This window comes from Zea mays, chromosome 3 (assembly GCF_902167145.1).
Source record: "Zea mays cultivar B73 chromosome 3, Zm-B73-REFERENCE-NAM-5.0, whole genome shotgun sequence".
In the NCBI taxonomy this organism is placed as follows: domain Eukaryota; kingdom Viridiplantae; phylum Streptophyta; class Magnoliopsida; order Poales; family Poaceae; genus Zea; species Zea mays.
Window position 1 is genome coordinate 185,674,473 of NC_050098.1, and position 69,618 is coordinate 185,744,090.

Here is a 69,618-nt window from a genome sequence, read left to right on the forward strand (position 1 = left end):
GCGAACCCAAACTTGGCAGAGCGAGCCGCATACACCGAGCCCCATTGACGGCACGACGGCTAAGTGAACTACACCCCGGATCCTCTAATTATTCAGCTAAGGGCATCCCATTCCACCCTCATGGTTGCACTGTTTTCCCGGGCGGTCATCCATAGAACAGGTCCTTATGGAGAGGCACTCGAGAAACCGCTCGAGCCCCCTTGAAGACCACAAGTATAACATCATCATAAGAAAGGGGAAAACAGCGTATCATAGATAATCTCATCATGTTCATTGATTAGAGTTTGAGCAATAGCATAAAGCTAAGCAATAATAATCCAACCCAAATAGGTAAACAAGGACATGGATAACAAAAGCTAGTCAATCCTTAGGCATAAATGTGTAGAGCGGGAGGTGAATTAAATAATGAATAGGACAGAGATAGGTCAAGGGACACTTGCCTCCACCAACCGACTGCTGCTCAGGGGCTTCTCCTGCGAGTTCCTCGGGCTCTTCGACCGGATCGTTCTCTATGCGATTGCAAGCATACATACATTCATCCATTCAAATTGGGAAACAAACAGTACATCATACAAGGGAACAAATAAAGTGAACATGCATCAAGTATGACATTCGATATCGCATTCATTATGGTTAGAAAGAAACGGGAAAAGGTCTCGTGGGGGGGTTAAAGCTTATGCACTAATGATTAGTTACAATTGGTTCTAACAAAAGAATCTAGTTATATGCACTAATGGAAACCTAGTCATTTTTAGTTGACCCACATTGAACTGGATAAACAATTGATTATATGAATTAGCTAGCGTAACAGGATTCTAAATTAAGTTTCCTATTTCAATAACATGAACAATGATTAACCTGCCTAAAATAAAATAAATAACAGTAATGAAAGAAAATAAAATAAGAAAAAAAATAAAATAAAAAAGGGGGGGGCGGTTGAACCGGCCAGGGGGCGGTTGAACCGGCCTGGGGCAGGGGCGGGGGCGGCCGAGCTGGCGGGGGGGGGGGGGGGGGGGCGAACCGGCGAGGGCGCAGGGGGCGCGGGGGCGGCCGAGCCAGCCAGGGGGCGGCCGAGCTGGCGCGCAGGGGCGGCCGAGCCGGCGCGCAGGGGCGGCCGAGCCGGCTAGGGGCGGGGCAGGGCGCGCAGGGGCGGCGGCGGCCGAGCCGGCCAGGGGCAGCCGAGCTGGGCGGCGGGCGGCCGGACCGGGGCGCAGGGGCAGGGGGCGGCCAAGCCGGGTAGGGGGAAGGGGAGGGGAGATGGGGGAGGGAGGAGAGGGGGATGGGGACCTCACCGGGGACGGGGACGGGCGGCCGAACCGGCGACGAGCAGGGGCGGCGGCTAGGGCAGGGGGCGGCGGCTGGGGTGGGGAAGAGAGAGAATGAGAGGGAGGGAGAGGGATTGGGGGAATTGGGGGGGAAAGGAAGGGGGCGGCTGGGCCAATGGGCCCAAAGGGGGCGCGCGGGGGGCGGCTGGGCCGGCCGGGGCGGCCCACGGCGCGGGAGAGAGAAAAAAAGGAGAGAGAGAAAGAAAAAGAAAAAGAAAGAAAAGGTTTTTTCTCCTTTTCGAAATCCGATCTTTCTAGATGAATGCACTTACATCTCTAAGCAATCAAAGAATGCATAGTTCGGCATGGTGCATCAAACAACATAAAGTAATTTAGGGTTTTTCTTAACACGGGAATTCCAAGCCAAACCCCGCTATAACTTTGGAAAAGATCAAGGTTTAGCGAGGGAACGAGAAAAGAAAAGGGTAACGCCTGAATTTGGTGAGAGAAAAGAAGAAAAAATTCTACCCCCAAATTCAGGGCGTTACAATAAGCATCTTCTTCATGAGTTTTAATAGATCATTATAACCCTTATCAGACATACCATTTGCTACCCTTCGTTGTAATAATTTCAACGTGCTATGTAACTTCTTGTGCCCCTCTTTACAATTCGGATACAATGGTGTTTTTGGTCCTCTAACATACACTCCAACTTATTTATGACCTTCTTGTTTCACAATCTTTCTCTCTATCATACAATATTTGAGATAAGACATTAGCATCTACCTTTTCAACCTTGCCCATTATAGTACGTGTAAAAGGAACCATAATGAGCAGTCTAGAATAGTACTATCATTCTCTTCTTCATCATCTTCTTGTATAACTCATTTTTCTTCGTTCTTGGTCAAACATATGTAGCAAGGCATGAAGCCCCTTTACGAAAAGTGGATTTGAATGGATCATGATGAAGAGTAATCCTTCTTGTTCTTGCTTTTTGTGCATGGACAATATAAGGAACCCAACATCATATGTCTTTAGGTTGTACATAGAAATTCACCATGCCATCAATAAATTCTTTGGACGTCTAATCTGCATTGTACATCTATTATCGACCCATCTACAATTTTATAAAATGTATCACTAATAGTTAAATATTATATATAGTTAAATATTGCAAGGTCGTTTTTACTTGTGCAAAATTAATATTCAATAATGTCTTTGAAAAATAATTGGCATCGCCTCTCCTATAAAATATAGATCAAAAGCTATAGGATTTTATAAAATTTAAGCATCTATAGATAAGTATATAATAATAATATTTCAACTCTCCTGAATTTCGCTCGGGAATTTCGGGTAGCAACTTGTAAAACCTGAACTTATTTCGGGTTATTCGAGTACCATAATTGGATACCCGAAATACCCGAAGTACCCGAAATTTCATGTGTCATGTTGAAAGGGAAATGTGCCCTTGGGCCATTTCTAAGTATTTTGGTGATTTAGTGTCTAACACAAGTGCTTAAATGTAAAATGGTGGACAAAGTATAAACCAAGGATAAAGGTATGTTTCTCAGACTTAGTACATTGTTTTATGGACTAATGTATTGTGTCTAAGTGCTGGAAACAGGAAAAATCCAATTGAAAATGTCTTGGCTCGAGCAGCCAAGAATCTGCTCAGTCTGGGAGCACCGGACTGTCCGGTGGTGCACCAGACAGTGTCCGGTGCGCCAGGCTGGTTCGAGCGAAGTGGCCGCTCTCGGGAATTCACCGGCGACGTATGACTATAATTCACCGGACTGTCTGGTGTGCACCGGACTGTCCGGTGAGCCAACGGTCGACCGGGCCAACGGTCGGCCGCGCGATCTGCGCGGGACACGTGGCCGAGCCAATGGCTAGAAGGGGGAACCGGACTGTCCGGTGTGCACCGGACATGTCCGGTGCGCCAACGGCTCTCTGGCTGCCAACGGTCGGCTGCGCCAGTTAAGGAAAGAAATCGGGCACCGGACTGTCCGGTGCGCCAGACGACAGAAGGCAAGAATTGCCTTCCCAGATTGCTCTCAACGGCTCCTAGCTGCCTTGGGGCTATAAAAGGGACCCCTAGGCGCATGGAGGAGAATACCAAGCATCCTTTGAGCACTATTGATCACTCACACATCATTCTTGCGCACTTGTTCGACATTCTAGTGATTTGAGCTCCGTTCTAGTGTGCTAGCCATTCGAGCTTAAGTCTGGGTTCTGTGTGTGCGTATTTGTTGTGATCTTTGTGACTTGTGTGAGTTGCTAATCCCTCTCTTACTCCGTGCTTCTTTGTGATCATCTTTGTAAGGGCGAGAGACTCCAAGTTGTGGAGATTCCTCGCGAATGGGATTAAGAAAAGCAAAGCAAAACACCGTGGTATTCAAGCGGGTCTTTGGATCGCTTGAGAGGGGTTGATTGCAACCCTCGTCCGTTGGGACGCCACAACGTGGAGTAGGCAAGCGTTGGTCTTGGCCGAACCACGGGATAAACCATTGTGCCATCTCTGTGATTGATCTCTTGTGGTTATTGTGTTTTGTTGAGACTCCTCTCTAGCCACTTGGCTATTATTGTGCTAACGCCTAACAAACTTTTTGTGGCTTAAGTTTAAAGTTTTATAGGATCACCTATTCACCCCCCCTCTAGGTGCTCTTAATTGGTATCAGAGCCGTTCTCTTCAAGAAGGGACTAATCGCCCGAAGAGATGGATCCTAAGGGAAAGGGGATGGTGGTCAACAACAACGAGAAGGAGTCTATCTTCAACGAGCCGAAGGATGACAAGCCTACCGACTCGGGCTCAAGCCACAAGCGCAAAGACGAGAAGAAGAAGACAAGGCGCATCAAGGAGATCGTCTACTACGACAGCGACGAATCTTCCTCTTCCCAAAAGGACGACGACGACTACGAGAAAAAGAAAACGGTCAATTCAAACTTTTCTTTTGATTACTCTCGTATTCCTCAAAGTACAAATGCTCATCTATTATCTATTCCACTTGGTAAACCTCCTCATTTTGATGGAGAGGACTACGGATTTTGGAGTCACAAAATGCGTAGTCACTTGTTCTCTCTCCATCCTAGCATATGGGAGATAGTGGAGAGTGGAATGCATTTTGATAGTAGTGATAGTCCCATGTTTATCAATGAGCAAATTCATAAAAACGCACAAGCTACTACTGTGTTGCTAGCCTCATTGTGCAGGGATGAGTACCACAAGGTGAGCGGCTTGGACAATGCCAAGCAGATCTGGGACACTCTCAAGATCTCACATGAGGGCAACAACGTCACCATGCTCACCAAGATGGAGTTGGTGGAAGGCGAACTCGGGAGATTTGCGATGATAAGGGGAGAAGAGCCAACCCAAATGTATAACCGGCTCAAGACCCTTGTCAACAAGATAAGAAGCTATGGAAGCACGCGATGGACGGACCACGACGTCGTCCGCCTAATGTTAAGGTCTTTTACTGTCCTTGATCCTCATCTTGTGAACAATATTCGTGAGAATCCTAGGTACACCAAGATGACGCCCGAGGAGATACTTGGAAAATTCGTGAGCGGGAGAATGATGATCAAGGAAGCAAGATACGTGGACGACACATTGAATGGTCCAATCAATGAGCCTCAACCTCTTGCTCTCAAGGCAACAAGAAGCAAGGAGACGCTACCTAGTAAGGTGGCACAAATTGAGGCGGCCGGACTTAATGATGAAGAGATGGCTCTCATCATCAAGAGATTCAAGACGACACTAAAAGGTCGCAAGGGGCAGCCAAGCAAGACCAAGACAAAGGGGAAGTGCTCATGCTTCAAATGTGGTAAGCTTGGTCATTTTATTGCTAAATGTCCCGACAATGATAGTGATCAGGATCAAGGGAATAAGAGGGAGAAGAAGAAGAACTATAAGAAGGCAAAGGGCGAGACGCATCTAGGCAAGGAGTGGGATTCGGATTGCTCCTCTTCCGACTCCGACAATGAAGGACTCGCCGCCACCGCCTTCAACAAGTCATCCCTTTTCCCCAACGAGCGTCACACATGCCTTATGGCATGGGAGAAGAAGGTATGTACTCGAAACTCTACTTATGCTTCTTCAAGTGAGGACGAATCTAGTGATGAGGATGAAATAGATTATTCATGTTTATTTAAGGGCTTAGATAGATCTAAGATTGACAAGATTAATGAATTGATTGATGCTTTAAATGATAAGAATAGGCTACTAGAAAAGCAAGATGATCTTCTGTATGAAGAACATGATAAGTTTGTAGAGGCTCAAAAATCCCTTGCATTAGAAATTAAGAGGAATGAAATGCTTGCTTGTGAGTTGTCTACATGCCATGAGTCTATTTCTAACTTAAAGGACATAAACAATGATTTAAATGCTAAACTAGAAGTAGCAAATAAATCTAACTCTTGTGTAGAACATGTCATGATTTGCAATAGGTGTAAAGATTTTGATATTGATGCTTGTAGTGAACACATAGCTTCTATTACAAAGTTAAGTGATGAAGTGGCTAGTCTTAATGACCAACTTAAGACTAGCAAGAGTAATTTTGATAAACTAAAATTTGCTAGGGATGCCTACACGGTTGGTAGACACCCCTCTATTAAGGATGGACTTGGCTTCAAGAGGGAAGCCAAGAACTTAACAAACCATAAGGCTCCCATCTCCGCCAAGGAGAAAGGGAAGGCTCCTATGGAAAGTAGTACTAAAAAGAACCATGCTTTTATGTACAATGATAGAAGACAGTCTCATAGGAGTTGTAATGCTTTTGATGCACATGCCTATGATTCTTATGCTATGTTTGCTTCTAGTTCTTCTTATTTGCATGATAGAGATATGTCTAGGGGTTATGTTCATCATGTGCCTAGAAAGAATATTGTTCATGTTGCTAGGAAAGTTATGGATGGTCCTTCTACAATTTATCATGCTTTAAATGCTTCCTTTGCTATTTGTAGAAAGGATAGGAAGATAGTTGCTAGGAAATTAGGGGCAAAATGCAAGGGTGATAAAACTTGCGTTTGGGTCCCTAAGACAATTGTGACTAACCTTGTAGGACCCAACAAGAGTTGGGTACCTAAGTCCCAAGCCTAAATTTGCCTTGCAGGTTTATGCATCCGGGGGGTCAAGCTGGATTATCGACAGCGGATGCACAAACCATATGACGGGGGAGAAGAAGATGTTCACCTCCTACGTCAAAAACAAGGATTCCCAAGATTCAATAATATTTGGTGATGGGAATCAAGGCAAGGTAAAAGGATTAGGTAAAATTGCTATTTCAAATGAGCACTCTATCTCTAATGTGTTTTTAGTTGAGTCTCTTGGATATAACTTGCTATCTGTTAGTCAATTATGCAATATGGGATATAATTGTCTATTTACAAATGTAGATGTGTCTGTCTTTAGAAGAAGTGATGGTTCATTAGCTTTTAAAGGTGTATTAGACGGCAAGCTTTACTTAGTTGATTTTGCAAAAGAAGAGGCCGGTCTAGATGCATGTTTAATTGCTAAGACTAGCATGGGCTGGCTGTGGCATCGCCGCTTAGCACATGTAGGGATGAAGAACCTTCACAAGCTTCTACAGGGAGACCACGTGATAGGATTAACTAATGTGCAATTCGAAAAAGATAGACCTTGTGGAGCTTGTCAAGCAGGTAAACAGGTTTGGACTTTGAGGAGACTTTTGCTCCTGTGGCTAGGCTAGAGTCCATTCGTATTTTGCTAGCATATGCCGCTCACCACTCTTTCAGGTTGTTCCAAATGGATGTGAAGAGTGCTTTCCTCAACGAGCCAATTAAGGAGGAGGTGTACGTGGAGCAACCCCCTGGCTTCGAAGATGAACGGTACCCCGACCACGTGTGTAAGCTCTCTAAGGCGCTCTATGGACTTAAGCAAGCCCCAAGAGCATGGTATGAATGTCTTAGAGATTTCTTAATTGCTAATGCTTTCAAGGTTGGGAAAACCGATCCAACTCTTTTCACTAAGACTTGTGACGGTGATCTTTTTGTGTGCCAAATTTATGTCGATGACATAATATTTGGTTTTACTAACAAAAAGTCTTGTGAAGAGTTTAGCAGGGTGATGACGCAGAAATTCAAGATGTCGATGATGGGCGAGTTGAACTACTTCCTTGGGTTCCAAGTAAAGCAACTCAAGGACGGCACCTTCATCTCTCAAACGAAGTACACGCAAGACTTGCTGAAGCGGTTTGGGATGAAGGATGCCAAGCCCGCAAAGACTCCGATGGGGACCGACGGACACACCGACCTCAACAAAGGAGGTAAGTCCGTTGATCAAAAAGCATACCGGTCAATGATAGGGTCGTTACTTTATTTATGTGCTAGTAGACCGGATATTATGCTTAGCGTATGCATGTGTGCTAGATTTCAATCCGATCCTAAGGAGTGTCACTTAGTGGCGGTGAAGCGAATCCTTAGATATTTAGTTGCTACGCCTTGCTTCGGGCTCTGGTATCCAAAGGGGTCTACCTTTGACCTAATTGGATATTCAGATTCCGACTATGCTAGATGTAAGGTCGATAGGAAGAGTACATCGGAGACGTGCCAATTCTTAGGAAGGTCCCTGGTGTCATGGAACTCTAAGAAACAAACTTCCGTTGCCCTATCCACCGCTGAGGCCGAGTATGTTGCCGCAGGACAGTGTTGCGCGCAACTACTTTGGATGAGGCAAACCCTCAGGGACTTTGGCTACAATCTGAGCAAAGTCCCACTCCTATGTGATAATGAGAGTGCTATCCGCATTGCGGAAAATCCTGTTGAACACAGCCGCACAAAGCACATAGACATCCGGCATCACTTTTTGAGAGACCACCAGCAAAAGGGAGATATCGAAGTGTTTCATGTTAGCACCGAGAACCAGCTAGCCGATATCTTTACCAAACCTCTAGATGAGAAGGCCTTTTGCAGGTTGCGTAGTGAGCTAAATGTCTTAGATTCGCGGAACTTGGATTGATTTATAACATACATGTGTTTATGTCTTTGATCATTTTACTTATGCATTTTGTTGCTTAGTAATGGTGCTCAAGTTGTACAAACACTCCTTGGACCTCACAAGTCCGTTGCAAAGTGATGCACATGTTTAGGGGGAGATGTGTTACAACTTGACCCTTTGAGACTAACCATGTGCTTGAGTTTGCTTGATTTAGTCTCAAAGAAGGATTGAAAGGGAAAAGGTGGACTTGGACCATGAAAGACTCCCACTGCACTCCGATGAGAGGGTAACTTATTCCAAGTTCATCTCATGTACTCTTATTGCCTTTGTATTCTTATTGAAGATTTTGGTGAGGCAATGGGGGTTCATGGGCCAAGATTAATCCCATTTTGGTGCTTGATGCCAAAGGGGGAGAAAATAAAGGCCAAAGCGATAAATGGATCAGCTACCACTTGAGAGATTTTGAATATAGTAGAATAGAGTTTTTTGGTTTGTCAAAACTCTTTTATTGTCTCTCTTGTCAAAAGTTGGCTTCTTGTGGGGAGAAGTGAGCTTTTGGTTTGTCAAAACTCTTTTATTGTCTCTCTTGTCAAAAGTTGGCTTCTTGTGGTGAGAAGTGTTGATTATGGGAAAAAGGGGAGTTTTTGAAATCTTGAATCAATTTCTCTTGGAATGACTCTCTTTATGTCTTGACATGTGTGTTTGACTTAGAGATAGAAATTTGAGTTTGATTTGCAAAGAAAAAAAACAAACCAAGTGGTGGCAAAGGGTGATCCATATATGTCAAAATTGAATCAAAACAATTTGAGTTCTTATTTGATTTGATTTTGTATTTGTCCTACTTGCTTTATATTGTGTTGGCATAAATCACCAAAAAGGGGGAGATTGAAAGGGAAATGTGCCCTTGGGCCATTTCTAAGTATTTTGGTGATTTAGTGTCTAACACAAGTGCTTAAATGTAAAATGGTGGACAAAGTACAAACCAAGGATAAAGGTATGTTTCTCAGACTTAGTACATTGTTTTATGGACTAATGTATTGTGTCTAAGTGCTGGAAACAGGAAAAATCCAATTGAAAATGTCTTGGCTCGAGCAGCCAAGAATCTGCTCAGTCTGGGAGCACCGGACTGTCCGGTGGTGCACCGGACAGTGTCCGATGCGCCAGGCTGGTTCGAGCGAAGTGGCCGCTCTCGGGAATTCACCGGCGACGTACGGCTATAATTCACCGGACTGTCCGATGAGCCAACGGTCGGCCGGGCCAACGGTCGGCCGCGCGATCTGCGCGGGACACGTGGCCGAGCCAACGGCTAGAAGGGGGCACCGGACTGTCCGGTGCGCCAACGGCTCTCTGGCTGCCAACGGTCGGCTGCGCCAGTTAAGGAAAGAAATCGGGCACCGGACAGTGTCCGGTGTGCACCGGACTATCCGGTGCGCCAGACGACAGAAGGCAAGAATTGCCTTCCCAGATTGCTCTCAACGGCTCCTAGCTGCCTTGGGGCTATAAAAGGGACCCCTAGGCGCATGGAGGAGAATACCAAGCATCCTTTGAGCACTATTGATCACTCACACATCATTCTTGCACACTTGTTCGACATTCTAGTGATTTGAGCTCCGTTCTAGTGTGCTAGCCATTCGAGCTTAAGTCTGGGTTCTGTGTGTGCGTATTTGCTGTGATCTTTGTGACTTGTGTGAGTTGCTAATCCCTCCCTTACTCCGTGCTTCTTTGTGATCATCTTTGTAAGTGCGAGAGACTCCAAGTTGTGGAGATTCCTCGCGAACGGGATTAAGAAAAGCAAAGCAAAACACTGTGGTATTCAAGCGGGTCTTTGGACCGCTTGAGAGGGGTTGATTGCAACCCTCGTCCGTTGGGACGCCACAACGTGGAGTAGGCAAGCGTTGGTCTTGGCCGAACCACGGGATAAACCATTGTGCCATCTCTGTGATTGATCTCTTGTGGTTATTGTGTTTTGTTGAGACTCCTCTCTAGCCACTTGGCTATTATTGTGCTAACGCCTAACAAAGTTTTTGTGGCTTAAGTTTAAAGTTTTATAGGATCACCTATTCACCCCCCTCTAGGTGCTCTCACATGTACTCATATCATTGTTAATTATTAATTTGTGCATGTATAATTATGTGTAATTGTGCATGACTTGTGATTGTACATTGCATATATTTTTTGTGTCCATGTATAGCATTATTCAAACTATGTTTTTACACTAATTTAATAGGGTGCATGTGTTTTGTGAAGGTGACACAACAATTCGAGTAGTTCGAGAATAACCAAACCCGAACACAAAAATATTGGTATCCGAATTTTTGGATATATTGCAAAACCTGTTGTAATTTTGGGTATCAATTCCCAAAACCAAAATTACACAAACTATCCGACCCGAAATTTCGGGTAACCCGAACGCCCACCTCTAAATACAAATCAACTAATTTTAAAACTAAACAAAACAATAAACCTTTGCCACCATACAAGATGAGGAGGAACAACTCGCTAACCTTTTTCTATAACTGGATAAGTGAAATCTTTAAAAGAATATCTTGGAAACGAAAAAATTAGCATCACCTCCTCTAAACGAAGAGACCATAAATAGAGCTCCTCTGTGTCCATAGCAACAAAGAAAGTTCTTGAATAATAGACTATAAAATATTATACGACTACTGTCTAGTTTTAGTACCGGTTAAAACCATCAATCAATCGATACTAAGGGCATGTATAGTGGAGAGACACTAAAACGGTTCTCCAAGCATAGGAGACAACTAAGAGACTCTATTGTACAATGGAGTGTCTATAAACGTAGTCTATTAATAAATACAGAATTAAATGTATTTGTATAGCATCAGATCGATAGAACAGACGATAAATTCGTACAGTGGGAAGTGAGGCGTCTGTTGCTACTTGGTTTACGAGCCAGAGGCGTCTCTTCATGGAGAGACGGCTCTAAAATTTTTTTACAAATAACACCCTTAAACACCTTAAGAGCCTCCATATTAAATACCACTGTACATGCCCTAAAGCCACGATATTAGTCTTGGTTGAAGCAACTAATCAGTATTAATGCTCCTGCTAGTGCCTCGATAGTTAAAACTGGTATTGATGTTTTCGTTAATATCAACTGGTACTACTAAATGCTAAAGATGCAAAGCTCATTTATATAATAGTGTTCTGTTCAGACTCTACTTTGGCCTTCTCTGCAGGAAGAAAGGATTGGCCAGCTACCTATTTTGGTTCTGAACTGACGTCCACGCTGACGAGAAAGAAGAACCATCGATGCATTTGTTCGAGTGCAGACTGCAGTCATCTCGTTTGTCCCATCTTGGTTTGCTGAGGAAAAAAAACGCAGTACAACAGCTTGGTAGTAGCATATGTAGGGTAGTTCTTCTGGCCCGTTTTCAGTTGTCTACTCAAATTTTACCTAAAAGCCAAAAACACTGTTTGCACTCGTAGAGCGGAGTTATATAAGTATAAAGATAGATAAACTGCTGGAGATGTTAAACGCAGACCTCATCCCGTGCATTTGGCGACTGACTTGTTCGAGAGGTTGGAGGCATGCATTTGTGCATCTCCAATTTGCAGTTGCAGCGCGAGGTGGTGACGCTCGACACATGTCTCCTGCCGACTGCCGTCCGCGGCTGTCGCCGTCGCCGAAGCTGTTGGCACTTTAAATTGAGAAGTCCGGAGGAAGCGGCGGCTAGGAAGGGCCGGGGCCCGGGCTTTCTCTCCGGTCTTTTCCTGCAGGATTAGTTGTCTGGTGAGATAACGAATGCTTCAAATCCAACTATTAATTCCAGTATTTTGATGTTATGTCTTGGAAAGCTCCAACAGCAATTCGTTAGCCATAAAAAAAGAGAGTGGTACGGCTCAGGACTTACAATATGAAATGAGAGAGATGGGACGGGAACTGGGAAAGGAAGCTACGGCAGACGCGCTGACGTGCACGAGGCAAACGTTTCCGCGGTCCTCTGGATCTCTTCCTATACAGTACATGAGAATTCACATCGCTGTGATACCGGTAATCTAATTCTAGTGCCCTTTGCAGGTAAGATTGTCATGTGCTCCAAATTGAGAGCACGGTAAAATCATCCTTCTGGCATAGACCCTGTTTGTAGATTATATAATCTGTGTTATGGTGGAAGATTAAGAGGATAAAATATTACTTTATAATCAAACTGAATCCAATACTAACTTATTTTAGCTTATTGTAGTCCTAAAGTGATATTTTATCATTATATCTTTTCACCATAATCCAAACTATATAATAGACAGACCAATAGTACTAGTACGGAGTATATAATAGTTATAGTTAAATAGCTGAGTAGATACTGCCTGCCATTCGTCACTAAGCGACACTGTAGATTACGTACCTGGCGTTTTAAGATTTCGTGAGATGAGTTGTTAGGTGGTTTGAGTAGCATCCCTTAGGTCCTAAGTTCGAATCCCAGTGGAAGTAAATTTTAGATCGATGTTAAAAAAATCACTCACTAATTCATCTGGTCGTGTGCATATAAGATGGGCTGACCTATAGGAGACGGATTCTCGTGTAGGGGCTGGAATGGCTCAAAGCACGAGTAAAGATCTAGTCTATAGGGGACGGACTCTCATATTGCACAGGAGGCTAGCTTTCGTGACATTTCTCAATCGGGGCTTCGATTGAGCTTATTCTTAATATAATACCATGGGAGCGGTCTTTTCCCTACCGGCTGAGTCACATACAATTTGATTTTATAACACTCCACATTTCTGCGGTGTGTTCCACGAGTACAACAACGATAATTCCTTTGCACTTAACTCTAAATTAACTAAGATAGCATGAGGCCATTGACTAATCTTAGCTTATGAGCCAGCGAAATAGATTATTAAGTTGCATGTATCAACTAGTTTAACTCAAAAGCTTAAACTAATGGAGGGACATGGAAAATTTACTTGTATTCTAATACTTCCCTCACATCGAGTTCACTTGTATTCTAACATTTCCCTCATGTCGAGACTCTCTCAAGCCTTAGATATGTAATAGGAGCCAGTATTAATTATTTTATTTAATTATGTTAAGTAGGATTTGAACTCGAGATCTCTTCTCTGGTACCATGTTAATTGAATGTCTCAAAGGCTCGGTTGACCCTATCAGTCATGACATATTCTTTTGTATAGACCGACGTTACAAGTATCAACATCTTGGCATGTGCAGGGAGGAATTTTTTAGGTAACACACATCAACTTGGTACTCCAAAGATAGGCAAGGAGCTTGGCACGCCACATGATGTAATTGGCCTCCATGAGGAGGATGTTTACAACATGGTGGATTGGAATAGGAGCAAATGTGGTGGTTTGGGAAGAGGTTGCAAGAGTACTTTACTAACTACACGCTCGGTAATAAAATTATATTAATATTAGTATGATTTTATAATTTATAATAATTAACATTTGGACCATTTAGCACTACTAACTAGTTGTATTTATAATCAATGTTGTAGCAGTAGAATGTTTAGACAAATGTCTTGCCACAATAGCAGCTGCCGCCACCACCACCATCATCGTCGATGTTACCATATTTCTATCCTCTGGGACCTCATAGAGCCGAGGTTCGATGAATTTTCTCAATTTTAGTTTAAATTAACAGATTCTAGATACATTTAGTCAATCAAGGTAAATTTAATAAATTATAGCTTCAACTGTACAAATTTAGTGAATGAAACTATACCTAGGTGGACATACTTAATAAGGATATTTAATCTATTATGACTTGTGTATTCTAAGAGTCAGGAGTAAAAATGGCAAGTGTATACCAAACCCATCTATTGGTCGTACCAACATCTAGAGACAATGTTAGTTTGTTACATCTTAATAACTACATTTATTTTATTACTTATAATTCTATAACTCCCAATTTGTTCTCTAATGGTAGGCTTGGTTCTTTATTACAGGATTATCATGCTACTGACATAACACCAATGATCCTCAGTAGCAAAAAAAACCTTTTACTCGATGAGACTTAATATATTTGCTTGCTTTATCGATGACTTATAAAATGATACTTGAATGTCGTTGATTGTGATGGTTTAATATTTTTGACTGGATAATATGTATACATTTGTTTATTTGAATGTTATGCATGAATGTTCAATGATATTAATATGTGTGATGTAAAATGTGAATTGATAAAATGAGTATGTTATGTATATGGATATGCATGCGATTTGTATATAGATGTACAAGTACAAGGAAATTCTAGACCCTTAAATTGAGCTATTTTCGGCGACTGTCACTAGACATCGAAAATAAGTTGATTTTAGTGTCGACACCAATACATATGATTAGAATATGAAACCATATAGTACTCTTTAAATTACTCTCTCTATGCTAGGAAGAATACAATTTTAGCATGTCATATTCTAGTATCTTATAAATTTGACCGATTATAAATGAAAATATCATCATTTATGATATTAAATTAATTATAAAATATATTTTTTATAATAAATTTATTTGGAAGCATAATATAGAATTTACTAAAAAAGTGATCAAATATAGATTAATTTAATAGATACGCAATGTATATAATTGCATTTTTTAAAACAAAGGCTCTAGTAAGCTAGTAAGGAAGTAGTTGCAATTAAGGAAAAGGAGTTACGATTAACAAAGCAGGCTGTTCAAATTGATTGTAGCTGCCCCCCGCACTGCATTCCACAGTCCCCATCAGCACAATGCCAAATTGAAGTTTGGGACGCACCTCGTATCAGAATTCAGACGGAAGAATCTCGTCATTGCAAGTCTATATAAAAAAAATGGGCTTTCGTCGTCCCATTACTCCGCTACCCATGGGTTGCTAGCTTCCAACCGCCACTTTGATGGGAGATGGGGACTATGCGCTGCACCCTGAGCCCGGCGCCGACGACGTGGGCGTCTGCTGGCCCGGCGAGCTCGACGAGCAGCTCGTAACGGAGCTCCTCAGCGACGACAGCCTCCTCCTCGGCGCCCTGCAGCAGGACCCCGCCGCCGTCGACTCGGAGCACTACTGCTCGCGTGACACAGGCGCGTCGTCATCTGCTCCCGCGGCGTGCACCGGCGGCGGCGGCACCGTGGCCGAGCACCAGGAGCTTCTTCCGCAGCCGGAGGCGGTGAGCAGGGCTCTGTGCTCGGTGTACACCGGCCCAACGATCCGGGACATCGAGAAAGCGCTGTCGACGTCCAGGCCGCCGTACCCCTGGAGCAGCCGCCGCTACAGTCCAATGCATCTGTAGGTGCATGCATCTCGTACGACCGTCCGTGCATGGGCTGGACAAAATTAAATCTTGGTGGAAGATAGCTAGCTAGAACTAGAAGGCTGACGATGCCATGCATATGGGTGGTTTTGGTTGGAAATTGGAGTGGCAGGTTCGGAGCGGCGGGTCGGGCACCGGAGAGGCACACGACGAAGGTGAGGAGCTGTGGCGGCAAGACGCCGAGCGACGGGTACAGGTGGAGGAAGTACGGGCAGAAGTCCATCAAGAACAACCCCCATCCCAGGTGCAGTACGATCCATCCACGAGGCTACAGCTATATATCTCTACCTTAATACGTTCTTGGTTGTTAAATTTGGCCGTCAATTAATCCCCCCCTCTCCCCTCATACTAAAACAATTTTGAAAATTGCTCGTTGTTCTTGGCATATATATCGATTGGATCGTAAATAGATTCGGGGAAGGGGGGCTTTATTATAATATTATATATATGCGCGCTAGCTAATTAAGCTCTACAAAGGCCGCTTCGCTTGTAGTACTGTGCATCTAGATCTTGTTGACTTGTGGCATGCATGATCATCGATACAATAATCATGCAATATGCATGCGAGTTTGAACAATGCCGACGCGACGCAGGTAAACTACACCCGGCACGGCCCCAGCAGCCGCCGGAGCGGTGGCTGAAGCACACGCCCGCCAGCCGCCGGAAGCGGTGCGGCCGGCCACAATGCCACATGCCATGAACTAGCAGTTTCAGCACGTTAAGTTTGTGTCGGTAGTGCAGTGTCGGCTTGTCGCGGTCGATGCATGTGGTACGTGTGTGCTAGATCTGCTGCGGCCCGATGCAGAGACCTGCTTCACAGCGGCTGTGCAAGTCATGCATGAGAGCTGCGCATGCAGATGCCTGGAGATGGCAGACCGAAGTACTGACACGAGCAAGAAGCTTGTACTGGTATAGGAGTACGTGTCATGGAGTGAAACGAGGCTGGCAGAACTAGTAGTAGTAGTTTTTAATTAGCTAGAGAGACATGCGTGGCCGACTCGGATCCATGGTAAATTTTTGCTTTCTCATGATTCAGGGCTCGTTTCCTAGCTCTTGCTCGTTCACCAGTCAGCTAACTATTAGTAGCCATAATTTCTAGCCAAGAAATGTTCCCCCCCTCCCCCCAACCCCCACCCACATGATTATTCGTAGAATTCTTTGTTACGTATGTCCATAATTTGTTTGGCTAATGTTGGCAATTGATCACACGCACTGTCGGAAAAAGACGATACAAAGTAGTACTACTTGTTCGCAAAAAAAAAAGGTACTAGATATTGTAAGGTTTAGCTCCTGATCAATAATTAGCCCATATCGTAATAAGGTCTTCAAGCAGCAGATTGGTGCTACCTAAACACACACACTAGCATTGAATCGCGCATACATGGATCGGTAACGTTATTATTACCATACATAAATTTAGGCCACTGCACACAGCTATTTTCTGCGCGCGCTTTCTATCGCACTTTTAGCTCACTCAATATTTTAAACTCTACTCTATAAATAGTATATTTTATAGTGTAAAGTAATATTTTATATGATCGTTTATACGGTCTGCTCAACCCACGACTTAGAAACTCTGTATAAAACTAATGACTTGGCACTAAGCAGCCAATTGATATATTGTAACGGAGATAGATTCAGTTAGTTAGACGATTATCCATATCAGATAACCGTCCCTGATATGCAACATGTAACCGACTCAAACATGCATATAATTGTCCTATCTCATTGAACTAAAAAAAGGGTCGAGGTGTCCTAAAAGGGCAGATCAATAGATCATAAGCAATAGCTACCAACACATATATGATGTAGGTTATTATTTCACACAGAGAATCTGAACCCGTGTAAATTCTAGTGTCTCTTGTGTATTTACCTTCAGTTCTCGGTCTCATGACCTACCCTGTAAATTTACTGCCAAAATAATCCTCGACAGTTAACACCAAGTAGGGATAGTCACGCTAATTATAGTAGATCTTATGGCAACCATGTTGTAGAAAAAGGTGACGTCTAAGAATATCTCCAACAATGACTCAAATTGGTGCTTCAAATTGAAATATGGCGCTCTACACAGGAAAAACTACTCCAACAGTGCCTCATTTCATAAAATTTGGTCAAAAAATTATAGGATACCCTTTCAAGTGCATCAAATAAACTACACCATAGTATGCTGCCCTATAATCTAGATTTGATGCTTTAATGTTGGAGTGAGATATTTTGTTGGAGCCCTAAATTCTATAAAATTTACTCAATTTTAAATTACAGGGCATTTTATAGGTCACGTTGTTGGATATGCTCTAAGAGGGGGTGTGAATTAGGTCTTCTAAAAACTATCTCTAAACCAGGTCACAAAACCTATGCAAATATAAAGACTAGAATGTGCAAACTAGGTTTTGTGTAAGTGTTGCTATCTCTACCACAAAAGGAGTTTTGTAACCTAAATTTCAACACTAAATATTCTAACTAGAAAGGAGAGATTAAAAGTTAAGTACTTAATGTAAATGCGAAAGATAAATAGGAAAGGTAGAGATGCAAACTCCCGTGGACTGGTATTTTTACCGAGGTATCCGGAACCACGTAAGATCCTAACTAATCCTCGTTGGTGCTCCTACGCAAAGGGTAGCCTACGTGAGGGCCAAGTGTTGGAACTTGCTCTCTAACTCAAGGGGGCCAACAAGGGTGAACAGTGGTGACAATAGGGTTACGTGCTAGGAGGCAACAACTCTGTTAATCTAGCCTCTCACGGGCACTGTGCGGGGGTATTTATAGGTACCTGAGCGCCCAGCGCCTTGTGTTAAGGACGCATGTGCCCTCAGCTACCCAGGTTATCCCCAAAATATTCCCATAAAGCAGGGTTACAGACCGTAATTACAGGAATGCCTTTACAAGTGAGGCCCGTAGCACACAGCGACCGCGCAGGGCCCGTTACAATGGGCCGGATCGTACGTGGGCCTCCGAACAGGACGAGGCCGCACGGTGGGAGGACCTCGTCGCAGGCTTCGTCTGGCGTCGTACCGGGCGAAGGGTGTCCCTGCCCGTTTTGTCTTCGTCGGACCAGCGGCACCAGCGAGGGCTTCGAGCGGAGGGTGGCGGCTATGCCTTCGCCCCAACATTTGCCCTCCGAGGGACCAGTTCGACAAAGTCACCTGGTGCCGAAGACGTCGCTAGATGGCGGAGACGCTGCCCTCGCTCGAAGTGGTTCCGCGGGGGTTTTTGATGTGACCGTTGATTGACCGGGTACTGTTGGATTGCGGGTTTCCCGAAGCGCCGCGCTCCGCCTATAAAAGGGGGGCGGGGGCCGGCGCTTTTTGAACTTTACTTTCCGCGCTCCGCGAAAAACCCTAGCCGCCCACCGTCTTGCTGCTCGTCTGCCCGCCGTGCTCTTGTTCGCCGGAGATCTGGCGCGAGTGAAGCAGACTGCCCGCCGCCGCCGACGGTACGTAGCGATGCCGTCTTCCTCTTCTTCCGCTGCCGCTACGCCGCCGGCCGGTTCCTCGCCGCCGGCCGCCGCCTCGTCGGAGGAGACGTTGAGCAGTTTGATGCCGGAGGAGTTGCGCGCCGGTGACTCTGTTGATTTCGGCGTGTCACGAATGTCGTCGGCCCGCGTGGAGGATATGCAGCGGTTGGGCTACTTCGGCGGCGGAGTTGCCCGTGCCCCGGGGACGGAGAAAGTCCCCGAGCCGGAGGGCGAGTTGGTTGTTTTCGAGGCGTTTTTCGCCGCCGGTCTCCGCTTGCCTGCACATCGGTTTGTTGGCGAAGTCCTGCGTAGGTTCAACGTGCAAATACATCAGCTGACGCCGAATGCCGTGGTGGCCCTGTCGAAGTATGTCTGGGCGACGACTTCGTACAGCGGACAGCCATCGGTCGAAGTTTTTGCGAAGCATTATTGTTTACACTGGCAGAAGAGGATGATCGGGGACGAAGTTGCTCAGTTTGGGTCCTGCACATTCACGCCGAAGACCGGCAAGACCACGATGCCAGTAGTCGAGTTGGTCCCTTGCGCCCGCAACAAGTGGGGCAACTGGAATGAATTTTGGTTTTACGTTGCTGAGGGTACCGTCGAAGGCCACGAGGGACTTCCCGTGTCCGAGATGTGCTCTTATTTTTACTCGGCGTACCCGCCCTTTGAAGTGGCGGAGGATGATGTGGACGAAGGGGCCCTTCGGTGTGCCGCCGGCCAGAGCAGTGGGCGCGACTTGGTTGAAGAGTTTGTGGCTTACGGGGTATGGCCCTTGGCGCGTGGTTGGGCGCTGGGCGAAGTATGCCCTCGCCAGATGCCTTTCTGTGGTGGAGAGATGGTGCGGAGTCCCGCCTTCGCGCTAAATCTGCGAAACCGTGATCCGGCCGCCTTCGTGCGTGAAGCTGAGGATGAGGCGGCGCGGATTGTTGGGCGTTATGTGCCGAGGACCGAGGGCCAGCGCAGCTGGGAGATCCGCGGGTCGAATGACCGTCTGAATAGGGTCTTCGAATTGAACCAACTGTCGTATGACGACTATCCTGGTCAAGACGACGCAGACCGTCGGGGGAAGAAACCGGTGGTGGAGACTAAAGACGACCCTGCGCCGGCGGCCGCCCCATCCTTTAAGAAGAGAAAACTAGGTACTGCCATGGAAGGACTTGGGGTTTCCGATGGGTTTGCTAGAGAGTTGATGAGGACATGCGCGGCCCCCGGGGGAAAGGATGTCTTCGCCCGAGCTCCGGGAGTCTTCGGCTCGGATGCTGAAGGTTACCGGGGGCTGCTGGCCTAGGAATGTTCCTATCCCCCCGCGGCTGACGAAGACTCTTTTACATCTCGCATGGTTCGTAAATGGAGAGTTTTTCCTTACGGGCGGAATATTGCTGCTGTTGTGTCGGCAGTGATGGACAAGGATCGCCAGGATCGCCAGGGAGCTGCACAAAAGCGGCAGGCGGCCATCCGGCTTGTTGAAGCCAGGCCGAAGAGGCAGCGGTTGGGTGCGAAGGCTGCGGCCCCCGGCGGAGGCAAGCCGCCGCTGCCGGCGAAGTCGGGCGCCCCTGCATCTAGCAGGGTGCCGGAGGCAACGGCAGGCGCCGGGGGCGCCAAATCGGCGAAGGTGGTGCCGCCTTCCGGCGGAGTGGCGGAGGTCGCGAAGGCGGCCCAAGCGTTGCCGTTGTCCGGCAAACGCGTCGCCGACTTTGCCACCAACATTAGCGTGGACGACTTTCTTGTTGGTAAGTCGCTGGCTTCGCTTTGTTTTTTTTATTTATTAATATATAGATATAATTTATTCGTCGGTATGCCGCAGGGTCGGACGAAGGCCAACTTGCTATAGTTGCGCCTGTCGCGGCGACCATGACGGCCGCCGTAGTGCCGAAGGCGAAGGGCGGGGCTCTTGGCGCCGGGGGCGAGGCGTCGGCCTTCGCGGCTGTCAGGGACGAGGCGGGTGCTGTGTCCCGCCGGTTGGCGGAGGTGACGGAGGCGCTGAGCCAGGCGTCCCGCCGGCTGAAGGAGGTGTGTTTTTTTTAATCTTGGGCCGCGACCTTACTTGTGCTCTGCAGGTGGCTGACTTCGCCGACCGTACAGCGTCGGGGGCCCTCACGGCGGCTGTGTCTGCCGAAGTCGAGAGACTTCGGACACAACACGCCGACGCCGTCCGCGAAAAATCGGCTGCCGACAGCAAGTGTCGTAAGCTGACGGACAAGGTGGCCGTACTGGAGAAGGAGAAGGCTGACCTCCGGCGCCAACTGGCGGGGGAGAGGAGGGAGACCAACGATGCCCTCGCCAAGGAGAAGGCTGCGCAGGCGGAGGCCAAAATGGCGCGGGCGGAGGGCAATATTGCCAGGGAGCGCGCCGAGCAGCTGCAGGAGCGGCTCACTGCCTTGGAGAGCCGCATGGAGAGGGCCGAGGCCGTGGCGCGTGCGGAGGCAGAGCGGACGCGCAAACAGCTCATGGATACATATCGTGAGCTGGGCGCGGGGACCGGTGAATTCGAAGTGCCGGACCGAGAGGCCGGACTTCGCTGCCTGGAGTGGGTGCAGGAGGAATTGCAAGCGCTCCCCACTGTTGTGGAGGGGTTTATGTCGTATGCCTCCCTGGTCACCTGCGAGGGGGCGATGAATGCGCTCTCTCGCGAAGGGTGTCGGCACTTCGAGGTCTTCGACCAAGCTGATGAAGATTTTGAGCAAGATATCTTTAAGGTTGAGGACCCCGTAGTGAAGGAATCCGCCGGAGCCATCTACGACCGGCTGTGGGATGCGTACGGTCGCGAGGTGGTCAGGGAGCGGGCCGAGACGGCGAGGGCTCAGGTAATGTGCTCGTTTGTTTGGCGTTTGTTGGTTGACTGTGTGTGTGTGGTGAATTTTTTGTGTGCTTTGTCTTAGGCGGCGCGTGGCGAGAGGGTGGACGACTTCGGGGCGTTGAACGACGTGATATCTGACCCGGAGCCAGCCCCGGCGGAGGCCGTGCCTGGGCCCGTCCTGTGGCCGACCCTGGAGACTGCGGGAGACGCGTCGGGTGCCTCCGTAGCCGCTGCGGCCGGCGAAGGCCTGCCCCCAGAGGTCGCCGAAGTCGCACCTGGTGCCTCCGCGGCGGCTGCGCCGAGCGCCGTAGAGCCTGCAGCGGTGGCGGCGGAGATAACAGCGGAAGCAACGACGGAGCCAACGGCGGAGGCTCCTGCAGCGTCAGGGCCGTCGCAGGTGGCGTAGTAGGTGTAGAGGGTTGTGGAAATTTGTACATGTTACTGAATTTTGGTTGCTGCGCAGGTTCAAGATTTTGGGCCTGCGCACACAACCGCTACTACTAAAATTTTGGCGGCTTCGACCGCGGAAGATGGTAATGAATGTGGTGGGTCTGCATCTGAGTTTTTGGATTGTGCTGACTCTGGGAGCTCGGTTGAGTGGACTGAGGAGTCGTCGGAGGAGGACTTGGACTACTTTGCGGCCTTGGATGTGGCTGCGGCGGAGGCTTCGCCGCACGTCGCGGGCGCAGGAGATGTGCCAGGTCCTAGCACCGGGCGACGACGACGAAGGGCGGTTGCGAAGCGTAGAGTTAGTGGGACGGGGGGGGGGGGGGGGGCTCGGCTTCGTGTGAGTGGGACTGGCCGGCAGGAGCTGTTGTCTTTGCCGGCCACCGTGAATACGGGTGAAGGGGAACTGCGAAGTCTTTTTGCAGGTGAGGAGCTTAGGATAATGTTATTTAATTATAGGGAGATGGGAATTATTCCTAAGGTTGAGCCGATGTAGAGTGTGGTGCCCTCGCTTGTGTATGTAGAGGCCTGTATGATGAAGTTGTGTGCCCTCGCTTGTATAGGTGTGCGAAGGCGTTGTATACTTTGTCTAGTATGTTTTGTTATGCTGTGCTGGTGTGATTATAGTTCGGCTGCGCCCTTAGGCGGCTTCTGCGCGGTGGCTTCGGTCTTTTGCGCACTTGTTGTGCTAGTCCGGCTGCACCCTTAGGCGACTTCTGCGCGGATAGTCTTCGCGATAGACTTCGGTTTTTTCGCACTTGTTGTGCTAGTCCGGCTGCACCCTTGGGCGACTTCTGCGCGGATAGTCTTCGCGATAGACTTCGGTTTTTCGCACTTGTTGTGCTAGTCCGGCTGCACCCTTAGGCGACTTCTGCGCGGATAGTCTTCGCGATAGACTTCGGTTTTTCGCACTTGTTGTGCTAGTCCGGCTGCACCCTTAGGCGACTTCTGCGCGGATAGTCTTCGCGATAGACTTCGGTTTTTCGCACTTGTTGTGCTAGTCCGGCTGCACCCTTAGGCGACTTCTGCGCGGATAGTCTTCGCGATAGACTTCGGTTTTTCGCACTTGTTGTGCTAGTCCGGCTGCACCCTTAGGCGACTTCTGCGCGGATTTGTCGCACGCGAGGGTGGCTAGCGCTTGGCCTCGCGGTGACCTCGAATTGGTCGAATGTCGAAGACCGTCGTCGCGGTCTTTTTTCGACGCATGTTTTTGCGGGGGATTTTTCACACATATATTACATGGCTCCGCCTCGTTAAAAACCTCACCCCCCGGGAGGAAAAGAGTGCGGGCCGGTACAAGATTGTTTTTGACGAATTACAAGGGCAGAAGCAGCCCCGATGAGTCAAACAAAAAATTTGCGAAGGTTGTCGATGTTCCAGGAGTGCTGCAGGTCCTCGCCGTTTGGCGTTGTGAGCCTGTAGGCGCTGGGGGAAGCTTTTGTCTTGACTATAAAGGGGCCCTCCCACTTGGGCTCCAGCTTGCCCCTGGACTCCGTCCGAGCTGTTCGGACGAGTACGAGGTCCCCTTCGCGGAACTCCCTTGGGATGACTGCGTGGTCGCGCCATGCTTTGGTCTGGGCTTGGTATTTGTTTAGGGCCTGCAGGGCGAAGACCCGCTCTCCGTCAATGAGATCCTTTGAAGTTGGCTCGTCCACGTCGGGGACGGCTGACGGAACTGTACGCGGGGACCCATGCTTTATTTCTTGCGGGGTCATGGCCTCCGACCCGTATAGAAGGCGGAAAGGGGTGAACCCAGTCGCCCTGCACTCAGTTGTGTTTAGTGCCCAGACTGCCTCCGGTAACAAGTCGGTCCATCTGCCTTTTTTTTCATCGAGGAGCATCTTCTTGACAGCTGTGAAGATTTTCCCATTGGCGCGCTCCACGACCCCATTGGACTGCGGGTGATAGACTGAAGCGAAGGCAAGCTTGGTGCCGATGGAGAAACAAAAATCCTTGAAATCTTGGCTGTCAAACTGCTTACCGTTGTCAACTGTTAGCTCGGACGGTACTCCGAAGCGGCAAACAATGTTTTGCCAGAAGAATTTTTGGGCAGTCTTTGATGTTATTGTAGAAACAGCCCTCGCTTCAATCCATTTGGTGAAGTATTCGACGGCTACGAAGGCGAACTTGAGATTCCCCTGAGCGGTGGGCAGGGGCCCGACAATGTCCAGGCCCCAGCGCTGGAGAGGCCATGTATGGGCAATCAGCTTTGTATATTGCGAGGGGCTGCCTGACCGAGGAGAAAACTTCTGGCAGGCTTCGCAGGACCTTGTGACCCGGTTTGCGGCGCAGATCATTGCGGGCCAGTAAAACCCTTGGCGGATCACCTTGGCAGCCAGGGCCCTTGGCCCTGCGTGCGAGCTGCACGTGCCACTGTGGACTTCACGTAGGATCTGCATGCCTTCGGCTTCGGTGACGCACTTAAGCATTGGCTGACTGACCCCTTTCTTGTAGAGTTGGCCCTCAATCAGTGCGAAGTCCCGGCTGCGATGTCTGAGGCGCTTGGCCTCACTGACGCCGGCTGGATGATGGTACCCCTGTAGGAACAGTGTTATTGGTGCCCGCCAGTCTTCGGTCATGATTAGGTTGACTATGCGGTGGCCGTCGCTATCATTAGTTATTTGGAGCCCTTCGGGGCTTCGGACGGCTGGCGTGCCGATGGTGTGAAAGAACACGTCGGAGGGCAAGGGCTCGCCCCTGGCGGCAGCCTTGGCCAATGCATCGGCCTCCTCGTTCTTGGCCCTATCCACATGCTGCAAGGTGAATCCCTTGAACTGTCTCTCGAGACTTCGGATGGCTGCGAGGTATTGCATGAGCGCGGGGTCTTTTGCTGCATAGTCTTTCTCGACCTGGCCGGCAACTATCTTGGAGTCTGTTTTAATGATACATGTGGTGACTCCGAGGGCCCTTAGCTTGCGGAGGCCGAGGATAACCGCTTCATACTCTGCTATATTGTTTGTGCATCTGTCGGATTCCAGAGTGAAGCTTAGGCGTGCTGCATATCTGTGTTTGACTCCGGCTGGTGAGGTGACGACTGCAGCGACGCCTGCCCCCGCATGGCACCATGTGCCGTCGCAGTGGATAGTCCAAACCTTCTCTATGGACGGGTCTGGCTGCGTTATTGGCCCAGTCCAGTCGACGACGAAGTCTGCCAGGACCTGTGACTTGATGGCTGTCCTGGGCTCGAAGTTGATGTGGTAGCCGGATAATTCGGCTGCCCACTTGGCAATCCTCACCGATGCCTCCGGGTTTCTGAATAGTTCGCCGAGTCCCCAGTCTGAGGTGACTCGGACCTTGAATGCTTCAAAGTAATGGCGCAGCTTGCGCGAAGACATAACGACTGAGTAGGCGATCTTCTCCAGCTCTGTCATGTTGCACTTGGACGGTGTCAGTACTTCGGAGACATAGTAAACAGGGCACTGTCTGACCGCACCCTCAACCGTCTGCTCTTGCACTAGTGCCGCGCTGACCGCGTGCGGCGAAGCCGCGACATAGAGCAATAGGGGGAGCGAGGAGTCGGGGCTCGTGAGGATTGCTAGCTCCGACAGGTACTGTTTTAGCGAGGCGAAGGCCGCTGCTTGTTCCGGTCCCCAGGCGAAGTCTTTTGCACCGCGGAGTGTTTTGAGAAAGGGGAGACTTCGCTCGGCGGACCTAGAGATGAACCTGTTGAGAGCGGCCAATCTGCATGTCAGACGCTGGACGTCTCTGGCGGACTGCGGAGGCGTCATGTTTATGATGGCCTGGATCTTGGTTGGGTTGGCCTCAATGCTGCGATGTGATACCAGGTAGCCCAATATCTTGCCCTGGCGAACGCCGAAGACGCACTTTTCCGGATTTAGGCGGAGTCGTGCGTCTCGCATGCTCGCGAATGTCTCGGCGAGGTCGGCGAGATGGTCCTCCTTATTCTTGCTGGCGACGACGATGTCGTCCACATATGTAAATATATTTCTGCCAACCTACCCTTCGAGTACTGTTTTGGTGAGTCTGGAGAAGGTGGACCCGGCATTCTTGAGTCCCTCCGGCATTCTAATGAAGCAATAAGTGTCGAAGGGTGTTATGAAGCTGGTGCTGGCCTTGTCTTCCTCCTTCATGTATATCTGGTGATAGCCGGAGAAGCAGTCGAGGAGTGACATGACCTCGCATCCGGCCGCGCTATCGACTATTTTGTCGATCCGTGGCAGCGGGAAATTGTCCTTTGGGCAGGCCTTATTGAGACTGGTGAAGTCTATGCACATTCGCCATTTCCCACTTTTTTTCTGCACCATTACAACATTGGAGAGCCACGTGGGGTAAGCCACTGGTTCGATGAATTTGGCTTCTAGGAGGCGGTGCACCTCCGCCTTGGCGGCCTCTGTCTTTTCGTCGGACATTTTGCGAAGCCGTTGCTTTTTTGGGCGCACCGAAGGGTCAATTCCCAAGCCGTGCTCAATTATGGATCGGCTGACTCCGACCAGGTCGAGGGCGGACCAGGCGAAGACATCTTTATTCTTGGCGAGGCAGCAGAGAAGCTTCTCTTCTTCCTGTGAGGTAAGGTCTTCGCTGATAGTGACTGCCTGCTTGGGCGTGGCCTGATCGAGGGGGACAGTCTTTGTCCCGTCTTGGCTCTGCAACTGTGCCTTGTCGTACTGCTTATCGGTTGGGCTGGCGGGCGCAGGGACCTCGCGCTGGGCCGTGAGACAGTGCACATTTCTTTGATCGGGCACGAAGTCCCGCTCTATGTTGCGCGCAGTCTGTTGATTGCCGAAGACTGTGATGACGCCTAACGGACCTGGTATCTTCATGCACAGGTACAGTCCGTGGATGGCAGCTTCGAACTTATTGATGGAGCCTCGGCCCATGATGGCGTTGTATGGATATACCATGTCGACAATGTCGAAGGTTACTTGCTCACTTCGGGCATTGGGTGCTACACCGAAGGAGAGGGGCAACTCTATTTTGCCAACGGGAAAGGTGCCCTTGCCGCCGAAGCCATACAACGGGTTGTCCGAAGGCTTTAGCAGGCTGTGGCTTATACCCATGCGGTCGAAGGCGTGAAGGAAGATGATGTCCGCCTGACTGCCGTTGTCGACTAGGACTTTGTGTAAGTCCCAGCCTGCCACGCTGCAATTGATGACCATGGCGTCGATGTGGGGGGCGCTGCGCAGGTCGACGTCTCGTGCGTCGAAGGTTAGCGGTATGTGGGACCACTTTGTCTGCACGACTGGGCCAGTGACGGCGACATGGTTGATGCTGCGGTAGTGGTCCCGCTTCTGCCGCTTGGTGTCGAAGTCAGTGCTGGACCCCCCTGTTATCATGTGAATGACTCCGCGATATGGTTGATCGGGGAAGTCTTCCTGCTTCGGGGCATGGGGGATGTTTTGGTGTTGCTGGTGCGGTGGTGGGGGTGGAGGAGGTACGATTTGTACTTCCTGATGGTGTTGGTAAGCGTGGTGCGGTGGATGCGGAGCGGGGGCGTGGATATATGGTGGAGGGGGTTGCTGGTAGTTGTGCGCGACAATTCTGGGGTTGTCGGCTGGCTGCGCCCGTGCCATTCTGTCTCTGGTGGCCTTCGTTTCGGGGCAGTCTTTGGTTTGGTGGGCGCAGTCTTCGCCATGAAAAAGGCAGTAGAATCGGCGCGGCGGCTGCGCGCGCCCTCGGCCCCTGCCGCGAGTTCCATTTCCGCGGCCCTAGGGGGGATATTCCTGGCGGCGAGGGGGGTCAGCAGCGGGATGCTGGTTGGCGATGTTGTGCACTTGCTGCTGACTGCGGCCGTCTCGATCGGAGTCTGGCTGCGGAGTCCTCGTCCATGTGTGGCTGGACTGCGGGGCGTCTTTGGGTTTCCGCTGTGACTCAACCTTGCGCTGGTGGAGCTCTTCGGATTTGGCATATTTTTCAAAGAGCTGATATAGCTCCTGGAGGTTCTTGGGTGGATCTCTGATACAATGACTGTAGAGGACACCGGCACGAAGTCCACTGATGGCGTAGTGGATAGCGATCTGATCATCGACGGAGGGCAGCTGTGACTTGAGTGTTAAGAATTTGCGGTAATACTCCCGCAAGGTCTCCTTTTCCAGCTGCTTGCAAAGCGAGAGCTCGGCCAAGGCGTCAGTGTCTGGGCGGTACCCTTGAAAGTTGAGCAGGAACTTGTCCCTGAGACTTCTCCATGAATCAATGGACAGCGGAGGCAACCTGGTGAACCAGGTGAGTGCTGGGCCCTCTAGGGCGATGATGAAAGACTTCGCCATTGTGGCGTCGTCCCCTCCGGCGGATGCAACGGCGACCTGATAACTCATTATGTATTGCGCTGGGTCGGTGCTGCCGTTGTACTTGGGATAGGTCCCTGCTCGGAAGTTAGCTGGCCAAGGCGTCACCTGCAGGTGAGGCGCCAGGGGACTTCGCTCGTCGAGGTAGTTGACCCCTTGGAATGGCGCGGCGTGCTGGAAGGTGTAGTCACGCTGGGGGAAACGCGGGTTCTCCGGCTGTGCTCGGTGTTGCAGGGGTGGCCCATGCTGCAGGCCGAGGTGGCCTTCGCGCGTGTCTTCCGGTTGTGCGCGCTGCTGGAGGGGTGGCTCTTGGTGCAGGCCAAGGTGGCCTTCGCGCTGCATTAGCGCGATCTCGCGCTCGAGGTCTTGGGCCTTCTGCTCCTCGTCGCGTATCATTTGCCGCACCTTGGCTAGTGCGGACACACGCTGGCGCTTGGCCTCCAGTATCTCTTTCTGCCTCTGGAGATTGCGGTTCTTGAGGCGCAGGGCGCGCAGCTGTAGCTATTCTTCTGTTGAGACGCCGAGGACCTCGCCGTCCTCGGTGAGGTCCGCGCCTTCCAGTGGGGCGAAGCCTGGGGGCGGCTGCGATTGTCCCTCGGGCTCACAGGTGCGGAAGGTGTCATCTTCGCAGGTGCGGGGAACATTGTCTTCAGTGGGCTCTTGGTGGGTGGATTGGGTGAGGGCGAGGGCCTTGCCCTTTCTTGTGGCAAGCAGTGCTGCCTTCGCAGCCTCGTCAGCCTTCGGGTTAGCTCTCTTGGGTGCCATCGCGGGTGGTGTTGTCGTAGCACGAACGGTGGGCGCCAAATGTTGGAACTTGCTCTCTAACTCAAGGGGGCCAACAAGGGTGAACAGTGGTGACAATAGGGTTACGTGCTAGGAGGCAACAGCTCTGTTAATCTAGCCTCTCACGGGCACTGTGCGGGGGTATTTATAGGTACCTGAGCGCCCAGCGCCTTGTGTTAAGGACGCATGTGCCCTCAGCTACCCAGGTTATCCCCAGAATATTCCCATAAAGCAGGGTTACAGACCGTAATTACAGGAATGCCTTTACAAGTGAGGCCCGTAGCACACAGCGACCGCGCAGGGCCCGTTACAATGGGCCGGATCGTACGTGGGCCTCCGAACAGGACGAGGCCGCACGGTGGGAGGACCTCGTCGCAGGCTTCGTCTGGCGTCGTACCGGGCGAAGGGTGTCCCTGCCCGTTTTGTCTTCGTCGGACCAGCGGCATCAGCGAGGGCTTCGAGCGGAGGGTGGCGGCTATGCCTTCGCCCCAACACCAAGCACCACAGACTAGTAACTCCGTAGAGAGCTACAGGCCTCCTCCACGTGCAAGTGATACTCCGCTTCCGGATCCTCTTGGACGCTTCCCGCTGTCTTCACTATCGAGCTTCCAGCAGAAACTCCGTAGGCCTCGTTCCCTCCGGTACACGGTGACGGATGTGACATAAACTCGGTTATCACAGTCTCGCAAGACTCTTGGCCACTCGGTACAATATTACAACGGCCCGCACAAGAGCCGAGGGTTTGTGTAGGTTTTTCTTGCCTGACTCAACTAACTAAGATTACACCTGGAGCAAGCGCAATAGCGGTCTAACTAGTCTAAACACCTCGCAGAACACCTATACTAATTACCGGATGAATCTCTTATGCACTTGTTTGTTGGAGCTCTTGGAAATGTACCTCTATGTTTGGGATAAGTTTTTTGTGCTACACACTTCATATGGCCGACCAAAGGGGTATAACTTGGACAGAAGTAGAAGTTATTGTCTACAGGCGCACCGTACCGGTCCGGTGCACTATCGTACTGTCTGATGCGCCATCGCACTGTCCGGCGGAAGATGCCAGATCAGCTAGCCGTTTTGTCCTCCTGACACTGTAGAGGGTCCGGTGCCACATTAGACTCAGACTGGTGCCCAAGTAGCTGTTGGCAGTGACCGTTACCGACCATTGGACTCAGTTTGGTGCTTCAGCTGGCCGAGAGCCAGTTTTCTATGCTCTCCGTGTAACCGGTCCGATGCACACCGAACGGTCCGGTGCGCCACCGGTGTGCCCGCCGACAACCCATCTTTGGATTTCTTCACTCTTTCACTTATGCTTCTTTTGGTCTTGTGTCTTGAACTTTTGCTGAGTATTTATTAATCTTCTTTGAATCTTTTATGTCTTCTTTTGAGGTGTTGTATCCTCAGAGACTCAGTCCAATGCACTTTGCATCTTGTGAACTACAAAACATAGATACTTGGAGAACATTAGTCCACAAGGTTATGTTTATCATCAAACACCAAAATACATAATCAAATGGGCTGGGATCCATTTTCGAAACATTTACAAAACATAGACACACAGTGCGTGACAACTTTCACGAAACATTTTCAATTTTTATCACAGCCTCTACATATGATATCATGACATGTGACAAGTTTTATGATTTTCTGACTTTGTTTGTGTTTTATACAATTTTTAAACAACTGGATGGTAAGTTCACGGTCATGTTTCGTGAGTATGGTGCTCGAAAATTCCGGTCTGCTCTTGAAATCAGCCTTAACTTGTGCTAAATAACATGAATATCATTTTTACATTCACAACTTTCCATGTTTCGAGTGACTTGCAGTTTAAATCTGAATTATCCGAGGAAATTCAATTAAACGAACAAAATCTAATAGTTATAGTAAACACTTTTATAATTTTGCTAAAATGAAACATATAAGTCTACACAGTGTAGGAACAAACCACAAAAATTTTGTTTGGAAAAAGAAAAAAAAATAAAAATATATTTTTGCTGAGTGTCCAAGGTAGTCACTCGAAGTATAGTTTGCCGAGTGTCAGGCAGGCGACACACGACAAAGTAGCTTCTTTGTCGAGAGCCAACTTCTGGCGCTCGACAAAGATAACGACCGTCAGTTATAGACGAATGCTGATGGCTCTTTGCCAAGCGCCGCTTTTCGCCGAGCGTTTGGCACTCGGTAAAGTGGTATTTGTCGAGTATCTATCTATGTGATTGTCCTACTCTCCAAGAGTATGACTTTGTCGAGTGCGGTGCTCGGCAAAGCCTCGAGCACTCTGCAAAGAGCCGGATTCCAGTAGTAGTGGATAATGAGGTGGTTGTAAGTTGACAATAAAGATTGCACTGAAACATTAGAATTGATACAAACTGACCATGATCAATATCACAATCTACAGTATAGTCGGTTGCTGACATTATGGTAAATACAGACCAGCTGACCTTAAACCAGGCTAGTCGACTACAACTTGCCTCTAGCACTTTTTTTTGCGTGCCACTTGTTTAGCGAGAACAAATATTGTTTTGGTCATATTAACAACCTTTCTCCGTTTTATCGTAAACTTTATTTATTCTAATTTTATGCTAAGTTAAATATTTACAATTTTTTTTGTCAATTCCATTAGGTTGGTAGTGTGATTTATCAACATGCAAATTCTATTGTGAAAGTAATTCTCACGGTTAATCTAGAAGCTTGTAAATCTCATTATGATGTCACATTAGTATATAAATTCTCTGTGTGCATGTCTTTCTGTGACACACAGGAGCTATTACAAGTGCACGAGCTCCCGGTGCGGCGCGAAGAAGCACGTGGAGAAATCTATGGACGACTCAGAGATGCTGATCGTCACGTACGAGGGTTCGCACCTGCACGGCCCACAGCCGCTCTTCCCGCGTCGACAGTGGCTGTCGGTTGACCTGTCCGGCGCGGGGGTAGCGGCCTCGAAGACGAAGCAGCAGCAGACCAGGTCCTCCTCCCCGGCCGCGTCAGCCACGCTCGCAAGCGACGACGGGGGCGGCGGCTGGCCACCGAGCCTGCAAATAATGACGCGCAACGCCGAGACGCGAGGAGGAGGGCTCACGGCTGATGCAGGCGAGAGCGAGACGACGCCGGGGCTTCAGAGCGGACGCACGGGTGTGACCGCGGACTCGTGCGACGATGGCTCCACCGCCTCCGTGCCGCCGCCGCCGCAGACTGCTCCCTCGTTTCACTGTGACTCGCCGCCTACGACCTGGTCCTGGTCGTGCCTTGACTACACCCTCGCCTGGTCCCCTGAAGCTCCTCTGCTTCAGTAGAAGCCGGTAAACTAGCTTGTTTAGGAACAGGATATGCATACATAGATCTCAAAGAGATCGAAAGATAAGAGACCCCAGCTGTTTATTATATTCCATGCAAAAAAAAAACTCAAGTGACTAAAGCCAGAACGCTGACGTGAAGCTACCTAAGTTGGTGCAGCGACAGTGATAAAAAGGCTAAGCACTTTTCTAGTTAACCAGCTATACTATTATTGTACAGTGATATATATAGATGCCAATGTGTGCCCTTAGCACTAGTAATTATTCATGTAACAATTGGTTGGGCGTGGGCCGTCGCCATCACAGCCAGGCATACCATCGTTGCTCTCACGATTACATACTTTCTCTATTTTCTTTTTAAAAAGGTGATTCACTCAGCTTTTACGAAAGCACAAGTATGAGTACAGAAGCTGGGAGTCAATCGCTGACTAACAAGAGCACAACAAAGGAGCAAAATGTCCCGCTAAAGAAAGCTATCTTGCTCCCTATGTTACAAATTAGATTTCGTTTTAGATGATTATGAGATTCATACAATACTTGATGTATGTGTTGTTGTAAATTTAGAGAAATAAGTGACATGCTTCCTTCATATTTAAATAAATTAAATATTCTAATTCCGAATAAAACAATCATATAACTCAGATAAATACCATATGAAATTATAGCAGCAATGAACAGTAGCAATTCTAAGACATGTAAACATGTAAAATAGCTACTCAGGTCCATTTCATAATTAAACATTGCTTGATAATGAAGAAGAAGGCAGATTAAACAAATAAACATAATTGTTTATCTTAAACTATTGCTCTCAAAATAGCGGGTTGCTGTAATAAACAGCCCTCCAACGCTAAAAGGTGATCAGAGATCCTCGACTAACGTGACAGTCGTATCTTACCAAATAAGGGTTTTAGATCAGATGTAATAAGCCTAATAATCAAATATAAATACTGATAGAAAGGAGCTGTGTACTAAATAAATTAACAGAATTTAACACAGGTAAACAGCCTCAACAAAGAGAGATTTAATTAGGCACAAATAATATCAATGATGAAAATGATAATACACTAAAACCCAGACTGTCACGCTGTCTCACTACACCGCTATCATCATCGAGCACACAAATCCGCCCACAACAGTGCAATCACACCCAAGTATTTAATACTAGCAGATTGCACAAAATTAAACAGTAAATAAAGTGAGGTAACGGGTAACTCACAGCACGTAGAAAATCTACGTGGGAAGACCAGCTCAGCGAACACAAGGTTCTGTCCCAGAAAACCAATTCCGCCGCCCACGTCCGGGCCTGCACGACGGGAGGCTGACGGAGATACTAGAGCCGCTGCCGGAGCCGAGGGAGACGTCCATGGCACCAGCCCGAGAAGACGAACACTGCGCAGCAGGGAGCCCAGGCACCAGGCCACGGTGGACAGAGATCAGATCAGACAGAGCACCACACAGGCGCACTGTAAATCAACGCAGCACAGGAGAACCTTGCTGCACAAGAACAGCACCACCTCTACTAGCTTCCAATCACCACCAGCGATTAAACACAGAAACACTAGGGACTTATGGAGCTAGAAGAATGAACAGCCAGCTGCAGAGAGAAGTAGAACACACTTCTACACGGGATTTACCGCCCATCCTTTAAGGAGATGAGGTGGGGAGAGGAGGCCAACTGCTTTCCCGTGGATCTCGGACGAACGAGCCACAGAGCTCGACCTTCGTTGAAGCGCCGCCGCCCCAGCTATTGCTGCTCTGCTCGTTCTTACGATCTCCAAGCCGTGGCCTATTCATGCCCTAGCCAACTGCCAGCCGGTGGGCTGCTCGGTCAGCTGGGCCTTGTAGCGGCCCACCCGGCTGGCCCCCTCCTCTCTCTCTCTTTTTTTAATAAAGTGAAAAACACAAAACGGACAGCAATCCCCACCATTTTCACTCTTATTTTCTGATCAATGTCATTGAGCTCCCGTACTGTTTATATACTACTTTTTGGCAGAGGTACTTGTTAGGTTTGAACCAAAGCCTATCCCAGTGTACTCCAACCCTGCACGAGTAAGCGGAGGACTACGCCTTGATCCACAAACCCTAGTGTGAGAATCTTCGCACAAAAGGCACATAGTACTAGGCAGATTATCTGCTTCTCTTACGGGGCAAGGCGTTACGGTCATGCCCTTTAATATCTATTCATGAGCTCACTAGAGAGAAAACCCCATTCTCTCCTGGACTACGACCCCACAGTCAGCTCATATAGGTGAAATCGTTAAGGAAATTCTGTAGGACAATTCCCTGCTTATAGCATTGACTTCATTAAGAGCATATCGCTCAACCTGCCATACAGACAGAGCACAGCAGCTCATGAGACTCTTTATCTTTTGTGCTCTTGGTTTCACAGTGCTTCGTTTCCTGGAGCCTGGATCTCGGGATCTCCGGTCACATAGGACAGTTATCCGCAGTTGAAACCGCTAACAGGGTACGAGTCCCATTCCCATGCACGCTGCTTGGATTGGCTTTTGAGCCAGCCCTTTGGTGAAAGGATCAGCAAGGTTCCTTTCAGACTTGATGTAATCTATGGTTATTACACCCGTCTCTCTAGCATGCCGACATGAATCAAGTCGTCTTCTGATATGCCTCGAGGATTTTTGGTTATCCTTTCTACTGTTCACTTTCAGCAACACAGAAGTGTTGTCACAGTATACTAGGACAGCCGGTATCGGCTTTGCTAGCATTGGAAGGTCTGACAATAGGTCTCTCAACCATTCAGCCTTCAATGCTGCTGAATCAAGTGCAACTAATTCAGCCTCCTTGGTGGAACGTGTCGACACTGATTGTTTAGACGATCTCCATGACACGGCCCCACCAGCTAAAGTGAACACATAGCCACTTGTAGACTTCATTTGATCTGAGTCAGAGATCCAGTTTGCATCACTGAATCCTTCAAGTACTGACGGAAATCCGGTATATTTAATACCAAGATTCATCGCTCCCTTCAAATACCGAAGCACTCTGTACAAGGCTACCCAGTGTCTATCTCCTGGACTGGCCGAATAACGAGCCAGTCTGCATACTGCATATGAGATATCTGGTCTAGTTGCACTGCTCAGGTACATGAGAGATCCGATGATCTGCGAATATAGTAGCTGGTTCACAGGCTCGCCTTCATATTTACTGAGCGTGTAGGATGGATCATAGGGCGTGGTGACTGGTTTACAGTCCATATGTCCAAAGCGAGTCAGGACCTTTTCCACATAATGGGATTGTGACAAAGTAATCCCATCCTCACCCTTTATCAGCTTGATGTTCAGTATAACATCAGCTTCACCCAAGTCCTTCATATCAAAGTTCTTGGAGAGGAATAATTTTGTCTCCATGATAGCCTCCAAATCGGTCCCAAATATCAATATGTCATCAACGTATAAACACATGATAACACCTTTGCCCCCAGAGAAGCGATAATACACACACTTGTCGGCTTCGTTTACACAAAACCCGGCAGTAGTCAGAGTATTATTAAACTTCTCATGCCATTGTCTGGGAGCTTGCTTAAGACCGTATAAGGATTTAATCAAGCGACACACTTTGCTCTCTTGTCCTTTAACCACAAATCCTTCTGGTTGCTGCATATAAATTTCCTCTTCCAGCTCTCCATTTAGGAATGCTGTCTTTACGTCCATTTGATGAACAAGAAGTTTATACGCAGCTGCCAGCGCTAAAAGCACACGGATTGTGGGCAATCGAGCCACCGGAGAATAAGTATCAAAATAATCCTCCTCTTTCTTTTGAGTAAAACCCTTAGCCACAAGACGGGCCTTGTACTTTTCAATAGTACCATCGGGTCTCCTCTTCCTCCTAAAGATCCATTTACAGCCCACAGGCTTGCAACCAGCTGGGAGATCAGTTATCTCCCAAGTTCCGTTCGAGATGATTGAATCCATCTCGCTACGGACAGCCTCCCTCCAGTACTCTGCATCCGGAGATGTATATGCCTCTGTGAGGGAGCGTGGTTCTTCATCCACTAGATAAATAATATAATCATCACCCAGAGACTTTTCAGTCCTTTGTCTCTTACTCCTCCTTAACTCCAAATCTGGAGTCTGGTCATTGACACTCGAGGGCAGAGAATATGTCCGAGATGGACCATCTGGGGCTACTACTTCCTTATCCCGCATAGGGAAGATGCTCTCAAAGAATGTCACATCCCGAGACTCCATTATTACATTTACAGCGATTTCGCTTGTCTCGGAATGGACCACTAGAAATCTATAAGCTGCACTGTTATGTGCATAACCCAGGAAGACACAGTCTACGGTCTTAGGGCCTAACTTTCTCTTCTTCGGCAACGGGACATTCACCTTTGCAAGGCAACCCCAAGTCCGAAGATGTGAAAGATCTGGCTTCCTTCCTTTAAATCCTTCATAGGGCGTGGCCTCACGGTTGCGAGGCGGCACCCTGTTCAGGACATAGCACACTGTGAGTACTGCCTCGCCCCACCAGATGTCAGGCATCCCCGAACTTTGTAACAAAGCATTAGCTAAGTCAAACACTGTTCGGTTCTTCCTTTCAGCTACCCCATTTGACTGAGGTGAATATGGAGCGGTGGTTTCATGAATGATTCCACACTCTTTGCAGTACTTATCAAAAAGGTTTGAAAGGTATTCACCTCCTCTATCAGACCGTAGCCTTTTAATTTTCTTGTCTAACTGGTTTTCAACTTCAGTCTTATAGATCTTAAAGTGTTCTAGTGCCTCATCTTTAGTTCTAAGTAAGTAAATATAACAGAACCTGGTAGCATCATCTATCAAGGTAAGAAAGTATCTTTTACCGCCTTTTGTGATTATACCATTCATCTCACAGATATCTGAGTGAATTAGATCTAAAGGAGTGGTACTTCTGCCTTCAACCGTATGAAACGGTTTTCTTGGCTGCTTAGCTTGCACACAAATACCACATTTTACACCTTTAACATGTTTATATTCAGGAATTAAAGACATGTCACTTAATCTCTTAATGGCCTCAAAATTCACATGACACAAACGGGAATGCCATATATTATTAATGGAATCGTTATTACAAACCACATTAACATGGTAAGAAGAATGATTGTTCAAAACAGAAAGACGGAACAAACCACCTGACTCATATGACTTTCCAACAAAAGTACCAAACTTAGACAGGACCACTTTATTAGACTCAAACACTAATTTGAGACCCTGTCGACATAACAGCGACACTGAAATGAGGTTCCGGCTCATCGAGGGCACATAGAGTACGTCCTTCAGCACGAGCGTCTTTCCTGAAGTTAACTTTAGGTAGACCTGTCCAGTACCTCGAACTGCTGCCGGAACACCATTTCCCATCAAGACTGGTGCGCTGTTGTATCCCTGGAATGAAGAGAACATGGATCGATCAGCACAAATATGAACAGTAGCACCGGAATCCATCCACCAGTCTTCTGATGGACTTGCCATAAAGGCCTGAAGTGCATACCCTGGGGTGGAGTTAACCACCACGTTCCCTTCTTTGCGCTGAGGTGGAGGACCTTTTCCCTTCCTAAGTTTGCACCTCCGAGCTGTATGCCCGGAGACTCCACAAACGTAGCAGATAAAGTCCTCCTTTTTCTTCTTCATCTTTTTGGATTTAGGTTGGTTCAGATTCTTCTGTGGAGAGTTCTTCTTCTTCTTCTGGAATTTTCTATCTCCACCCTTCTCAACAACGTGAGCCTGGAGTTGCTGAGATGGCTTGTTACTGGACCTTGCACGCTCTTCCACATTAATCGCAGCTGACAACTCAGTGAGAGTCATTTGCTTCTTCATGTGGCGGCGTGAAGTCACAAAGTCTCGCCAAGAAGGCGGGAGCTTTGCCAGTATTGCATTCACCTGAAAACTGTCTGGTATGACGCAACCATATTGGACCAAGTCCCTAACAAGGAGTTGAATCTCCTGTAGCTGCTCCATAACAGACCTTCCCTCAACCATTTTATAGTTAAGGTAGTTTTCCGTTGTGAATAACTCATTGCCATTGTCAACTTCAGAGAACTCGTTCTCAAGTTCAGTCCATAGACCCTTAGCGGAGGTAAAACCAGAGTACACGTCAAATAAGCGGCTCGACAAGACGTTCAGCAGACGAGACAAGCATGCCTCATTGGCTTCGTCCTACTTGGCTTTCTCCGCTAGTGCGGCGGCCTTCGCTGCATCATCAGAATCATCTGATGCAGCCTGGGGAACAGCCGACGTCACTACCCAAAATAATTTTAGGTCAGTGAGCCACATGTGAGTCTTAATCTGCCAGCGCTTAAAGCTAGCGTCGTCGAACGCTTCAGGCTTAATGACATCAGAACTGGAGGCCATAATACGAATTGGTTTTCTGGATTGTTGTAAATTTAGAGAAATAAGTGACATGCTTCCTTCATATTTAAATAAATTAAATATTCTAATTCCGAATAAAACAATCATATAACTCAGATAAATACCATATGAAATTATAGCAGCAATGAACAGTAGCAATTCTAAGACATGTAAACATGTAAAATAGCTACTCAGGTCCATTTCATAATTAAACATGGCTTGATAATGAAGAAGAAGGCAGATTAAACAAATAAACATAATTGTTTATCTTAAACTATTGCTCTCAAAATAGCGGGTTGCTGTAATAAACAGCCCTCCAACGCTAAAAGGTGATCAGAGATCCTCGACTAACGTGACAGTCGTATCTTACCAAATAAGGGTTTTAGATCAGATGTAATAAGCCTAATAATCAAATATAAATACTGATAGAAAGGAGCTGTGTACTAAATAAATTAACAGAATTTAACACAGGTAAACAGCCTCAACAAAGAGAGATTTAATTAGGCACAAATAATATCAATGATGAAAATGATAATACACTAAAACCCAGACTGTCACGCTGTCTCACTACACCGCTATCATCATCGAGCACACAAATCCGCCCACAACAGTGCAATCACACCCAAGTATTTAATACTAGCAGATTGCACAAAATTAAACAGTAAATAAAGTGAGGTAACGGGTAACTCACAGCACGTAGAAAATCTACGTGGGAAGACCAGCTCAGCGAACACAAGGTTCTGTCCCAGAAAACCAATTCCGCCGCCCACGTCCGGGCCTGCACGGCGGGAGGCTGACGGAGATACTAGAGCCGCTGCCGGAGCCGAGGGAGACGTCCACGGCACCAGCCCGAGAAGACGAACACCGCGCAGCAGGGAGCCCAGGCACCAGGCCACGGTGGACAGAGATCAGATCAGACAGAGCACCACACAGGCGCACTGTAAATCAACGCAGCACAGGAGAACCTTGCTGCACAAGAACAGCACCACCTCTACTAGCTTCTGAAAGTCGCCTAGAGGGGGGGGGGTGGATAGGCGAAACCTGAAAATTAAAACTTTATCCCCCAACTAGATCCTTTGATTAGTGGTTAGAACAAGATGAACAATTATCGGAGTATAAAAACTAAGTTCTTGCTTAGTAAAGAGTATAGCGTTCAAATAATGCGGAAGTGATAAATCAATACAACTAATAATTTATAATAACAAAGCAAGAAAGCTTAGATGAAAAAGAGCGCTAACTCAAGTTCTTTTCTTGCGGAGTGTTGCTTCACTTAAATGAGATTTTAACTTGAAGCAACACCAAATGATATGAGCAAAGAATAGTGCAAGAGAATTTAGAGTAAGGGACAGCAAACAAATCACAAGCAAAAGCACAATGAACACGGGTGATTTGTTTTACCGAGGTTCGGCCCTCGAAGGCCTAGTCCCCGTTGAGGAGTCCACTCAAGGACGGGTCTTTTTCAACCCTTTCCCTCTCTCCCGATCACACAAGGATCGGCGAGCTCTTCTTCTTCTCAAGGATCACTCTTGATCCCACAAGGACCACCACAATCTTTGGTGTCTCTTGCTAGCTTTTACAAGCCTCCAACACTTTGGAGGAAGTTCGAATGGGAGCCAAAAACTCCACGCGCAAATGAACACAAAGATGTAGCACACACTATCTCTCAATGAATCTCACAAGGTGCTAGGGCTAAACTCAATTGAGTAGCTCTCAATTGCTTGCTCTCTCTTTTGTGGCACTTGTGTTGGTTGTAGTGGACTAAATCTTGTGTATAGGATGGATCAATGAATATAGGTGGTTGGGAGGGCTTGAGTATGTCAACTAGATGACTTGGAATGTTGCTTGGACTCCCACCCATTGAAGTGGCCGGTTGGGGTGGTATTTATAGCCACCATCCAAAAACTAGCCGTTGATGAAGTCTGCTGGCGATGGGCGCACCGGACAGTCCGGTGCACACCGGACATGTCCGGTGCGCCAGCCACGTCATCCTACCCGTTGAGATTGGAGCTGGTCGACCGTTGGAGGCTTTGTCCTCATGTGGCACCGGACAGTCCGGTGCACACCGGACAGTCCGGTGCCTCTCTGATCCTCTGCTCTGACTCCTGCCGCGTGTACTGTTCTGCACTGTATACCGTCAGAGTCGACCGTTGGCGCGAAGATGACCGTTGCTCCGCTAGCACACCGGACAGTCCGGTGCACACCGGACAGTCCGGTGAATTTTAGCGGAGCAGTCTTCGTGAAATCCCGAGGCTGCCGAGTTCCTGAGGCCGCGTTCCCTTGGCGCACCGGACACTGTCCGGTGTACACCGGACAGTCCGGTGAATTATAGCGCGCCGGCCCTGGACTTTCCCGAAGATGGCGAGTTTGAGTCTGCGTTTCCTGGTGCACCGGACAGGTACTGTTCACTGTCCGGTGGCACACCGGACAGTCCGGTGCGCCAGACCAGGAGTGCCTTCGGTTGCCCCTTTGCTCCTTTATTTTGACTCTTGTCTTGTTCTTTTTATTGGTTTTATGTTGAATCTTTGGCACCTGTAGAACATATAATCTAGAGCAAACTATTTAGTCCAATTGTTTGTGTTGGACATTCAATCACCAAAATCATTTAGGAAAAGGTTTAAAGCCTATTTCCCTTTCAATCTCCCCCTTTTTGGTGATTGATGCCAACACAAACCAAAGCAAATATATAAGAGAATAATTGAACTAGTTTGCATAGAATAGGTGCAAAGATTACTTGGAATTAAACCAATATTCATTTCATAAAATATGCACGGATGCTTTCTTTATTTTATTTAGTATTTTGGACCACGCTTGCACCACAGGTTTTGTTTTTGCAAATTCTTTTTGTAAATCCATTTCAAAGATCTTTTGCAAATAGTCAAAGGTAAATGAATAAGAGTTTGTAAAGCATTTTCAAGATTTGAAATTTTCTCCCCCTGTTTCAAATGCTTTTCTTTTGACTTAACAAAACTCCCCCTAAAAGAGATCCACCTCTTAGTGTTCAAGAGGGTTTTGATATACCATTTTTGAAATACTACTCTCTCCCCCTTTTTGAACACAATAGGATACCAAATGATAAATACTTTTGGAAAGCACTAAGTTTTTGAATTTGGTGGTGGTGGTGCGGTCCGTTTGCTTTGGGCTTATTTCTCCCCCTTTTTGGCATAAATCGCCAAAAAACGGAATCATTAGAGCCCTTGAAGTAATTTCTTCCTCTTTTGGGCATAAATAAATGAGTTAAGATTATACCAAAGACGAAGTCCGGTCTTTTAGCTTTGGGCTCTTACTCTCTTCCAGAGACGAAGTCCTTTTCTTTGATGCTCATTACTCCCCCAAAGAATAGAGAGTTGCTTGGAGTGATGGCGAAGTATGATTTATGGAGTGGAAGCCTTTGTTTTCGCCGAAGACTCCATTTCCCTTTCAATCTATGACTTATCATAGTAATATACTTGGAAACATATTAGTCGTAGTCATAGTACGGGAATAATAGGATATATGCATTTGTACCAAAATGAAAGAGATATGATCAAGAGATATGTCAATTAAGCATGATCATAGTTCTATATAATATAGATTTCTCCCCCTAAGTATGTGCATGGAGAGGAACACATATTATGGCTTTAAATGCCAATTGCACATAATTAGGTTAATGAGAACAAGTCTATATCATAGAGAAAGTGAAGTGCATTGTGTCATAGTATATGTGTGATGCTCAAGACAGTTTATGCACTTATGAAAGCATGTTGCAAACATTTTAAGCATTTTCCTTTAAAGATTTCAAAGAGACTTAAGGACCATCCACCTTTGGAACAAAGGTAGCTTATCCTCGTTACAAGGTTAAGCTTTAAGCTCTTTGACAATAGAACCACTTCATCTAGTTTTAGCAAAGATGCAATAATGCATGAGTGAAATTTTAAGAGGTTAAACTAGGTATGAAGCAGGGATAAATGCAAAGGTCATGCTTTCTCTTCCTTTTATACAAGATATGCAAAGAGTGTATATAAGAGGAAGATTTAGGTATAAGTTTAAATGAAAGGAAGTGGTTTTACCCTTTTGTACCTTCTCATAGAGACGCTCTCTTCATTGTGCTTTGTCCTTAGTCTTAGTTGCTTAAGACCTATACTCAAAGACAATATATGGAAATACTTTGCACAAGAGAGAGTTCTACAACTAGTGATCTTTTTCAAGTTATTGTTAGCATATATCAAATGGATCACAAGTTGCATAAATGAATCATGAATTCTCCTTTTTCCTTAGTGCATATCAAGATAGATGACAATTAAAATTACATGAGGTACTAAGAAGCATAAGTGATACTTGAAGTTGTTCAATGATCAACCAATATGCGATCAAGAAAACAACAACGGCATTAAATAATCAAGCTTAAAAATAGGAGAATCCAATAAGCATGCTACTTTTAGAAATGAAAGCAACAATCCTTGATAAAAGCGATATTACTTTAACAAGTTTGATTGATGTGAAGTAGCATACTATATGAGAAACATTATTCTCAAGCAAGAGACTATATGAAATTACTAAGATAAAGCAGTAGTCTTAACATAATCAAAATATAATAATGGACTCCCCCTAAAGATATGCATCAAGTAATTGAGAGAATTGATTTCAATGCATTCAATTTTAAGAACATAAAAGGAGAATCATTATACATCTTGATCAAGGCTCACAAATTTTGCAATAAACAACTTAAGCCGGGTAACTCCATAATGAAAAAGGGTTTAGAATGCTTACAACCACACCTATTGATTGTTGTGAAAACCTTATTGTCCAAGTAGGTGTTGTTGTCCTTGATGTTCTTTCTTTTTCATTTGAGTGTCCTCCCTTTATATTTGTCTCTTTTTCCTTCCAAACTTATTGAAAATACTCAAGAGACATGTTAATAGCACAAGGGAGTATATGGTGAAGGATGATTACTTTAGATAATTAGCATACAAAATTTATCATCCACAAGTCACACAGACAAGAAGTAAAATCCTTAGCATTAGTGCATATCATAGGAAAAGAGGAATATGCACTATTTAACCATTTGATCAATCATAGGAATTTACTTCTTCATATTGAGTTTATTAATCGTTACTTTAAAAACAAGTCAATATGAGAACATTTATAGCAAAGGTATGAAATAGATTCTAATGGATAAGTGCATTAATGAGAATGAGATTGAATGCATATCTTAGCCAATTTAAGTTTAACAAAGAATCTATTTCTTCACAAAGATATAATTAGAGTGAACAATCATTGATGGGAACTAAATTTAAGAGATGAGTTCCCATACCTTTGCTTTGACTTTTCTTCCTTTTGGGTGAAGAGTACCCTTTTGAGGCTTGTGGCTTTAATCTTGCACTTTCTCTCTTGTAGATTTTCATAAGTAGGCTCAAGAGAAATGTTAATAGCAACACAAGCACTAGTTTCCCTTTTTGTAATCATTTTGATAAGGAATGAAAAATTGGATTACTAAAAGCATGGAAACTTCATAGCATGAACTAGATTATCCATAAAAGATGTTATGCTCAATTTTAACTTATAAAACAAGCATAACCAATCCTTTAAGATTAGGGGAATGAATCTAATTCATGATATGGAAAGCGATAAATGTAGAAGAATCATATCCAATTGAAGCAATAAGACATACAACATGAATCATTGGATTGATTTTTCTTGTCATGATGGATTACGCATTTCCATAGAGAAATTTATCTCTACAAGTGAGACTACTTAAATTACTTAGATAAAAACATTAGTCTCACTTTTCTAGCTATAGAGAGAATTTTTCCTTTTATAAGTGTCCTAAGTATTTGAATTTCTTACATGACACCTTATTCTTTTAAGAACATGAAATATCTTTCTATATCTAGAGCATGGCAATAATAGGATAATTAAAGTAAAATATGCCATGGGAACTTGCAACAATTTAAAGCATGTAGATTGTCATAATATAGAATTGATAAATACACAATCTACCATATGAGAGGAATTTCTTCAAAGAATGATGACATAATGTTAAAACATGCTTAAGTGCTTTCTATTTCTATGTGACTACACAAGACACACGACAATTTAAGATAATTGCACTTAAGAATATAAATGTTACCATCCTTTGATTTTCCTCCATGTTGTAGGCTTTGATATTCCGCACATGATGATTCTTTATTTCCTACAACATTAATATCTTCCCGAGATGATGTGAGTTTTGAATACAATAAATTGAAGTAACCTTGGGTCAATCTTGAATATGTAGATCATTTGAAGATTGATAGCTTGAGTTGATAGGAATTGAATTAACTCCCTCAAGCACCCCAAAGGTTCATACCATCTCCTTCTCCTACAAAGCTTGTCAAGCACATTTTGGTACCCATCGCTTGATGGGTCCGTTAAGGTTAGTGAACAAAGATCTAGGAACCCAAGTGTCCTTTGTGCTAGCGCTTGGTAAACTTGTTACCTTTCTTGCACAAGTTGCAATCTTGGGTTGCCTAGTTATATATGAATCTAATGACAAGTTAGGAGTGGGAATTTTACCAATGGGACAATCTTTGCATTGATGTCCCTTCTTTCGGCATGTGTAGCATAGGCGTTTTCCAAGTTTTGAAGATTTCTTCTTTCCTTGTTTGTTGCCTGCTACATGGTTAGTAAAAACCTTCTTTTCTAACCCTATGCCTTTTTGTTTTAAATGGGGACAAGATCTAAGCATGTGTCCCTTCTTGGAGCATTTAAAACAAAGCCTATCATCCTTGTTAATAATCAAGCCATTTTTAATGTAGGGACATGACCTAATCAAGTGCCCCTCTTCAAAGCATTCACTACACCTCTTAATGTGAAGTGTGGCTTGATCATTACCTTGGATGTTACCTTTTGTGGAGGCGTGGTTGAGGCTTTTGGAGGAGGTGTTGAATTTCTTCTTTTGTTTATTCCTCTTGGCAATCCTCAAATCCTTGACATTTTCTTCAAGGGATGTAGTGCATGCCACGGTTGTTTCCGTCTCAAGCTTCTTCACCATGTGATCACGGTTATCTTGAGAAGGTTGGGCAATGCATTTCCCTTTAAGTTGTGTCAAGCTCTTCTTTAGCCTCTCATTTTCTTCTTTGAGCTTTTGATATGAATCATCATTTTTTCCTGCAAATTTTAGCTCAAAGGAAGATTTGCTTGTCGACGAACAACAAGCATTAGCACATGGTAATATAGTATCAATTTGAATACATGTGCATGAGTGAGGTTGTTGGGATTTTAAATTTTCTATCACAACCTCATGAGCAATGTTTAATATGATATGATCATCTATAAGATTTTCATGAGAACATAGAAGCATATCATATTTATTTTGAAAAACTAGATTTTCAATTTTTAGCTTTTCTATTTGGTCCTTAAGCAAGGTATTCCTATTTACTAATTGAGCGATACAATGTAAAGCGTTATCTTGCTCAATTGAAATAGTTTCATACCTTTGGACCAAATCAACATGAGAGCACTTTAGCTCCTCATGTTCTTTAGTCAACTCGTCAAGGTGTTGCATCTTTATGGAGAGAATATCTTCTAGCCTTTGACGAGCTTCGCTTTGTTCTCTCGCTCTTTCTAGAAGTTTGCGCATGACCGCCTTATCTTCTTGGCTTAGGCGAGCGTAGAGATGCACAAAGCTTCTTTCTTCCTCCTCATCCTCATTGGTGCTTCCGCTATTATTTTCATTAGCCACACAACACATGTGGGAATCAAAATGGGAAGACAAACCTTTTGGAGAGGTGGATTCATCGTTTGGTCTCCATCGTTCATTTTCTCCTTCTTCCTTGCAAGGGTTAGTATCACAAAAACTAAAGGAAGTAGAGGCATCAAATGAATTATTATGTTTGGACTCATCAAACTTGATTTTAATTCTAGTCCAAATATCATGCGCATCGGGAATGGATTCGTCATAGTTTGATATGAAGGCACGATAATCTTCTTTGCTAAGAGAATTGTTTAAGATGTCAAAAGCTAGGTAGTTTAAGCGATAACATCTTTGATCCTCCTCGGAATTAATTTTTCCATTAAAACTAGAGGGAAAAATACTCTTGTCAATAATTTGTTCTAATTGAGGATGTATGGTTCTAAAGGCATTTATCACACTAGTAGACCATGAATCATAATTAGAACAATCATCAAGTAATATCTCAAGAGTTACCTCCTTTTGAGTTGCGTTCGTTGGAGGAGTCTTCTTGTTCTTTTGGGATCTTCTACGAGCCATCACTTCGAGTTGTTAGACTCAAGATGAAGTGCCTAGCTCTGATACCAATTGAAAGTCGCCTAGAGGGGGGGGGTGGATAGGCGAAACCTGAAAATTAAAACTTTATCCCCCAACTAGATCCTTTGATTAGTGGTTAGAACAAGATGAACAATTATCGGAGTATAAAAACTAAGTTCTTGCTTAGTAAAGAGTATAGCGTTCAAATAATGCGGAAGTGATAAATCAATACAACTAATAATTTATAATAACAAAGCAAGAAAGCTTAGATGAAAAAGAGCGCTAACTCAAGTTCTTTTCTTGCGGAGTGTTGCTTCACTTAAATGAGATTTTAACTTGAAGCAACACCAAATGATATGAGCAAAGAATAGTGCAAGAGAATTTAGAGTAAGGGACAGCAAACAAATCACAAGCAAAAGCACAATGAACACGGGTGATTTGTTTTACCGAGGTTCGGCCCTCGAAGGCCTAGTCCCCGTTGAGGAGTCCACTCAAGGACGGGTCTTTTTCAACCCTTTCCCTCTCTCCCGATCACACAAGGATCGGCGAGCTCTTCTTCTTCTCAAGGATCACTCTTGATCCCACAAGGACCACCACAATCTTTGGTGTCTCTTGCTAGCTTTTACAAGCCTCCAACACTTTGGAGGAAGTTCGAATGGGAGCCAAAAACTCCACGCGCAAATGAACACAAAGATGTAGCACACACTATCTCTCAATGAATCTCACAAGGTGCTAGGGCTAAACTCAATTGAGTAGCTCTCAATTGCTTGCTCTCTCTTTTGTGGCACTTGTGTTGGTTGTAGTGGACTAAATCTTGTGTATAGGATGGATCAATGAATATAGGTGGTTGGGAGGGCTTGAGTATGTCAACTAGATGACTTGGAATGTTGCTTGGACTCCCACCCATTGAAGTGGCCGGTTGGGGTGGTATTTATAGCCACCATCCAAAAACTAGCCGTTGATGAAGTCTGCTGGCGATGGGCGCACCGGACAGTCCGGTGCACACCGGACATGTCCGGTGTGCCAGCCACGTCATCCTACCCGTTGAGATTGGAGCTGGTCGACCGTTGGAGGCTTTGTCCTCATGTGGCACTGGACAGTCCGGTGCACACCGGACAGTCCGGTGCCTCTCTGATCCTCTGCTCTGACTCCTGCCGCGTGTACTGTTCTGCACTGTATACCGTCAGAGTCGACCGTTGGCGCGAAGATGACCGTTGCTCCGCTAGCACACCGGACAGTCCGGTGCACACCGGACAGTCCGGTGAATTTTAGCGGAGCAGTCTTCGTGAAATCCCGAGGCTGCCGAGTTCCTGAGGCCGCGTTCCCTTGGCGCACCGGACACTGTCCGGTGTACACCGGACAGTCCGGTGAATTATAGCGCGCCGGCCCTGGACTTTCCCGAAGATGGCGAGTTTGAGTCTGCGTTTCCTGGTGCACCGGACAGGTACTGTTCACTGTCCGGTGGCACACCGGACAGTCCGGTGCGCCAGACCAGGAGTGCCTTCGGTTGCCCCTTTGCTCCTTTATTTTGACTCTTGTCTTGTTCTTTTTATTGGTTTTATGTTGAATCTTTGGCACCTGTAGAACATATAATCTAGAGCAAACTATTTAGTCCAATTGTTTGTGTTGGACATTCAATCACCAAAATCATTTAGGAAAAGGTTTAAAGCCTATTTCCCTTTCAGCTTCCAATCACCACCAGCGATTAAACACAGAAACACTAGGGACTTATGGAGCTAGAAGAATGAACAGCCAGCTGCAGAGAGAAGTAGAACACACTTCTACACGGGATTTACCGCCCATCCTTTAAGGAGATGAGGTGGGGAGAGGAGGCCAACTGCTTTCCCGTGGATCTCGGACGAACGAGCCGCAGAGCTCGACCTTCGTTGCAGCGCCGCCGCCCCAGCTATTGCTGCTCTGCTCGTTCTTACGATCTCCAAGCCGTGGCCTATTCATGCCCTAGCCAACTGCCAGCCGGTGGGCTGCTCGGTCAGCTGGGCCTTGTAGCGGCCCACCCGGCTGGCCCCCTCCTCTCTCTCTCTTTTTTTAATAAAGTGAAAAACACAAAACGGACAGCATGTGTTATATATATGTATTTAGATTTATCATTGTCCAATTGAATATAGACATAAAAACCAAGTGCTAAAACAAACACTATTTTAGAACCGAGGAGGGAGTATTACATAAGGTCTTAGAGCTTAGAGACATCCGACAGCATGTTCCTTGTAGCAAGCTCTCCACCTTGTTCATCACCTGCGCAACGATCTCGTGATCATCCTTCTTGTATCTGATTTCTGCAGCAAAGACAGACAAAAACACGATCTCAGTTGGGCTTTTAGGGAATATCTTTTCGATTTGCATCTTATTCCTGGTATCCAAATTGACCAAGTGAGACCTGCAAAATTCGAAATCCCTAAGCCTTGAAAGAGCTCTCTAACTTGAGCAGACAACACCAAAATACTATATATGTCTTCAGGTAAATCAATTTCTAAAATTGTCCTAGGTCAAACTTTTACAGTTTTAACATAATTTATAACAAAAGAACACAAATCTTTGTAGCACAAAATTTGTATCGTTACATTCACTAGGAAATATAAGTTTATAGTGTAATTGGTGTCATTGATATTTCCGTGTTCAACCGTCTTCGCCCGCAGGCTTCGGGACCGTGCCATTCTGCTTCTAATGGAAGAACTGGTCTTCCTCGGTTCTTGGATCCTATTCGTACTGGGGTGGCTATTGGTAGCAGACTCTATAACCGTTCCAATTTTCAAAATTTGAAATCTGGTCGGTCTCGTCCCTGCAACCTGCAATGGAGACCGGTGCGTGCTCGCGGGCCGGCTGGGCCGCCGGGCTCTAAGACTTTATGTTGTAAGTTCTGTAAGGGCCGGGGACACGTGGATCCTTTTTGTCCCAGCAAGTTCACTTCCTTCGGTTCTCCTCTGACTTCGTTCCCTGCCTTTGGGAGTCGGGCCCTTTTGGTGGGAAACCAAATTTCTCCTGATCGCAGTTCCTGGTTTCGCACACCGGATGTTTCTCTGTCCGGTGGACCGCCCACTTTCAGTTGCTTCGAGGAGTTCGCCAGAGAAGTATTAAAAAAATCTGAATCGGCACCTCCTCCGTCCCTGACGCTTTCTCTGGGCGTCACTTCAGCAAAACCCCAACTTGCTCCGTCTTCGCCTGCTGGTTGCCGATCCTCGCCTCCTGCTCCGATGGCGTTTAGGCGCGTTGATCCTGAACCCTTCCTTCCTCCGGGCTTCAGCGCCTCGGTGGTCCTTCACCGGGAAATTATGGCCAGGTCAGTTTCTCGGCGCCTCCCGCCATTGCATGAGGACTGGGCTATCATCAGCATCCAACCTTTACCTGACCATGAGATTGCTTTCCTGGCGGTGAGGGATGTGGTTAGAGAATACCTTGTGGAGCACCGTCAACTTGGGGTGCGTGATATCCAGCGGTCGCACCTGGGACAAGTTTTGGTTCAGTTCAGCAGCATTCTTGAAAGAGACAACCTTGTCCTTCTCGGTCCGCAGTAGTACCTTGATGCCTCCTTCACTGTTCAGCGACACAATGATGCTTGGAACCATAGGGCCCTGTATTTTAATCGGGAATGTTGGCTCATGTTGTTGGGTTTCCCGCTGGATTACCGTTCTTCTGAGCACTTGCAGGTGGCTATTGGCTCCTTTGGCAGATTGATTCTGTGGGAAGAAGACAGACGCAACATTTTTAGGACTTTGCTCAGGGTTCGGGTCACGTCCCTGGAGGAGGTCCCACAGTTCATTGTTTTCTCAGACGCTGATGGCTTTCTTGGAGATTCGTGGACGGTGCAGTGTGAGATCATCCAGCAATCTTTGTTGGGAGGTCAGCCTCAAGATGAGGACCCAGTGCCAGCGGCCCCAGCGGACGGGCAACAGCTTCCCTTTGAGTTTTTTGGCCTGGGTCAACCTGTGCCGGCGGCGGACTGGGATCTTATTTTTCCTCCTGATGACAACGTTCAAGCTCAACCTGCAGACAACATTCAAGGTGACTGGGACCAGTGGATTGTCAACGATCCCCCTGCTCAACCTCCTCTGCAGCCCCTTCTGGACCAGCCACCTGATGAGCAGCAAGTCAGCAACCCCCATTCGGACCTGTCCTCAGATAGCTCTTCTGGTCACATTCATGGTGCCTTGCTGCAGAATGGGCAGCCTCTGAATGGGCAGATTCCTGAAGATCCGGTGGATGTGGGGCCGGTGCCAAACTTTAATGCCCCTGCCGTTCATCCCATGATTGGGCCCCAAGAGGTTGATGGCCCACCTATACAGGAGGTCCCTCCTGTGCCTGGAGATATAGTTATTCCTGATGCCCAACCGGTGGAGCCCCTTGTGAATGGGCACAATAACGTGGAGCTGAACTTTATGTTTTCGCCTGGCTGGCATTCGGATCCTGTTCTGTTGAGCCACTTAGAGAGGAAAAGGAATGCCCAGTTTTACAGGATCTGGGAGAGATTTTTTGCTCCAGCCGACTACTCAGTGACCTCGGTGCAGGTTTCCAAGAAATGGGCACCTTTTTTCTTATCCAACTTGATGCACGAGGATTCCTTTAGCTGGTCCAAAAAGTTCCTATCCTCAGATATTCCTTCAGCTTTGTTGGAGCCGGAGTCTATGTCACTCCCTTTTGTCCTCCCCAGGAAGTGTCCTGAGGACAAGCTCCCTGATTTGGCTGTTTCTGAGGAATCTGCTGATGACACCTCTGTCCCTGCGGACACAACCTCCTCCAAGCCCAATATTGCTATTGTGGAATCAGACCTGAGGAGAAGTAAGAGGCTTCGTGACGCCCGGGCTGGTTTCAGGCAAGGCTCTTGCCAAAAGAAGAATTGTTTGATGTGTCAGCACAAATGTGAGGCCCCCCCCTCGCTTTCTGCTAAAGCTATCAGGCGCTTAGGAGAGCGCTTTTGTAATCTGTCAGAGGAAGACTTGGCTGACAAAGTTCTGAAGAAAAAGAAGAATCCGCCTGGCTGTGTTGGTTCTAGCAAGTCAGGCAAGAAAGATGAGGGAGACAAGAATCAAGAATCTTCAGATGATGACAAATGATTCGTTATTTCTGCCTTGGGAGGGTGTCTTTTGCAGGTCTCAACCTCGCCAGGCTTTTTGGCTGTCTCGGCCCTGGCGTTTATATCTGATCTCTGTGTTCTTGAACTTGGCGGTTTCTGGCTGTGCCCGGTTCTGTCTTAACAGATACTCTTTTGCCCTCCCAATTTTTGGGTTTGGGCTCATTTCCGTTGACAGACTTAATCTCTATGATGAATAGTCGCAATGCTATTAATTACTCCGACTGGTCTGTTTTAAGTTTTAATGTCCGAGGTATTAATGCCGTGGCTAAGGGGAATGGAATTCATTGTGTGATTCGGGAGTCCAATAGCGATATTATCTGCTTGCAGGAGACGAAGCGAGAATCTTTTGTCAGGGCAGACTTAAGAAGGTTCTGCCCAAGTTATTTCGACGAGTTCGCTTTTGTCCCTTCGATCGGAAACTCCGGGGGTTTCATTACTGTTTGGAATAGTTCGAAGCTGGTTGGCAATGTTGTTTTCCAAAATGAGTATGCTCTTTCGGTTGAATTTTTGGCTACTTCGTCGGAGGAATCTTGGATTATCACAAACGTCTATGCGCCCTGTTCCCCAGTTGGGAAAATGGATTTTCTTCACTGGTTTTCTAATATCAACATGCCCTCCGATAAGCGTTGGTTGATTGTTGGGGACTTTAACCTAACACGTAGGCCTGAGAATAGAAATTCTGCAGGGGGGACATTAATCTGATGCTGAGCTTTAATGAGGCAATCAGCCAGCTAGACCTGGTGGAAATCCCCCTCCATGGCCTCTCCTTTACTTGGTCGAATAAACAAAGGGAACCCCTTCTCCAGAGACTCGATTGGTTTTTCATGTCGCAAGAGTGGGCGGTCAGTTACCCGGATACTCTCGCTACAACGTTGCCCAGGGATATTTCAGATCATGTGCCCTGCTTGATTTCTTTTAAGTCAAAGATTCCTAAGCCCAAGATCTTTAGATTTGAAAATTTCTGGTTACAGTTTGACGAGTTCATGACAATTTTTCAAAACTCGTGGACGGGTATGCCAAGCATTTTGGACAAAGCGAAGAATTTAACAGCAAAGTTCAAGTCCACCAGAAAGATTCTAAAAGATTGGCAGCGGTCCCTGCCAAAAATCGACAAAACTGTGAGCCAAATTAAGTTGATTATTGAATTCATTGATCATATCGAAGAGCATCGAGACCTTTTGATTGAAGAATGGAATTTCCGCGAGCTTTTGCAACTCAAGGCTGCTGAGTTGCTTCGGCTCCAAAAAATCTATTGGAAGCAACGGGCCTCCATCAAATGGGTTACGGATGGAGATATCTGCTCCAGATTCTTTCATACCCATGCAACGGTAAGGCATGGCCGCAATACAATTGCGTTGCTCGCAGATGACAGTGGTGCAGCCTTTTCAGAGCATGACCTCAAAGCCAACCTGCTCTGGAATGCGTTCAAACAACGACTGGGTTCCTCCGATTTCGTGGACAATGTCTTTGATCTTCCTAGTTTGATACTCTGCAACAGTGACTTACAGTGGCTTGATGAGCCTTTTTCAAAGCAAGAAATTGATAGTATTGTGGCGGGCCTACCTTCTGATAAATCCCCGGGACCGGATGGGTTTAATACTAACTTTATCAAAAAAATGCTGGCCGATTATTTCACAAGACTTCTATGACTTATGTGATCAATTCTACCACGGAGATGTTTGCCTTCGAAGCATTAATGGTTCCTATATTGTTCTGATTCCAAAGAAGGAAAATGCCAGAGTAGTGGGCGATTTCAGACCAATCTCTCTTCTGAATAATAGTATGAAAATCATTACTAAGCTGCTGGCTAACCGGCTTCAGACTGTGATGACTTCCCTTGTTCACAAAAATCAATATGGCTTCATCAAAGGAAGAACCATTCAAGACTGCCTGGCCTGGGCATTCGAATATATCCATCTTTGCCATATTTCAAAAAAAGAGATTATTGTGCTCAAATTGGACTTTGAAAAGGCGTTTGATTCTCTAGAGCATGAGTTCATTCTTCAGGTGTTGCTGCACAATGGCTTCGGCCCCAGATGGATAAACTGGATTAGGGACATTCTTCGGTCTGGCACGTCTTCAGTTCTTCTTAATGGTGTACCTGGGAAAACTTTCCACTGCAAGCGTGGGGTCAGGCAGGGTGATCCCCTCTCGCCTCTTCTTTTTGTTCTCGCGGCAGATCTGCTTCAAAGCATCATAAATAAAGCGCGGCGGCAAAACTTGCTCAAGTTACCATTGCCAGAGAATTGCGGTCAAGATTTTCCGATAGTTCAATACGCGGATGACACACTACTGATCTTGGAAGCTTGCCCTAGACAGCTATTCTTTCTAAGAGCTGTCCTGAACTCTTTTGCTTTTTCAACGGGGTTGAAGGTGAACTACAACAAATCAAGTATGTACCCCATCAACGTCAGTCAGGCTAAAATGGTGATCCTTGCTGGAACTCTTAACTGTCAGATAGGTTCAATGCCCTTTACCTATCTGGGTATCCCGCTGGGTCTTTCAAAACCTAAAATATGTCACTTTTTACCACTCATTCAGAGGATTCAACAGCGACTTTCATGCACTTCTGCCCTCCTCTCACAGGCTGGCAGGCTCGAGCTTGTTAACTCGGTTTTCTCAGCTCTCCCGACTTTTTTGATGTGTACGCTAAAGATCCCGGTGACCACGATTAAGAAGATTGATTCCTATCGGAAGCACTGTCTCTGGAGGGGGAACGACGTCAATTCAAAGAAACCGGCGCTAGCTGCCTGGAGAATGATTACCCAGACAAAAAAAACGGGGGCCTGGGAGTGGTAAGACTAGAGACTCACAATAAAGCCTTGCTCCTGAAGTTCTTACACAAGTTCTTCAACAGTCACGATATTCCTTGGGTTAACTTGGTCTGGAGCAACTATTACAGGACAACCAGGATGCCTGGCTGCTCGAAAATTGGCTCCTTCTGGTGGAAAAGCTTACTTACGTTTGTCCAAGACTACAAGGGTATGGCTGCCCCAAAAATTGGAGATGGAAGAACCATTCTTTTCTGGGAAGATATGTGGAATTCGGGCATCCCGGCTAATCAATTCCCTGAATTATTTTCCTTTGCCCGCAATAGCAAACTGTCCATCAAAGATGCTCTCCAAAAAGAGCAACTTATTGAAATTTTCCAGCTTCCTCTGTCGGTTCAAGCTCATGAACAATTTTTAGACTTAGACGCAACCTGGGGCCAAATCATGGTAAACAACACAAATGATTCTTGGAAACTCATTTGGGGAGCAGACATTTTCTCTACAAAAAAAAAACGTATAAGCATTTGATGGGTCAGGCCCAGGTTCACCAGATCTTCAGATTGCTTTGGAAAAACAAGTGTCAACCAAAGCACAAGGTCTTTTTTTGGCTTTGGCTAAAAAACAGACTCAATACAAGAGATCTGCTGAAAAGGAAGAATATGAACCTAGAGTCCTACACTTGTGAGAACTGCATCTGGCAAAAGGAAGAAACTCTTTACCATCTTTTCCTCAAGTGTAACTTTGCAAAGGCTTGCTGGACTTCTATTGGTTTGACGTCTCCCAGAATTGCTAATCCTGAGGCCGCGGCAGTAAACCTAATGCAACAACTCAATGTTCCATTCTCTATGGAAATTGTCATTCTCATGAACTGGAGCATTTGGAAAACCCGCAATGCTTGGTTTTTTCAGAATAAAGCCCCGACTGTGCAACACTGCAAAAATGAGTTTGCAAGAGAACTTCATCTTGTCATGCTGAGGGCTAAAGGCCGTTTTGATTCGACAATTCCTGCATGGCTTCAGCTCTGGCAGTAGACCTCGTCTCTGTTCCTTTTTCCGTTGTAGTTAGGCTGTTTTACCCTTTGTAATCTGCTTTCTGTCTGCTTCTAACTCTGTTATTCTAAAGTTTTAATAAAATTTTCAGTAGGGCTCGCCCCTCCTGTCTTATCAAAAAAAAATATTGATACATTATTTCATATAACATTGGTCAAATTTACAACCCTAGATGTTGATTTGTATGGGGACTGAGGTAGTGATAATTAAGGCTATGTGCAGCATCGTCTGAATCACGTCGCGGACGCGGAAATAGGATGCGGAAATAAGATGTTCCAAACCAATTGAGCAAAATGATTTTATAAGCTGTTAGAAGCTGGCGCGGAACGTCCGATACCAAGGGTAGACCTGCAAAATCGAAGTGTTAATAACATTCTTGAATTCATCATAATTAATATATATGGATTTATAAAAGGAATGTAATAAACACCGAAACAGCGTAAAACGTGTTGAGGCCAGCAAGGCGCGGAAGACTGATTCAGCATCGAACAATGGAGCGTGGGAAGCTGATGATGGACCTAAGCACAGTGTTCGCACAATAAGGCCCAATACAAAGTACGCAGGAGCACAGTGGATAGTGTAGGCCCATTGCTGGTTGTAACGCAGTGCTTAAGATGAAAAAACGCAGACAGACAAGGCGGCTAGGTTATTTGGCTGAACTGCTACCTACGGCGGCCAGCGACAATCGGCGATCGTTCGTCTGGTTCGATAATACACCAAACTACTTCTGTGTGAGTGTGTTAACATTTGGTATTCTGAGCGAGGTTGGAGTCGCCGCCGCCGCACGACCATCGCACACAGCTGCAGACGAAGGTCGGCAGTATGGCACCGCCACGGCGCCACGTGCTTAGGATCCTCTGGCGCAGTTGATGGCGAAAATAGAAGAAGGGAATCGGGAGATTCATCGGCGCATGGACTCGATGCAGTCGGCCATGGCGAACCTAGAGGCCACAGTCAAGGATTTGGGGACCGATCAAAGCGATTCCCAGAAGTGGAGGCCGGGGATCGAAGCGAAGGTGGTGGAGATGACGGAGGCGCTTAAGTCTGTCCGGAATCCGGTGGTACAGAAACAGATCGGAGTTTCCCTTCTACTTCGTCGGGTGAAGTCCCGGCGGTGGACAACGCCTCTCCCTCCGGAAGCTACGTCAGGCGTTGCTGGTGCCGATGCAACCCGCATTCCCACTCCAATCGGAGGGGCGTCCGTGCCGCTGAACAGGACGCTGGGCTTCTGCTCCGCTTACGGCGGGGGCGACAGCATTAGCAGCTGCTGCGACGCCGCGGCGGACGCCGTGCTGCGGAAGAGGTCCAATGCCATGAACGTCTCTGATGCGACCTGCACTGGCGTCATCAAGTCCGTCCTCTGCGCGGACTGCAGTCCATTTCCGGCTGATTCGTTCAACTCAAACTCAAAGATTCATAGGGTTCCTCTCCTGTGCAACTATACTTCCTCGTCAATAAGTTCTGCTCAAGCAAAAGATTCTGCACGAGACTACTGTAAACTAATTTGGGAGGCTTGCAAAAATGTGAAAATAGTGAACTCTCCTTTTCAACCTCTCTTGCAAGGAAGTGCAAGACCGCCTAGTTCATCGTCAAAGCTCACGAATGTCTGGCAGTCAGAAGACGATTTTTTGCACATCATTTGGTGGATCATCCGGCAACGGATCATATCTGAACATGGCTTCGCATCCTGATGGATCCAACAGAGTTTTCTTGTCTAGCCAAGCTGGAAAGATATGGTTGGCCAGCATCCCAAAACAAGGCTCTGGGGGCACCCCGCAATATGATCCAAACACCCCGCAATATGATCCAAATTGCAGCACACTTGCTGACCCCTATAAATTCCAGGCACCTCCTCTCTCTTTCCCCCCACAGCAGCCACGAGCTCCCTGTTCCTTGCCACGCCGCCGTCTGTGCCACTCGCCATTCTCAGTCGCCGTGCGTTTGGACTTTGGTGTCTTTCCCCGCTGACGGCAACTGTCCTGGGTTCCTCGTCACGCTGTCGCGTTGCTCGCGTCGCCCGGAGCGTCAACCCGGCGGTCCTGAGCTCACGCAGTGACCTCGCCGTCCCCACCGCCTGTCCTCATTGGACTATTGGAGCCGCTCGTGCCGCGTCGTCGACCATGTCGGAGCTGCTTGCGACGCCGCGCAGTCGTGCACTGCAGCCCCACCGTTACACGTCGAAGCTCCTTCCCCTGCTTACAGCGCCGAGACTCAGTCGCCAACTCGCCATCTTCTCCTGCTTTTCCTCCGCGCCCAAGCTCTCCGTTCACGACTTCACGTACGTGCTCTGCTCGTCGTCGCCGTTCTTCGCTCACCGTCCATCCGCGCATGGTACTGCTCGTCGAGCCCCACCGGTGTACCGCGCCGCAATCACGCCAAGTCGGAGCTTGTCCTCTGCTCGATCACCCCTGCGCCTCCCTGCTCTGCGTCGATTGCTGAAGGTAGAAGAAAGGAGAATCACAAGCTACCCTATTGACTATGCATAAGCATAACTGTGTATAGATCCCTGTCATAATTTTTCATTTTATAAAATAAATGTTTAGAGTCGAAATAAATGCATTATTTTTTATTAGCTTCGCAATTATATGTTAAGCATACTAAAGTAGCTTTTGCAACCGTTTTTATATTTTTGTTATGTCGTTTGAATTATGGTTATTATAGTTTTTTAAAAAGAAAATGTAACTCATGTGCACTATCGGAATCGTGTTCTTTGCCGACTGTCATCATGTACTATAACAAAACGAGAGTAATTTGATTATTTGAGGCACTAAATGAATTCATTTGAAAATGTGACCAACTATAAAGTTGAGTTCTATTTTAATAGTTTCTACATCCGATGTCGTTTACAAAATTTGAATTTTAAATTTGAAAACTTCACACGAATTTTTCAATCATAAGATGATTTCAAATCAAAAAGTTGTCAATTACAAAGTTTCATTACATTTCAAGACCTACAACTTTTATTTTGGTGGTTTTTTCATCCGAGGTAATTTGAAAAATTCAAAATTCAAACATAGTTTTGCATGACAAGATGATTTCAAACCAAAACATTGTCAGCTATAAAGTTTCATAACTCTTCAATACCTACAACTTTCATGTTGGTGGTTTTTTTCTTTTGAGGTCATTTTCAAAATTCAAATTTTAAATTTTTTAAATTCAGACGTAGTTTTCGTTGACAATATGACTTCAAATAAAAAAGTCACCAACTACAAAATTACATAACTTCTCAAGATCTACAAAGTTTATTTTGGTTATTTGGTCATTTGTTCATCTCACATGATGGTTCTAACAATATGCACAAATTCTATACATCTCTCGTAGTTTCATAAACTACAAGAGAGATATATGTTTTATGAACAAATTTATTTTTATTTTGTTATATGAAGAAATATTCAAAAAATAAATTGTACATCGTGACGAGTTATACAAATTTATAGTTGAAAACTTTTTCATTTGAATTAATTTACTGCTTTAAAATGTGATTTTTAAAATTGTCTTTGTCTATGTTGGAAAAAAAACACTCGCCAAAGAGCTCTTTGCCGAGTGTTATATTTACCGAGTGTCAAAAATAAAACACTCAACAAAGAGCTTTTTCGTCGAGTGTATTTTTTACCGAGAGTTTTTTTGCGTGGCACTCGGCAAATAGCTTATTTGTCGAGTGCCGAAAAAACACTCGGCAAAATATTTAGTACTCGACAAAGAGCTAAATTCCTGTAGTGATGTTTTTAAGGAAACAAATAGATAATTATTTATTTTCCCACAAAATTTTATTTAGTGTTGTATTCAAGTTTTTATATGTATACCTGTATGCTTTATAACATAAATTATGCCATAGTGTGTTCTTATAAAATGCTACAATGGCGTGTAAAGTAGTGTTCATGCTTTTATAATTTAAAAGATAGTTTATATATTGTTTAGGAGTATATATTCCTCAATAAAAAGTGTTCGCCATGTGTTTTCCTAAATAAAAGTAAAGATAGTTAAGTGTATCATCATCTCTTGCACAGAAATCTATTTAGATCTATATTCTAGTTTTTCGTAAATAAATGCTTAATAATGTGTTTTATAATCTTCTGATACCATAACCTAGATATTCTATCTATAAGTTTTCTAAAAGGATCAAAAAGGTTCATTTAGGCCCGTTTGTTTTCTTTCGTTTTGAGGAATTGGAATCTTACTAATGGAATATGCTATTTTTTTTAGAATGTGACATTCCACCACTTTCCAAAGTTATCATATAAGCCTATCTCAAATTCATGTGGTGAGATATGGAAATTAATTCTATAGATTTACATGCTATTTTTCCAATGCAGAACTTATAGCACACTCTTCTACATGCTTTGCTATAACATAAATGTAGTATATAACTATCTCTCTCATATAATTTAGGATAATATACAAATATATTACATATTTAAATATATGAACTTAATTAGTTTTGTCTAAATTATAATTATTAAAATGGAATTCAATTCCAACGAAACAAACGAGGCCTTAGTGTTTTTATAATTAAGATATTTTTTTAGCTTGTGTCATGTTTTATAAAGTATAGATCAAACATTTTTAAAGAGTATCTTTGTTATAATCTTTGTTTCTATGTCTGTAAAACAAATGATCTTATCATATGCTTTCTTTATCAACTTTGCCTTGATGATTGGTGTATGTATCTTCATGTTTGCTTGTGTGTTTTAGAAGTTGATTTTGTGGTAGAAGACCAGGATCTACTTTAGGAAGAGCCTCATGCTTTCTATCAGCAAGTCAATTGGACTTCTCTCTGCATACTTCGTTTGATCCCAAGTAACGCATGATTACTAAATTTATATTTATTTCATGCATAATTTGATGGGCTGCCTGTTTATATATAGCCAACCTTTTCAGCCTTATTTCTTGTTTAACCTGGGTCATGATTTAATCAAGTAGCTATGCTATTGCTACAACTTTAACTTCATGATATCACTCCATTTATGTTGTCACTCCTTTTATGATATTGATGTTCCAAAGATTATATTGTTGCAATTATGTTAAACAAGATTATATGTGATAAATAGAACATGGAGTGACCACCCAGGAAAACAGTGCAACCACGAGTGCTATGATGGCTCTGGCTTTGGTAATTAACTTTATATGCTAAGTGTCTAGTAACCTTACCTCAAATATGGGAAAAAGGGGAGCGGTCGATGGTGGCAGCTCACGTTAATATAGGGACATAGTCTTGGCTAAGCTACCTGTAACATCCCAAAATTCTAACCCAGGTTTGAAACCCTAATCTACCCCTCCCCTCTTTTCCAAAACTCCCTTAGATTTTTCCCATCATATGCATACACTTTGTTTGATCACAAGCACCTCACTTAGATTTTATTTTCCAACACCTAGATTATCCACTAAATGATTTGACCAAAAAGAAAAGAAACAAAAATGGAAATGAGTTGTTAAAAATAAAGGAAAAAGAAAAAAAACTCTTCTTCCCCCTGCCGGGCCGATTCTGGCCCATGTCGCGGCCGCCTTCCCCCTCCCCCGCGCCCGCGCATTCCCCCTCGGCCCATTAGCCGGCCCGCTCGTGCTCGAAGCCGCCCGCACGCTCCCCTCACTCTCTCACTGACAAGCCAGCCCCACCCGCCAGCCCCTCTTGCTCGCGCGCTCCCTCTCACTGGCAGACCGGCCCCACCGGTCAGCCGCGTCGTCTTCCTCGCGTACGACGCACCGCCGTCCCCTCACTGTCGTCCCCTCCATCGCCGTCCCCTCGCCCATCCCCTTGCCGCACAGGAAGAGTTCGGCACCGCCCCGTCCTCACCGCTTGACCAACGTCCTTGCCCGGTACCGCCCCGCCGTGGAGTCTCATCGGCGCCGCTGTGCGGCATTAATGCCGGTGTTGTGCACCTCACCGGCGCCCGCCGAGCTCCGCCGCTCCCCTCCCCTCGGGCGCCTATAAAAAGGTCGCCCCGGGCACCTCCTTCCTCGCACCGGCCTTGGCCACTCCCCTCCTCCCCTCGCCCGAGCGCAATTCGCGAAGCGCCGCAGTCTTCCCCCTCTCCGGTGAGTTCTTCCCCCTCGTCTCTCTTCCTCTCCGTTGGTCTAGCGAGCAATTAAGTGAACCGAGCAGCTTCCTCACGTTGCCGCAAACACAAAGCACCACTTCCCCGCCCCAGTCCCTCACCCAAAGGCCACCGGCGGCGATCCCCGCCGTGGAGCTCCGCCACCTCCCCGCGGACAGCCCCCTCTCGGCCCCCTCTAGCCAAATTAAGCCTACCCCTAGGATCGCCAGCCCCTGCCCGTGCTAATCCACCTCGCCGTGGACCAAGAACCGGGCCACCGGCGGCGAATCGCCGTCAAGCCCACAGACGGTCGGCTTTTCTCCCCCGCTCGGCCGGTTCGCCCGCGCCGTCAGACCGTAGCGTCGTTTCCCCCCTCCGCTCTCGCTGACGAGTGGGCCCCGCGGTGACGTCGTCGCTCCCGCGCGCCCGCGTCGTCTCCCTCGCCCGTGGGCCGCAGCTGGGTCGGCGCCCTCACGCGCGCCTGCCCCGCGCCTGGCTGGGCCAAAAACCTTCCCCCCGGCCCATCAGAGAAGAAATCCCTTTTCTTTTTCTTTTCTTCACCTTTTTCTCATTTAATTAGTTTTCTTCAATATTTTATGCACCAAAAATTATCCAAATGATTTCTTAAGTCCTAAGTAATAATAATGTTGGTAAATGACACACTACAATTAGTAAACTACTGTTGATGTATTGTTTTATCGACTGTTTTACTAGAAGAAGCGGGGACCGCGGATCCGGAACCCGTAGCCCGGAAGAAGGGCCGGAGCCCGATCTCCCGGAAGTAGATCTTTTGTGCCAGGAAAGCTTCGACGAAGGCAAGTCCATCCTTCCCTTGATGCATAAATTACCTATTCTCTCTACCACTGCCTAGGCCGGGAATTTAGGGTGGGAAAATTGCATTGTGAGTGAGAGATGGCCCGCATTGACATACATATTCTGGATACGAAATGTGGATTGGGAAAAAGGACAATGTGTTTCTTCAAATAAGGTCTCTTTTTAAAAGGTTATGCGATGAAGGGTACTCACCCTCATCACCTTGGGAGTGGGATGATCAAGGACTCCCTGGTTTAGGGGAGGGCCTAAGGTGTTGGCTCAGCTGGTTTAGGCATGAGCAGAAGGATTGTCCCCTCACATAAGGATCGGCTTGTCATTTTCACTACCTGTACTCCTTATTAGTACAACCACTCGAGACTGTGAGGCCAGTCACTCAATCCAAACTAGTGCGGTCCAACCCCAGGGTTATGAAGGATGGGGAGCACCGGGAGGATAAGGAGGGGAAAAGTTTTGTCCGGTTTGGACATGGTGGTGGCCTGTCTCCTTCCGGATAACCGTTAATGTTAGGACGTACGAGGAAGGAAAGAGATCCGGCATTCGGGTCTCGCGACGGTGAGATCGCAGAAACCGGGCTAGTGGGTAAAGTGTACCCCTCTGCGCAGAGTTGAAACCTATTCGAATAGTCCGTGTCCACTGGTATGGACGAGTCTGGTATGGTATGACAATTAGAGATTTTTCTATGAGTTCCATGAACAGAGAAATGTGTGGGTAAGTGGGTGTTGAGAAAGAAACTAAAGCCACAGGAGCGGGAAGCTCAGTGGTGGTTGAGTATTTTGTTACCTTTAAGTCTTTGGAAAAACCTTACAACAACTGCCTTTCTCTAAGAAAATGAAGAGTGACTTCAACTCCACCAAATAAAGCATGTATATTATAGGTCTCTTTCTCTCTACGGGAGCGGGGTGGGCTTGTGGAATACCTAGTGTATTCACCCAGATTTATTTATGTTTTTCAGCAGCCGAAGACTTCTTTTCTGCTATGCTTGATTGAGAGGGCTGTGTCTGCACCCAGTTCTGCCTGTGGCTTGGGCTAGTATATTTTCCTACTGCGCTTCTTATTTTGGCTCTCTCGAGCTTGTACCCCGGTATTGTAATAACCTTTATCTAAACTCTGTACTATTTGAAGTAAGGAATGTGTTTACTAGCCTCCTAGGACTAGTAATTGTTTCACATTTGAGTCCCAAAGGATCAGGACGCTTCAGGTGGTATCGGAGCCCATAGGACTGGCCGTAGGTCGCAGCCCTGACCCTAAAACTTGCCCTAAAAAGAAGATACCTCTTACCCCAAGAAAAAGTCTTCTCTCCTCTTCCCCGATTTTAACAGACCCTTCTTTTCCTATTCCAGATGGAAGACTCTCTGGCCATTAGGACATCCTACTGCTCAGAGGTGGAAGGGTTCCAACATCTGTTGCGAAGTTGTGCGCTTCGCATGGGAATCCGCAAGAAGCCGGAATACGTCTGGAAGGAGTATCTCGAGAGCGGAATGGAGAAATGCTCTATGGCAGTCTACCTGGGAGAAAGCCGAAACTATCCAAACCATCCTTCTTTCCAAGTCACTTTTACCGGATACCGCTTTCCAGATACTTGCCAGAATGTTGCCCGAATAGCCATCCGACAACTATGCCAGAACTACAACAAGGTGATCTTTGAAACCCCCCTTCGCTACTTTCCACCTAGCAACAAGAATACCCCCACCTGGAGGAAAAGACTTCAGGCCCTGTCAGGAGGAGATCCTATTGAGGATGATCCCACCATCGTCTACATGGCTGGATACCTTCACACCCTTGATAACCAATATGATGACCTCACCCTCCACTGCACCCACCTAACCTCCCGGGTGGAAAGCCTGGAGCAAAAAGTCAGGGAACTTTCAAGGGAAAAGGTGTCCCTTCAAGAGAGCCTCGCAATAGCAGAAGGCGAGGAAACCAATACCTGTGAGGCCTACCGCACCCTAAAGATGGACTATGACAAGAAACTGAAGAAGCTCGCCCCCGCAAGAAAAATCCGCAAGAAGACCAAAAGCCAAGGATGCCAGACTGAGAAGAAGGAAGAAGCCCCTCCAACCCTACCCCCTGCCAGGTTAAGGAACTCGTCCGACACCGAGGAGATGTCCCTAACCAGCCTTGATGACCTTCTCAAGGAATTTGGGGATAGTTTACAGAAGGAGTTCGGGAGTACCCTAGATAGCACTCGCGTGAAATGAGCTTATGGTAGCTGTGTGCTGTATTATGTAATGGCTTGATGTAATGAATAAAATAACTAGTAAAAAAATATGGCATGTGCATGATAGTGACTCTCTTCCCATGGCAGATGGCTTCGGATAAAACCACGCCTACCGCCTCCGGGATTGGAGCAGGTTTTCCTCTGAGAGCCGAAGGAGAAGCTGGCGGAGAAGGGAGTGAGACCCACGTCCCCGCACCTCCGGATCTACCACTAGACCTAGCCCAAGTTCTAGCCAATCAAACCCGACTCATTGAAGTCCTCACTAGAAGTCTGGAAAACCAGCGCCCAGGTGGTGGAAGGCCACAGGACAGGATGGGAAATTTTTTAAGACTCAAGCCTCCCACGTTCGCGGGGTCCAGCAATCCCCTCGATGCAGATGACTGGCTTCGCACGATCAAGAGGAAGCTGGAAGCCATCGGATGCCCCAAAAATCAGCGTGTCCAACTGGCTGCTCATCAGCTTTCAGGAATGGCTTTAACATGGTGGGACACCTTAAGTGAGGCCGTCAGAGATGCTACCTGGGCATAATTCGAAACAGCCTTCCATGAGCACCATGTACCCCAGGGGATAGTTCAACTCAAGGAGGATGAATTCCGGGAGCTAACTCAAGGCGGGAGAACAGTCAGTGAGTATGTGCACAAGTTCACAGAGTTGGCCCGTTACGCGCCTAACGATGTCAGCACTGAGTCCAGGAAGATGGCCCGTTTTCTGAAAGGACTAAGACCCGAGCTTAAGACCATCCTCGCCAGCCAAGACATCCTCAACTTTTCTCACCTCTCCAACAAAGCCATCCAAGTGGAAAGAGCAAAAGAGGAAGAAAAAGGGCACCTCAAGAGGAAATTCCAAGTTCTCTGAGCTCAACAACAAGAACGTCACCAGAGAGCTCAACCCTTTGGGCTTCCACCCAGGGGACCAAGCTTCAATAAACCATCTGGACCCACTCCATCGCGCTACAGTCAGTAGAGTCAGAGCTCCCTTCAGGCACCCTCCGTTGCAAGCAACCAACCGCCAGCAAATGCCTGTTGGCACTGCGGAGACCCCAGTCACTTCAAGAATAACTGCCCCCAGTTGAAGGCACCCGGACCTACCTACTCCAACTCGGTGAATGGCCCCAAGATTCCCTCGGCACCTACCTCCAAGGCACCTCCTTCCAACAGTCAGCAAAGCAGGACTCAGTAGCAGGGCAGAGCCCGAGTCAACCACGTCGACGCTCAAGAAGCCCAGCAAGCCCCGGAAGTAGTGCTCGGTGAGTTCCTTGTTGAATTTACTCCCGCTACTGTGCTTTTTGATTCAGGAGCATCCCATTCTTTTATAGCAACTAAGTTTGTGGAAAAGCATGGCATCCCCTCTACACCCCTAGCTATCCCTTTGGTCACCTGAACCCCGGGATCAGACCTCCTACGCCAACTCAGGTGCTCACAAGTCAGAATTCTCTTAAGTGGGGTAGTGTTCCTGGCAGACTTAACCATCTTGCCATCCCAAGGGATTGATGTGATCCTAGGAATGGACTGGCTAACTAAGCACAAGGGTATCATCAGCTACGCAAGTAAGACCGTCCTTCTCACCGATCGCCAAGGAAAAGCAGTTTCCTGTCAAGCCCAGCCGCCCGCAAACGATCCAATGATGTTTAATCTGGCAGCAGAAAACATGTCCGTAATCGAAGAGTTTGAGGATGTATTTCCGGAAGAGTTGCCTGGAATGCCACCAGAAAGAGGAGTGGAGTTCTATATAGATCTCATTCCCGGCACTGCGCCCATCGCAAAGAGACCATACCGCATGGCCCCCACAGAGTTAGCAGAATTAAAACTCCAGATTGCAGAGCTGCAACAAAAAGGGTACATCCGTCCCAGTTCGTCTCCCTGGGGAGCACCCGTCCTTTTCGTTACCAAAAAGGATGGAAGTATGAGAATGTGTATTGATTATCGGTCCTTGAACGAAGTTACAATCAAGAATAAGTACCCTCTCCCTCGGATCGATGACCTCTTCGACCAACTGCAGGGAGCCAAATACTTCTCCAAGATAGACCTCAAGTCAGGATATCACCAACTGAGGATCAAGGAAGCAGACATTCAGAAGACTGCATTCGTCACCAGATACGGGCAATATGAATTCACAGTGATGCCGTTTGGGCTAACAAACGCACCCGCCTTTTTCATGAATCTCATGAATAAGGTATTTATGGAAGAACTAGATAAGTTTGTCGTGGTTTTCATCGACGACATCCTCATCTACTCCAAGAATCGCAAGGACCATGAGTGTCACCTTCGAATCGTCCTCGGAAGACTCAGGGTACATCAACTTTATGCTAAGCTCAGCAAGTGTGAGTTCTGGTTAGAAAAGATAGCCTTCCTGGGGCATATCTTGACTGCAGAAGGGATAGAAGTGGACCCATCCAAGGTGGAAGCCGTTTCAAAATGGAAACAGCCATCCAACGTCAGTGAAGTACGAAGCTTTCTGGGAATGGCTGGGTATTACCGCCGTTTTATCAAAGGATTCTCCAGCATAGAGAAACCTATGATCGAACTCCTCAAAAAGGACAATAAGTTTGTGTGGACTCCGAAGTGTGAGGAAAGTTTCCAGATCATCTAGGAAAAGCTTACAACCGCGCCCGTTTTGACACTACCAGATATACACCAGGATTTCGTCATCTTCTGTGATGCTTCAAGGCAAGGCTTAGGGTGTGTCTTGATGCAAAATGAGAAAGTTATTGCCTATGCATTCCGCTTACTCAAGCCACACGAGTAGAATTACCTCACCCACGACTTGGAGTTGGCAGCCATAGTACACGCCCTGAAAATATGGAGGCACTATCTGATTGGGAACAAATGCCACATCTTCACCGATCACAAGAGTCTGAAGTACATCTTCACTCAGCCGGACCTCAACCTCCATCAAAGAAGATGGCTTGAATTGATCAAGGATTATGACCTCGAAATCCACTACCACCCCGGGAAGGCCAACGTGGTAGCAGACGCCCTCAGCCGAAAACCTTTCCGGATTAAAGGGACCAACTTTTTAGAAGATTGGAAGAAAGAATCAGCTCAGCTAAATGCATGCCTGGGAGACAACGGTAGCCTGGAAGTCAAGCCAATGCTAGAAGATCTCATAAGCAAGGCTCAACGCCTGGACTCAGAGACAGCCAGACTTATGGAAAGAGCTCGCAAGGAGCAACTTCCGGATCTTAGGACAGATGAGCAAGGAGTCCTCTGGTTCAAGAACCGCCTGTGTGTACCAATGGGAGAGGCACGGGAAGTCCTGCTCAATGAAGCCCACAACTCAGCTTACTCCATCCACCCAAGAACCACCAAGATGTACCTGGACCTCAAAGCCAGATATTGGTGGAAAGGGATGAAGAAGGAAATAGCACAGTATGTGGCCCGGTGTGACACCTGCCAGCGAATGAAGGCCGAACATCAGAAGCCTGCAGGCCTGCTGCAACCCCTCCCAGTGCCTGAATGGAAGTGGGAAGAAATAGGCATGGATTTCGTGACCGGACTGCCCCAAACGCAGAAAGGGAATGATTCTATCTGGGTAATAATCGATCGTCTCACCAAGGTGGCCCACTTCGTTCCAGTAAAAACCACTTTTGGAGGAGCCACCCTTGCCCGAATATACCTTAAGGAGATAGTCAGGCTCCATGGCATTCCACGGAAGATAGTGTCAGATAGAGGAACGCAGTTCACTTCAAAATTTTGGAAAGGCCTCCAGCAAGCAATGGGCACCAAGTTAGATTTCAGCACCGCTTATCACCCCCAGTCAGATGGTCAAACGGAAAGGGTCAACAAGATCCTTGAAGATTTACTAAGAGCCTGTGTGTTAACGTTCGAGAGGGATTGGGAGTCCAGTTTGTCGTACGCCGAATTCTCATACAACAACAACCATCAGGCCAACATCAAAATGTCACTGTTCAAAGCACTGTATGGAAGAAAATGCCAGACTCCCCTAATGTGGTCCAATGTAGGTGAAAGGACACTAGAAGGACCCGACTTTGTTAAAGAAGCCGAAGAGAAAATTGCCTTGATCCGCAAGAGGTTACTTGAAGCTCAGGGTCGACAGAAAAGTTACGCAGACAACAGACGAAGAGAACTCAGATTTGAGGAAGGAGATTTCATTTATCTCAAGGTCTCCCCCATGCGGGGTGTCAAAAGGTTCCAAATGAAAGGAAGGCTAGCACCACGTTTCATCGGCCCCTACCCCGTCATTAGCCGAGTGGGACCCGCAGCATACCGCCTTGAGCTACCAGAATCCATGTCAGACATTCACAATGTGTTCCATGTGTCTCAGCTCCGCAAATGCCTAAAAGTACCAGAAAACCACATCGAGGCAGAGGCAATTCAGATCCAAAAGGACCTCCAGTACTGAGAAAAGCCAGTGAAGATTCTCGACTCAGGAGTCAGAAGGACCCGCAACTCAGAAGTGAGACTTTGTAAGGTTCAGTGGAGCAGAGATGGAGAAGAGGAAGCCACCTGGGAAAGTGAGGACTCTCTGAGGAAGGAATACCCTTACCTTTTCTCGAGCCGGTCTGAATCTCGAGGGCGAGATCCTTTAAGTGGGGTAGGTTTGTAACA

At 46.7% G+C, this 69,618-nt stretch overlaps 1 protein-coding gene across 2 annotated transcripts; it reads left to right on the forward strand.

The window, feature by feature from the left end:
* The first annotated feature begins 14,965 nt into the window (after positions 1-14,965).
* LOC100286379 (WRKY DNA binding domain containing protein) lies at positions 14,966-32,759 on the forward strand. Of its 2 annotated transcripts, none has more exons than XM_008674815.4 (3): positions 14,966-15,457; positions 15,589-15,726; positions 31,967-32,759. In XM_008674815.4, exons 1-3 carry the CDS (start codon positions 15,069-15,071, stop codon positions 32,496-32,498), a joined length of 1,059 nt encoding a protein of 352 aa, XP_008673037.1. In that variant the 5' UTR covers positions 14,966-15,068; the 3' UTR covers positions 32,499-32,759. The 2 variants fall into 2 exon arrangements, with proteins under 2 accessions (XP_008673037.1, NP_001348312.1); NM_001361383.1 differs by having other exon boundaries at positions 14,972-15,457; positions 15,595-15,726.
* Positions 32,760-69,618: the final 36,859 nt, after the last annotated feature.

Excerpts from the sequence above, each read along its gene's own strand:
- LOC100286379 (XM_008674815.4), top strand. The coding sequence starts at position 15,069 with ATGGGAGATGGGGACTATGCGCTGCACCCTGAGCCCGGCGCCGACGAC. Across the intron at positions 15,458-15,588 it reads CGCTACAGTCCAATGCATCT|TGGCAGGTTCGGAGCGGCGG; the intron begins GTAGGTGCATGC and ends TGGAAATTGGAG. Across the intron at positions 15,727-31,966 it reads AAGAACAACCCCCATCCCAG|GAGCTATTACAAGTGCACGA; the intron begins GTGCAGTACGAT and ends TGTGACACACAG.